Source organism: Oreochromis aureus, linkage group 3, assembly GCF_013358895.1.
Source record: "Oreochromis aureus strain Israel breed Guangdong linkage group 3, ZZ_aureus, whole genome shotgun sequence".
Lineage (NCBI taxonomy): Eukaryota > Metazoa > Chordata > Actinopteri > Cichliformes > Cichlidae > Oreochromis > Oreochromis aureus.
Window position 1 is genome coordinate 103,171,804 of NC_052944.1, and position 72,089 is coordinate 103,243,892.

Sequence of the window (72,089 nt, forward strand, 5' to 3'; positions counted from 1 at the left end):
CACAGTTAATTTGACTATATCGTTTATATTTGTTTACTTATTGATACAGCGCATTTAATTACAACAGCAACGTTGACCAAAGTGCTGTACATAAATAAAAAAAAGTTAGTACCAAATATCTTATAATATTAGTACCAAACACCAAATACTAAATAAATATCAAATAACTCACATACTGTATTAAAAGCCAGTGAATACAAATGTAATTTACAAATGTAAATGGTAAATGGCCTGTATTTGTATAGCGCTTTACTTAGTCCCTAAGGACCCCAAAGCGCTTTACACATTCAGTTGTCGGATCATTCACACAGACATTCACACACTGGTGATGGCAAGCTACATTGTAGCCACAGCCGCCCTGGAGCACACTGACAGAGGCAAGGCTGCCGGACACTGGCGCTTTCCAGGCCCTCTGACCACCACCAATAAGCAACGGGTGAAGTGTCTTGCCCAAGGACACAACGATTGAGGCTGTCAGAGCTGGGGCTCGAACCGGCAACCTTCCGATTACAAGACGAACTGCCAACTCTTGAGCCACGATCGCCCCATAAGCCACGGTTGCCCTATAAAATTTACTCTACATTTTGAGTTTGTAAATCAAAATTTTGAGTTAGTGTTGCCAATCAGTAATCTACGTGAATGATGTCATTTCCTTGTTACCTGGAAGCTGAAGCCCTCAGCTTCAAATGCTACAGCTAAGCTACCAGTATTACAGACAGTCATGAATGCACAAATTGCTGAGTATTTTCAGTGTGGCTTCACAAATTATGAAATCCTTGTGCTTTAAGCTGAATCAAATGGCGTTAATATCAGCAAACTTACTCTAGAAAGCGCCAATTTGTTGCAATCCAGTTTTGAGTGCACATTCCTGTGTGCCATATTCTTCTGGGTAACAACAAAATGAACTCATTCAAGTAGATTACTGATTGGCAGAGCTAACTCAAGATTTTGAGAAAAGTAAAGTCAAGACAGATAAGTCAAAATTTCGAGTTATGGATACTTACAGATACTATGGATACTTTTTCTTTTCTTTTTTTTAAATGGCGGAAATGGACTTCCATAAAGGACTGATCGGAGGCAAATTTTATTTCAAAAGACTACCCGATGGAAGCCTCGATAAAAGCGTGGTTTTGTGCAAACTGTGCGAACTTCAACGTTATGGTACCATCTAAATGCAATACATGTTGCAGAGAGCACAGAAACCACGGGAGCTGTTAGCTCTAGCAGTTATCATCAGGTGATGAACCAACTTTCCAACTGCCATGCCGAAAGACTATTTCAAATTCTACAGCTTTATGACACTAAAAAGCAAACAAATTTAGATGCATTACAGACAGCCCTGCTAATATGGAGTGCTACACCAGACTGGGGCAACAGAAAGAGACACTCATATAGGATGTTTCCACACAGTTGAATTCTAGGCTGGATATGGTTTCTTGTTTACTAAAGAACCATTTTAACTCCATTAGAGCTGATAAAACAACAAAAGCTGGTGACTACTACAGGTTCATGACTGAGCTTCTTGGAGGTGAGACTTGTCTCATGTTCAGTGGTTTTACCTGCTTTCTACCACCTGCATCACACTATGGAGGCTGGGCCGGTTCTAGACAGGCAAGTGTGAGCGGGAGAAATGTAAAGGGGGCACATGGTGGCAACGATAGCAGGGGGGCTTTTGTTCTGTAATTACATTGCACTTTGTCAGGCTGAAGACTCTGGGGTCAGAGACCCCTGGAGTGTTGGAGTGAGTAGGTGGTCCTATCAGCAGTATTCCTCACGGCTACCGGGACAAGCCAATTTCCATGTTTAAGAATGGTAACCCTAAAGAAAGCATAAGATCCAGCGTATTATCCTGTTTCTGGGTTGGCCCTGACACGAACTGAGCAGAACTGAAGGAGCCTATCAAAGTCTATCAAATGCCTATGGCCAGATGATTGGAGGGACAATGCACATGAATATTAAAATTTCCAACAATTAAAATTTGATCATAGCTTGACACGATACCTTGGATATTTTGGAGGTCTGTATACAGCTGCAATTAGTGTCAGGCTGGGATGCCCCAATTCAAACATCAGAAGTTCAAAACTTGAATAAGAGTCAGCTGGGAGTTGTTTGCATGCAAGCTTCTTCCAAAAAACAGCCGCCACTCCATCACCACACCCACTCATCCTCCGCACGTTAAGATATTTACAGTCTGAAGGTAAAAGTTCAGTAAAACAGCTGGACTAACTGGCTCTCTGTCAGGTTTCTGTCACAAGGATAAGATCCAGTTCCCAATTAGTGAACAAGTCCTTAAGAATAAACAATTTGTTTGCTAGTGATCGAGCATTAACAAGACTTATCCTTAGTGGTACCAGTGGCTCAGCTCCGTAACTGTTAACTCAGGCCCTCCCTTTAATCGCAGGAGTAGCTAACTCTGAATCTGTCTATCCGGTATTTATAAACTCTGTATCCGATATCTCGGATTCAGTGAGATTCTAAGGTTGATTTTTCACAGGCCACATCTTCCTGAATACAAATAACTCCTTTGGTTCTGCTCCATCTGAGTTAGGATGGACCAGGACAGTTTTTCCTTCTTCTTTGTCATGACTTGAAACACAACATGATGGCTTTAAGTTTCCGTTTGTCACACTAATGAAGCTAAATTGTGTTTCCCAGCTCTCCACAGCTGCGTTTTGTATTTCTCCATTCTGAGACTTTGCATGATGATTTGTCTTGTACTTATTCGGATGTTCATTTAGAGTCAGGTATGCTTTCTAAAGGGGCTTTAAATAGGGATGCACCGATAACACTTTTTTGGAAAACGAGTACGAGTATGAGTACTTGCATTTCAGTACTCACCGATACCGATGCTGATACCGAGTACTTACTCATTGACAAATGCCAGCCATTTGACTTTCTGGTACTAATAATGGAAATGTATTTCATATTATATATATTGCATACATTTGTATTTGTGTATTTTAGTTACAAATATATAATATTTCAGATGGAAAATAATCTTAAATTTAGTACTGTAGTTTATCATTGAATACCTATAGCACACAGACTTTACCTTGGGTCAAGTATGGTGGAGATGAAGTACAGTGGGTTGGTCTTGATGTCACTGAAGCGCTTCTTGACAGCTGCCAGTAAGGTTGCTTTCATTGTCTTGACGCCGTGGTCCTCGTCTGTTTCTCTGTTTAGAAGTCTCACGAGCACAGTCAGAGCTGGGATGACATCAGAGGCTAGTGCGTCGTAGCTGCTCACTTTTTTAGTTAGTTCCTCAAAGGGGGCGAGGATGGCAACGGTTGTCTCCATAAGAGCCCATTGGTGAGCAGTGAGTTAGTCAGGGAGTTCATGCTCGGACACATACACCCCCAGCACTCGCTTTTGCTCAATGAGGGACTGGAGCAATGCGTGCTGTTCCAGCGCATCTGTACGTCCTGCTGCAGTCTCTTTATTGGCTGGTTGAACTGTCCCTGAATGTCCTCGAGGCGGGAGTAGGCTAAAGAGAATGTTTAAAATGCCCAACTATTTTCTGTCCCACTGCTATAGCATCAGCTATGCTCCTATGTGCTAATAAGCATGGGTAAATAAGCGTGGGTAAACTCTTTGTACGCGTTGTCGTGTTGGGATTTTAGGTGCTTAAACTTGTGTTAAATGCGCTACCTTTTGAGCCTCTGGACAATTTCGCTGAGCACAATTTGCAGTCCGCCTTTGTTTTCGCGTCTTCGTTCACTTTGAAATAGTTCCACATGGCTGACATGTCTCGCCTTGCCTTCCCCCGCTCTGAGCAGCCTGCCTGTGATTAACCCCTTACATGCCGCTCAAACATAGACAGGTCTCGGACCGTGGTATCGGTCCCCGGTATCGGGGGACTTTTAACGAGTACGAGTACTTTAGAAAATGTGGTATCGAGGCCGATACCAGATACCAGTATCGGTATCGGTGCATCCCTAGCTTTAAATGTGGGTAATACACAAACCAAGTTCTCTGTTTCTGCATCTGTTAAGGATAAGTGTGTTATTAGTGAGTCAGCCTCTCTGCTGGAGGCTCCGACGGGCTCGTTCAGCCATTTGTTCCTGCTGGAGGATCCGAGGGGCCAGTCCAGCTGTCTGTCTCTGCTGGAGGATCCGAGGGGCCTGCAGTACCACCAACTACTCTATCGCCTATGGCTTCCATGCCATCACCTGCAGCACCACCTATGGTTTTCACGCTGTCACCTGCAGCGCCACCACCTGCACCATCACCTGCAGCCTCATCTGGTCCTGTGGCCGCCACGCCGCTGTCTGGTCCTGCTTTATGTGGTCCTGCAGCTGCCACCACTATCTGGTCCTGCAGCTGCCACCACAGTTGTGCCCAAGGACACAACTACCGAGACTGTCCGAGCCAGGGCTTGAACCGGCAACCTTCCGATCACAAGACGAACTTTCCAGTTTAGGTCTCAGTTTTGTTTTCACGCCAGCAATAAAGCTGAGAGTTTTGAGAGTACATCTGCATTTGGGTCCTTTCTCCTGCCTGCCTGCACACAGCCGTGACATGTGTGGCTTCTGAGTCTGTCTGTCACTGACGTCCGTAAGCTTTTCAGCTAACTTGCCTGGCCTGTGGGCCTATTTCAGAACAACTTGAGTGGAGCTATTACTATACTAAATTTTGCAGAAGTGGTGAGGGGCAAGAGTCACTTCATAACTACATTTAGTGGAGAGTAAATGACTGAATAGAGCAACTTAGCCAGATTGTTGACTGGTGAGAAAGCTGCTAGAAAGAATGGGCAACGGCATTCAGTCTCTCTGAAGTGCCGCCATAATGTTCAGAGTGTTTGGGTTTCTTGGATTGCCTGAAGGGAATCCGATGAAGCAGAGCTGTATGGTTCTTTGTCTGATGTGCTAACGGACAACAGGCCCATTGTAAGCAAATGAAGGGTGAGTACGATTATATTACTCTTGTCAGATGAGATGTGTTAAAGTCCTCCTCGAAAGGTGTTCGCATAAAAACGAGAACAAACAGCTTGTAGAACATGGGGGGTCATATATAGATAAGAACCAGAAGGGGCGTGTTTGGAGGTGTGGTTGTCCTCCTCTAATTCAGATAATTTAGCTTCAATTACTAAAGATTTATTTTTCACGTTTTGATCCAAATAGGGTATCCTTTTCCATGTGCACAGTCCTTGTACTAACCTAGGCTAAAGATCTCCTCATGATGTCTCTACATAGATTTTAATCTGATCTGAATCAGGTACAAACAGAGGAGGATGATCTTTCTGAAAATTAGTGACCCAATAAACATACAGCTATTTACCCAAATGGTGAGGTGGTGGTTAGTTATCATTGTTAATCCTGACCCCCTACATAAACCTACATTAATGTCTATAATCTAGCCAGACTAGTTTTTCTATTTATGAAAATATTCCTGCATGTATGATTGTTCATGACACATTTACATGGAAAAAAACAGCAAATAAGTGAAGGACACGTGATAGGTTTCCAGGTCTTCCTCCTCCATTAGACATTTTCTCTCCATACCTGAGAGTGTCCAGTCTCCAGCCTGGATCCTTCAGTCCAGCCAACAGCGGCTTCATTCCTGAGTCTCCTGGATGATTGTAGCTCAGGTCCAGCTCTCTCAGATGGGAGGGGTTGGAGATCAGAGCTGAGGCCACAGAAGTAAAGCCTTCCTCCGTGATGAGACAGCCTGACATACTGCAGAGACACAAAAAAAGCAACAAAACTCTCTCAATCCACATGTTTGAAAAGAAAGCTACTAAAACAGATGAAAACCCTAAGTCCTAAGTAAAGAACAAAGAAATAAGTGAGAAAAAGGTTAAAGAGTATAATCCACCCAAAGGGTCATTTCACAATTCAATAAAGACCACTTGTTTATACAATAATATTAGTCTATTGAGGCATGTGACACACGACACAGGAGCTCTGATTTTACACTCCAACTGTATTCACCTCCAAACATGACCTGAGCATTTTGCGCCCAAACACAGCAGAACCCTTCCTCCCAGCTTGGGTGTGAGTGGAGCCCTCTAGTGGGTCACCACAAGTCAAAGTTTAAATGATGCGAAGTAGAAAAGTTTGAATCCTGACCTGAGAGTTTCCAGCATGCAATGTGGACTCCCCAGTGCAGCTGAAAGTAGCTTCACTCCTAAATCCTGTAGGTCATTGTTACTCAGGTCCAGGTCTTTCAGAATACAAGACTGAGACTTAACAACTGAAGACAGAGCATCACAGCTTCTCTCTGAGAGGTTAGAGTAAGTCAGTCTGAAAAAAAGAAAAATCAATGAAATGAATTTGTATGTCTAAAATGCTAGCAAACTAAATAACTTGATTAAAAATTGTTCTTCTATCTCAACATAGTACTTCTGAGTTAAACCTCCTCCACCTTCTGATTCAGAAGACCTGAAAACAAACTGCAAATCTACTAAAAACATAATTTCTGGCTCATGATTGGAAATGTAATCTTATCAGATCCATTTGTACATTTTAGAGCCTGATACTGTGGGTGTAATTTTGGCAGCCTAGAGATTTTCATACTCTATTCCAGCTGTAAAAATAAGCGGTGGAACACAACAAATAAATAACTTTGCCAATGTGGATCCTTATCATTTGAGATTTTGAAAAGATTTTTGACTCAGAGAACATTGGTGATTTTAGATTGGAAAGGCGAGAGTTTTCAGAATATTAGGCATTTTGTAATTACTGTATAGGGAAGAGGTCAGAGAAGACAGGCTGGGAGGAAAAAGTTAGGAGAGTGACACAAACAAACAGACTCGAACACAGGCACTGGACTCACGCCTCTAACCTTCAGTACATGGGCAGGCATTGGCCTGCCTTGGATCTGAGCTACTCTGAGTAAACAAATGCAAATGTACCAGGCCTCAACGATAATGGGTGGTTTGCAAAAAAATTCTCAATGCAATGCTTTCTTAAATGCATGACCGGCAGTGCTCAGTTGTCACCATGTACGTGCAACACCAACATTTGTGACTAAAAATAGATTTGCAGTACAAATGTACTGTATCTAGGAGCATGCATGTGAATAATAAATATGACAACATTAAGTACATGCAGTCCCCCAGTTTTCAAACAAAGACTGATAGTACAACAGCACTGATGATTATGCTGCCGTAGTTTACAGTGGAGTCGGAGTCCTTGAGCCATAAAAAGGTTCAAGTTGTTTTAGATCAATTCTGATACTTTATGAAAAAAAAAGGTCATACAAACCCAGAAAGTATGAAGTCATAAATTACTGACTCAATTGCATGTTAAAAGTAAAGGATGATTACAAATTTACTTACAGAGCTTTGTTGGAGGCTTTGACCACTGGCAGCAGCCTCAGAAGAGCATCTTCTGAAGCAGAGTATTTCTTCAGGTCAAACACATCCAGATCTTTTTCTGATGACAGTAAGATGAAAACCAGAGCTGACCACTGAGCAGGAGACAGGTTTTCAATTCCTAATGTCATGTATAGTTGGATTTCCTCCACTAGAGAACGATCATTCAGTTCATTCAGACAGTGGAACAGATTGATGCTTTTCTCTGCAGACAGATTCTTACTGAGTTTCTCCTTGATGTACTCGACTGTTTTCTGATTTATTTGTGAGATACTTCCTTTCTCTGGCAACATATCTCGTAGGAGAGTCTGATTTGTCTGCAGTGAAAGACCCAGGAGGAAGCGGAGGAACAAGTCCAAGTGTCCATTTGGACTCTGTAAGGCCTTGTTCACAGCACTCCGGTACAGTGACTTTAAACTCTTTTTCTTTTTAAATAATTTGGACCACTTGAAGTACATTTGTTCTTCATCCAGGAGATTGCTTCCAGTGTGGATGAAGGTCAGATGAACATGAAGAGCAGCCAGAAACTCCTGAACACTCAGATGGATGAAGCAGAACACCTTGTCCTGATACAGTCCTCTCTCCTCTTTAAAGATCTGTGTGAACACTCCTGAGTACACTGAGGCTGCTCTGATATCGATGCCACACTCTGTCAGGTCTGATTCATAGAAGATCAGGTTTCCTTTCTGCAGCTGATCAAAAGCCAGTTTTCCCAAAGACTCAATCATCTTCCTGCTCTCTGGACTCCAGAGTGGATCTGTCTCAGCTCCTCCATCATACTTGACCTTTTTCACTTTGGCCTGAACCACCAGGAAGTGGATGTACATCTCAGTCAGGGTCTTGGGCAGCTGTCCTCCCTCTCTGGTTTCCAGCACATCCTCCAGAACTGTAGCAGTGATCCAGCAGAAGACTGGGATGTGGCACATGATGTGGAGGCTTCGTGATGTCTTGATGTGGGAGATGATCCTTCTGGCCTGCTCCTTATCTCTGAATCTCTTCTTGAAGTACTTCTTTTTCTGTGGGTCAGTGAATCCTCTAACCTCTGTTACCCTGCCAACACAGTCAGGAGGGATCTGATTGGCTGCTGCAGGACGTGTGGTTATCCAGAGGTGAGCAGAGGGAAGCAGTTTTCCCCTGATGAGGTTTATCAGCAGCACATCCACTGAGGTGGACTTTCTAGGGTCAGTTAGGATTGTAGTTTTGTGGAAGTCCAGAGGAAGTCGACACTCATCCAGACCATCAAAGATGAACACAACCTGGAAGTCTTCAAAGCTGCAGATTCCTGCTTCTTTGGTTTCAGTAAAGAAGTGATGAACAAGTTCCACCAAGCTGAACTTTTCCTCTTTCAGCACATTCAGCTCTCTGAAAGTGAATGGAAATATGAACTGGATGTCCTGGTTGGCTTTGTCTTCAGCCCAGTCCAGGGTGTATTTCTGTGTTAAGACTGTTTTCCCAATGCCAGCCACTCCCTTTGTCAGCACTGTTCTGACTGTTTCATCTCTTCCAGGTGAGGCTTTAAAGATGTCTTCTTGTCTGATTCTTGTTTCTGGTCTGTCTGGTTTCCTGGATGCTGTTTCAATCTGTCTGATCTCATGTTCATCATTGACCTCTGCAGTCCCTCCCTCTGTGATGTAGAGCTCCGTGTAGATCTGATTCAGAAGGGTTGGGTTTCCTGCTTTAGCAATCCCCTCAAACACACACTGGAACTTCTTCTTCAGAGCAGATTTAAGTTTAAGCTGACACTTTTGAAGAGATTCTTAATTAGAAAGAGAAGATAAAATGATGTGTCATTTGTGGTTTATACAGTGTGAAAAACTAGATAGACTGGAGTCTATCCCAGATGTCATAAGGCAAGTTGCTGGGTACACCCTGGTCAGGTCGCCAGTCTTTCACAGGGTTAACACAGAGAGACAGACAACCATTCACACTCACATTCACACCTATGGGCCATTTAGAATTGCCAGTTAACCTAATCCAACTAACTGCATATTTTTGGACGGTGGTAGGAATCTGGAGTATCCAGATAGAATCTATGCAAACATGAGGATAACATGCAACTTCCTCACAGACAGGCCCTGGCCACGTGGTGGAATCGTACTCAGGACCTGCTTGGTGGATCACAACACCAGTATCAGAGTGATGTTGGCAACAGTAAAAGTGAGTTTAATGTTCTCTTAGTCATCTCTCTTACTCTTCTCCTTCACTGTTCAGTTTGAGCAGTATTATTGCATTTTCACCTTACAATATAAATTTGCTTTGCTGTAATATATACATTTTGTATATACATTTTGTTTTAAAAAAATCAATTCAACCAGTGGACCAGCTGCTGGAAGAATCCTGACAAAATGCCAGATGTTGGTTGAGCCAAGCTTTAACCTCATCTAGTAGTGAGTTCATGAATGTCTTCATAAATAAAATGTTAACCATTACAGACAATTTATCAACTTCTGCCTATTAATTGGCTGTGTACCACATCTCACAGTGCTTGCAGTAATTAAACCATTACTTAAAAAGCCACCACTTGACCCAGCTGTTTTAGCTAGTCGTAGGTCATCCTCCAACTTTCCTTTTATTCCTAAACTTATTGAAAGAGTAGTTGTAACACTGCTAACTATTGTAGGACTGCTTCCATCCATTTATGCAATATCTCTAAAATTCAATATAAAATTAACAATTAGATTGATTAAAATTAGACATAGAAATATCCTGTCTCAGAGTGATGCTGAAAAACTAGTTCATGCATTTATTACTTCTTGGCTGGACTACTGTAATTCATTATTATCAGGATGTCCTAAAAACTCCCTGAAAAGCCTTCAGTTAATCCAAAATGCTGCAGCAAGATTACTGACAGGGACTAGAAAGAGAGAGCATATTTCTCCTTTATTGGCTTCTCTTCATTGGCTCTTGTTAATGTGTATTCCAGTAAAGCTAAAGGTTAATGATGAGTTTAATGTTGTTTTGATCTTCTTTTGCTGCTGGTTCTGATGCTGCAGCTTTTGCCAGCTGCAGCATCAGAATCTGTAAGTCGGCTTTCAGCCCTGAAGGCGTGTCTGTGTGAGAAAGCCGACATCTCCCAGATTTTGATACATTCGGTCCGTACTTTGTGTTTATGTCTTTGTGCAGAATGAGGGTTCTTTTTGGCTGTTTTAGCTGTTGGGTGGTCATTGAAATAAAAACTTTAACCTGAGATTCTGGTGTTTCTGGCAAAATACATTTATATTTAAAATCGATTCAGGACTTTAATGAATGGATATCACGTTTTTCAAGTTAAAATCGATTTTAATGGGAAAATTGATAATTGAAACCCACCCCTACTATGAACCATCCTCACATCTCAATAGTTTTGTAACCAATCCTCTGTTTTAAGTAGATTTAATTCCAGAGCTTGTCAGGTAACTGCTGTTATAGCCGGTGAACTACAGTTAGAGAATATTAGACCAACCAGCTGTTCATTCATAAGAGCTCAAACTTTAGTCGAACTACAGAGCTGAGGCTACAGAGATACCACATGGAAACAATCTAAGCTCTGATTGGTCAGCTCAGGCTTCACGTGTTTCTGCCTTATCAATGCCTCTTCAGACAAACTGATGAATTCTTACCTTCTGATAAAACTGATGAAGCTGCCTGGGCTGAAGGACTTCCTGTTTGAGTAAAGTGTGCCTTAAATGATCAGTCTTTTTAAACATTAAAACCTGTGTGGCTTCTAAATAATAGAAAAATAGTCAAACACAATTTAATAAAAGTTTAATGCATTCATAAAATAAATTGTGACAATATAATGTCTGCATACTGTACTGAGTGTCTAATGTTTATTTTTCCTCTGACTGACCTTCATTCATCTTCTCTAAAATCGACCTCGCCACCTCCATCACATGGTCTGAATACACCTGCACCATCACTTCTAATGTTTCCAGTCTGTTGGCGTTCTCCAGCTGGCACTTATAGATTTTGGGGAAATCATCTCCAGGTTCATACTGCAGGTAAAAGTGAAAAAGCTTGAGCTCTTCTTCACCCAATTTCTTCAACATTTCCAGAAGCTGCAGTGGCAAGGCCTTCTCCATCTTTGATCTGTAGAACATGATAACATGCAAATGGTCACAGTCTCATCACATCTACTAATAATTTATTCTCTATGTTTCATAGCAGATTACATTCTCATTTTTGTGCGAACATGGTTCGTTCTCATTATCGTCTGTTCTTGTTCTCGTGTGAGCTACTTACAGCAGGGACTTTAAAACTGCTTACCTTATATACAGTCAAGCCCATAATTATTCATACCCCTGGCAAATTTTGACTTAACGTTACTTTTATTCAACCAGCAAGTTATTTCTTGACTGGAAATGACACAGGCGTCTCCCAAAAGATAATAAGATGATGTACAAGAGGCATCATTGTGGAAAAAAAAACATGTTTCCTCTTCCCCACTGCTTTTCTTTCCCTCACCCTCTTTCTTTTTCCCTTTCCTTTCCCCCAGTCATATGTAACAACTGAAAATAAAATAAACAATATAAACAAAGGTCAATCAATGGACCAATACGTCAAGGCTGGGATGATCCACTTGGTAAAGTAAATCCGTTGGGCATTTTTCTTGGCCTTTAGGCAATAATTCTGATGGCAAAAGATCCAAACGGGACAGGCGAAAACAAAAACAAAAAACCCCCAAAAAACATGTTCAGCCTGCTTCCCTCAGGGAAGCGCTACAGGTGCATCAGCACAAAAACCCACAGACTCAAAAACAGTTTCTTCCCAAAAGGCCATAACCACCCTTAACTCACACATGCACCGATAACACAGCTCTCATTTCCCCTATGAACCACCACTGTGCAATACCAAATTCCAATAACCCAACTGTATATGTATAACACTCATTACATATTTACTTTTTTACACTGGTTTGCATATTTGTAAATATGCACAGAGTCAGTTTTAATAGGATGTTTTACTGAAACTGTTTGAAAGAAATTTTAGTCTTTGTTACTGTTACATTTTGGTACTTGTTGAATTTAAGGAACATTTTGGAAGAGTTCAGTTTAGAACCTGTATTGTATATTGTATAAAGCAACAGCTAAATTTTTATTTGGGTCTAAACATGTTGGACAGGAAGTCACAATCAGACAAATCAGATCTAAACCTGCAAACCCACAGAGCCGAGAGCATAGCTGTCTGCCTGTGTTACAAGAGGAAATGGTTTCATCAAATATATACACTTCCTGTGATCAGTCCTGCAATTGTTAGCAGTTTCGTATGTGTCCCACTTACATGCTCAGATTTTTAAAAGCAAGAAGTGTGGCTGCTAAGCTGTTGCTATGCATGCTGTTGTTGCACAGAATAGGATGAGTTCAAGAATAAAATAGAAGAAGCTCAGTCTATTTGCTTCTTCGGAGGTCAAAGGTCATCTATGTGATTGATTTAATCTTTTCATTTCTGATCTTTCAATATTTGCTTTGCTAAAACTTTTACTCAAAGACTTTTTTGGAAGAAAACTGAAGTGGGTTCCTTCTGAGCTCCTAAAAAGACATCTTTTCTTCTGTTTGTGTTCTGGTACTTTCTTAGCTCCAGGGGCTGTTTTAGGGAGATAGGTGAAGATGCCCCTATGTCTCTGACATCCCTCTCAGTGTTGGGATGGTGAATGAAAGAGTTTTGTGGAGTTCCAGCCGAGACACTAAAACTCAGCAGTGATTGTGTCTAAACAGACTGTAATGAGCCTACTGTAGACCCGCGTACACATTCATGGTTTGCAGCATGTCTTTATTACTGGTTGCTGTGCGCACTCGTGTGCAGCTCTGCCACTTCCAGCCACACACATCAACAACAACAGCATAATAGGAGCCAGTTCAGTCTTTTAACCCGGCGAGACGTGATTGCGGATGCCCTGCAAGTGCATTCGTCTACCGTGCCCGGCCACACAGACAAACTAAATGCAACGAAGCTGCTGTTTGTCTGAGGTAGGTCACTGCACAGGAACGCTTACAACTTTCCTCTTTTATTTTACTGTGAAGCCTGAATCCTCTCTGAAGTCAGCAGCATCATTTCAGTCAGAGTTTTACAGTCTAACAAGAAGTGATCAGAAGTCTACAACAGTCTCTGAATCCTGAAACACTGAGAGGAAATCTGCTGTTCCAGCTCACCTGCTGATCATGGTGTCAACATTTCAACCCATCCTCACCAACTGCAAATGTTTCTAGCTGCACATTCATCACATCAGAAAATCAACGCTAACAAAGACTGAATTTCAACCTTTATTTAGTTTAGCTGCAGCAACAACTATTTGACAACAGAAACCATCAACAATAATTTTTACATTGCGTCATTTTACAACCTATCCCCACAATATTGCCCTTTGTGGGGATAGGTTAATTGAAAAATCGAAAATGCCCATAGGTGTGAATGCGGGAGTGAATGTGAGTGCGAATGGTTGTCTGTCCCTTTCTGTTAGCCCTACCCTGCCTCCCACCCTTCGACCGCTGGGATAGGCTCCAGCACCCACCGCGAACCTGATAAGGATAAGCGGAAGCGAATGGATGGATGGATGGATGGATGATTTTACAACTGATGATGGGGTTGGCTGGGTCTGTGGCTGGTTAACTGCGTCCCGGGATCACTTCTAGTTATGAGCTGTTATTAATGCTAGGGGATCACCCCCTGCTGCTCTGCACTGGTCGCTGCTGCACACACACACACAGTCCAGCACTTGATCGTTTCATGGGCCAGGGGTGCCTGGCTGGGCATGTTGGTGTGCTAGCAGGCCTGCTCTCTTGGGGGTTGTGGTCCAGGCTGGCTTGGGCTTCTTTGAGGTGTGATAGGGTTTCTACCTGGTTTCAGGTGATTCTAAAGGGTCTGGGGAACCGGCCCCCAGCGGCGTCAGCTGTCCGCTGACTGTGGTCCCCTGACACCTCCACTTTCCTAGTGTGTTTGTTTACTTCACCCACCACCATTCTCATCTCTTTTTCCCTGGTTTCTGCTTATGTTTTGCCAATCTGACTTTTAGCCCCTGGCGCAGTATCCACTAGATAATGATGTGAAAATAAAATAAAGTAAACAAATAAAACAAAAACATTTGCAAGAGAAGCCTACAGAGAGTATGATGCTATTCTTGTGAAAGCAAATATGGCAAGCACTACAAAGCATTCAGACCAGACTTCTGCTTCATTCAACTACTGGACTGAACAGGTTTAAAAACACTGTTCAAAAATGAAACTGTTGACCTACAGAGCTGCTATCTACATCTACAAACTGCCCCACATGCTGAACCACAAACTCCACAATGTGCTGAGAACTCAAACAGTCTTCACTATTATTTTTCTGCACAGCATCTCTGAAAAAATTCAAACTGATTCATGATGTCCTTTGTCGTTCAAACTACAAACATCCAGGACAATAAATGTTTATGTAAACAGCAGCTGAAACTTCCAGGAATTGAAGCCAAAACCCTTGGCTGGTATATAAAAGATGCCTGCAAACACCAGGTGAAGAGTTTAGGTCAGTGTTGAAGCATCAGACAGTCTATAATAGAAATCATCATTTAGACCTTTTCATTTAATTTTAACACAAAATTACATCCACACAAAAAGGCAGGGGAGCATTTAACACTTGGCTTGATTTGGTCAGCTGTGAGTCCACTACTGTGAACTATGGAGTGACATATTTGTGTTGAAACTAAGATGCACACAGCTGATATTAGCCAGGAAAACATTACAGACTGTTTCACTTACCTTTACATGGAGCTTCACACAGAGACACTCAGCATAACGAACACAAAGTCCAGGAAGGTGAAAATACTTTGAGCAGGACGGAAACAACACGTGAGACATTCACAGACCAACATCACAGCAGTGGTGGGTGGTGACTTCTACAGAAAGGCAAGCAGTTATGTTGCTCACCCTACCACAAATACCTGTACCTGGCATAGAAAACCTTGACCAGAATATGGATGGCCTATTGTTTTTGTGAGCCAGCACAGTGTGTGTGCAGGGATGTCTGAAAAAACAAACCAAAAAAAAAATAATTTGCCTGAAATAGGAGCAGACAAGTTACCATCATTTTTCAAATTGCCACAGTTTTTTCTGTTGTCTCTTTTTTTGTCCATTTTGATTGTTAATGTAGTTTATTAACAATGTTATGATGGGAAATGTTCTTCTTTTACTGTTACTTTTCACATATACTTTTTGTGAATCACAAGCTATTTAAAAACACACACACACACACACACACACACACACACACACACACACACACACACACACACACACACACACACACACAGTGCCTATTTCTGGTCACTTTGCCAGTCCCAAGCCTGGATGAATGAGGGTTGGAATTGTGCCGTTAAAAAAACCCCCAAAACTATAATTGCTAAAAGAAATTAAATTTGTTGTTCTAAATATATTATAAATGCATTAAGGGTGATTTTTTTCCTCAATTTATGTCTCTTCCACAATGTTATTTCTCTCTCCTGCAGCGTTGGTTGCAGTAGTAGTAATAGTAATTGACTGCATGCTGAGGTGGCATTTCAGCCATTTAATGCATGTATGTTGGACTAGGGACACATCAAAAAGTTGCAGTACACTGACTGTTGAGGAATCGAGCTGGACACAGCTGCTGTAACATAAGACTGACATCCACTTAACCACAGCTAGGAAGAAATTTAGAGCAAACTTACCGCGACATGTTTCCTCAGGGTAGCTGTTGAGTTTTTTCACACTGAGATGTCGGTTTGTTTTGGCTCATACTGAAGGCACAGAGTTATATATTGTTTTGTGCTGGTTTTAAATGAAACATGCTTTGTATATCAGGCCAAGGGTGCTCATCCTCTTCAATTCTAGAGTAGACAGTTGCCTCTGTCATGTTTTGATGTGTTTCATCTTTCAATGTCCGCTAGTTTAGAAGGTTTGGGCCTCTCTGTTTATAACTGGTCATGTGACTGTATGGCTACATCTGATGGATGAAAGAGTAACAGGTAACTCCACTGGTGGCATGATCCATTGTTAGTAGTATCTAACTTGTGAAATTTATTATTAAGTCAAATGTTGCCAAATATAACAGAGTAAAAGTAACGTTTCTTCTTTACAAATGTACTCAAGAAAAAGTATAGTGCAATAAAGGTACTTTTAGAAGTACATTTTTTTCAAAAAGTCATTTACTCAATTAAATGTGACTGAGGAAATGTAACTCATTACTACCCACCTCTGCTTGCACACTAACAAAGAGCATGTAGTAAGTAAGTAAAGTTTATTTCTTAAGCACTTTTTATAGACAGGCCATCACAAAGCGCTGTACAAAAGATTAATATAAACTGAAAGTTAAGTAACAAAGACAATATACACAATATAAAAGGTTAAAAGAAAAATAACAATGTAAAATTTAAAAAACGTTTTTCTGACACAGCAGGACAGAACGGACTCACGCGCAGGCTCTAAGTCTTGAAAACACGAGAGTCAAGGGTGAGGGGAAAGCCGGGCTCAGGGGGTCCACACACGAAAGGGAAAGACGCTGAAAGTCCACACACACACTCCGTCCACTCCTCACGCTCCTCTTCACACTCCACAGAAAGCACAATGGCTTACTCCACTCCTCGCACACTCGATCACTCAGGAAACACAGGGGTTGGTCCAGGGAATCTGTACACAGATGAGCTGTAACTTCCTGTAAGCATTTTAGCTGAAATGCTGCAGCATTCACAGGTTTCCTTCTTGACGACATCTGATCTGACAGCCTAAAGGTTTCCCTGGTCCAAAAGAAGAAAAATCTGATAGGGAGTTCTAACAGTAAGAACAGCTGGACAACATCTGGAAACACAAAGAAATGAGAGGTTAGAGATTAGCCAGCAACAGAGGGTGAAGCTGATTGTGAGGACTGTTTGAAAAAGGCTTCAGAGACACAGCTGAGACTGAAACAGTATCAGGTGACAGAGAGGCAGGACTTTAGCAGCCACATAGAAACTGATGAATCTGTCACACCATCAGTCTTTGTCTGTGGAGGTTGTCTGTCATTCAGGAGACTGCAAAGAAGAGAGATTGGACTTGTTTAAGTTCCTTGAAGATGTTTCACCTATCATCTGAGAAGATTCTTCAGTTTTCAAACCCAATGGTAGAGAGTCCCAGATATTAATCAGAGAAACCCAAGAATTTTCTCCAAACACAACGTCCCAGTTCACTCCAGAGCCAGCCTTACACTCGGACACAGACTGGTTCATCCCAAGAACAAAACTCCCAAACACAAACTCAACAACGTAGTGTTTGCTGTGCAGTACAGCGAGGAGTGCTCAGACCTCTACATGGGAGAAACCAAACAGCCAGATATTTTGGTCCACCCAAGAACAATTTCATCTGTCAAATATTTCTCATTTTTTCTGCATTTTTGAGATTTTCAAAAAAAAAATAATTTACGTTTCCAATTTTCAAACATACTCAAGGGTAGTACAACACTGTGGAAGAGGCACACTGGAAAACAGTTATCTGTGGTTATGTTGCATCTTGTGTTTGTGAGTCTACTACACAACGGCTGACAATGTTTTTCTTCAGATTCTTCTGAACTTCTTCCCCGTTTGCCCTGTGGAAACCTTTCCAGATGTTTCAGAGGGGATGCGTGCATCACAAACCCAGAAGATCTTTAAGCAGTAGTTGATGGACTTGTTTGATATGTATTGTAGAAATGTGAACATAGCCCTGAATGGCACAGGTTCTTCATCTATAGTGACACAATCACTGGGACTGAATCCCTGTCTGAATGTTATCATCTTCACTAAATGTCACATTCACATTCACTAAATACTACTAAAATCTATGAGGCATGCCAAAAAGGAGGCAAACAGTGGCTAAAGCTAGCAGCTGGCACCCCATTTCTTTGTCTTTATCCAGATAGAAAATTGAAAGTGCACCTACTGGCAGACTGCTTACATAGAAGCTACCACAGGTCATAGAGTGGGAGTAACTTAGGAATTACCACAATATTATGTTCTTGTTTCTTTCTTGTTACCCCACTATTACCACTTTATTACCAAGTTGTATGTCCACATTGTTACCCCCAGTTTTGGGGTCCCTATTATCCTATTACATACATTTCAGGGTAATATTATTCAACTGCAACCACTGTCACTACCATGATTTCACTTGGATATTACATGGTTATTACGTTGGTATTTGCATAGTAATAACTTAGGAATTATCACATTATTACCCTCTTGTTTCCCCTTGTTATCCTACTATTACCCGTTTATTACCGAGCTGTAATAGAAAGTGCTACCCAATAATGTAAACTCAAATCAGTTGAAGGTAACTTGTGGGGTTCCTCAGGGCTCCGTTTTATGATATATGTAATGTTTCCAAACTGTTAAAATGTGTTTTGTTTGCTGAGGATACCACTCTGTATTGCTCAGGTAAAAATCTAGAACAGCTTCTGACTACAGCGGAAAAGGAGTTAAATATACTAAAAAATTGGTTTGATATAAATAAGTTATCGTTAAACATAAACAAAATTTTTTTATTATTTTTGAACCAAGACAAATAAAAATGTGGCTACAATTAAGGTTAAATGGAGTTGAAATTGAAAGAGAGCATGAAAATACATTTCTTGAAGTGATAATTGATGATAAGTTTTGTTGGAACACTCATATAAACCATGTGAAAACAAAAATGTCAACAACTATTGCTATTCTCCATAAAACAAATGATGTCTTAAACAAGAAATCATTATACATGCTTTGTGGAATCGTTATCACAGTGATTAAAAAAGGTGCAGTTCATTTCCCTCATTTAAAAACATGTTTACATTTAGAGTATTAGAAAAAATATATAAATAAAGAATGAAGAAGAGTAATAATGACAATACTGAAACTCGTGGTTGTTTGGCTTAGATTATTGTTATAAAATTTATGCATTGTATTTACTTATCTAAATGGAAGGTGTTTTTTTTATTATTTTGTTTTGCTATTTTGTTCCAAGCCTTATGTAAATGAGCTGTTTGCTGAATGATCTTTTGTTCAAAGGGTTGGCATAACAAGCATGTGCTTTTGCCAATACCTTTTGATTAGCCTTATCTCATGTTTTTTTCTGTATTAACTGAGAGATTTGAATGCTAATCAATAAACAACTATCAATCAAAAATGTTTTGAAAAGAACTATGAATGCTAAAAGGCATATAAAGGCTTTAGAGCAACATATATGTACAACATATACAATGTCTATTTCAGGGAAGCCCCTGCATATTTCAGCAGGACAATGCAAAACCACATACTGCATCTATTACAACAGCATGGCTTCATCGGAGGAGAGTCCAGGTGCTGAACTGGCCAGTCTGCAGTCCAGATCTTTCACCTATTTGGCGCATCATTAGATGAAAAATATGTCAAAGACGACAGCAAACTGTTCAGCAGCTGGAAACCTGGAAACCAGGCAAAATGAATGGGACTTAATTCCAACACCAAAACTCCAGAAACACCAATGCTACACCAAGTTCACGTTTATTTATAAAGCACTTTTTTTTAAAAAAACAATAAGAGTTTACCAAAGTACGGTACAATATAATGGACAAAACAGAAGGTATAAAAGAAAAATGGAATAGTGTTTTAGAAGAGGGGTAAACATGCCCCTGTCCGAACTATTTTAAGAGCTGTAGCAAGCATCAAATTTCAAATGAGCTCATTTTGTGCATTAAATTAAAAGATTTCTCAGTTTAAACTTTTGTTATATTATTTGTTTTTTGCTGAATAAAATATTGGCTCTTATGATTTGAAAGTCTTAGTTTTCATTTTGTTCAAATTTAAAGAACATCCCAACTTTTCTGGAATTATGTATGGACCTTGCATTTTGGTATCCCTGATTTGTCCCAACCAGCTGTTCAATATTTCCTTAATTATTCTTTTGTAAATAAAGCTTCGGGTTCCCTTTGTCACCTCTCATGTCTGTCCCTGTCTGGTAAGCTTCTCTCATGTGTTCCTGCCTGGTTTGTGGCTTGTTGGAATATTTTACAGTTGTGGACTTGGCATTAAAAAGACACACCTTGTGTTATTCCTGGCTGCCTTGGAATCCTTTTCCTGTAACTAAAAAAAACCCCAAAAAACATTCAGATCCTTAAAATATAATGTCTGCTCTTTAGAAAAAACAAAGTTACAGTCCTGCAATGACTGTACTGCGTCTATTTTTATTATTATTATTTAATTTAAATATAATATACAATCAAACGTGTCACTTTGTAGTTTTTTATAAGGATTTGAACTTTCGAAAACTAAAATTAAATATCCTGTATCATAACTACAGTTTGAAAAAATCAAACCTGTGAAAATGAGCTGTAAATTCAGAGTGATGATGGTTTTTCATGTGTAGTCTCCATAGGCTAACGTCATTAGAAGGGGCGGGGCTCCAGCTGGCTCCCGAGATGACGCTAACGTCTCTGCGTGTTTCCTTCTTTCTACGGCTCCTCCTTCCTGAACTTGGTGTTTGTGACTGATGCTGATCGTTTCCATGTGAAGGTAGTGTTAGCAGTCTGCAATGTTTTCCTGGCTAACATCAATTATCTCTAGCATAGCGATGGCGGCTGACTGCAGTAAGGAGACCTGTGACAAATGGTCTTACTTTAGCCTGGCTGGTAGCTCAGCACCGTGTAGAAATGCAGAGAGGCGTCATAACTTACATGACATTCTTTATGTTTACAGCTGGTGCGGACCGTTTGACCAAGTCTAATCTCAACACAGAAGTTCATACTTCCCTAATTCTAGTTCTTATAAGTTCGCTCGGGAATGCAGACTTCCGAGGACACAACGCGGTAGCTCAGCAGTAAAGGGAGTAAAGGGAGTGTACAGGATGACGTCAAAGGTAAGCTCAGCTCCAGTGTGTTTTTGTTACCATCTCCCCTTAATTCCAATGATTAATATTTAAGATGGAATTTGTTCATGATATGCCCAATTACTCGAGTTCTTAAAAAAAAATATTATTAAAAAAAGTATTTTCAAGTGTTTTAGCAAAATGCTTGGGTATAAAAGAACCATCATTGTGAAATCACTCAGAAAGATTGCGGTAAACATGGACTGATTTCTTCATCGATTTACACCAGAATACTTTTAAGAGGACATTAAAAACTGTAAAGACTTGAGCACTACTATACTGAAATAAACATGGAACAATTAATAACTGTAACAATTGCTGTAAAGGATGCCTCCCTGTCTTTAATAGTTTCTTCTAACATATGATCTGTATGATCTGCTTCACAGTGTTTAACTAACCTCATACAGTTAAGCAGCAAGAGTCACTACATGACTGAAACACAAACTTCATCTTTCTGAATAAAAAAAATTCACATGTATACACAGGGCTGAATGATGAAAGCTGTGTCTCAGATGGATGTTAGTCCAACACATCAGACATCACATCTGCAGCTCTCAGTTGATGTGCACATGAATGATTTGTGTTTCCTCTGCAGGTGAAGGTAGAAAGTGTGTGTGAGCTGATGTGAATTGAGCAGCATGGATCAGTGTGAGGACAGAGAGGAGGGAGTCCCTCCCTCTAAAACCACTCTGTGTGGGGAACATGAGAGCCAGACCAAAGCTCAGAGGTGAGATGACCATCTCTAACTGTCCATGACTCTTCTCCATGTCACAGCTCAGCACTCACATCACTGCTCCATCATTATTCACAGGAACCAACCTGGACCTCCACCCAGCTCTGTGTCCTTAAAGAGTGACCGGTCTGCAGATCGTCCCATTGATTTTAAAAGCCAGCAGTTGTCTGCTGCAGAGAGGTGAGCTGTTAGTAACATTTGATTCTCTGATGTCAGTTTGATTTAAATAAACTTCTTGATGTTGTTTCCTGGCTCACAGTAGGACCATCAATATTCCTGCACACTGTAAATGACTGTGTTTGCCTCTGGGTGGCGCTCTGTTCTCACACTGCCAACACTACTTTGGAGTTTCCTTCTGCTCATGCTCAGCCTGCACACCAGTTTCTCTTTGGGATGATGAAGGTATTCTTAGTCTTCATCAGCTTCTGTGGGTGCAAATAAAAAACACATTTTTGTTCTTACAGGATTTATGAGAGAGCTGCTGGACCTGAACCTGAACCCAACTGTGTGTCTTTAAAGAGTGACCGTTCTGCAGATCGTCCCATTGATTTTAAATCCCAGCCTCTGTCTGCTGCAGAGAGGTGAGCTTTGATTTAACTGCCTGATGTTGTTGGATATAAACTGCAGTGCAAACACGTCATTCCCTCAATCCCATTTAAACTCTCTTTTATAAACAACCCTTTGGTTTACTGAAAATCCACTTCAGCAAACAGGAAGTTATGTTCGTGCTCATGTTTTCCTCCAATAGTTCTGACACTCACTAGTCCTCGACCACCTTCCTTATGTTTAGTGTACACTCTGAGGGTGCTGGATTTAAGGTGCAACACTCAATGCATGGTAAGGAACTTCTTGTCTTGATGACAGTGGGTACTGGGTACACCACCACTCACCCCCACACCTAACTGTCAGCAAATATAAAGTAAGAAGAGTCTGTTATCAGGAACCAAAAAACAGGTGACATCATGTTCTGTACCGGCGCAAGATAGTGCTAAACATGCTATATATACTTTGACTTTAAAGGCTTATTTCTTAAATCCAGCTTCACAGACAGCTGACTATTAAAAAGCTTGAGGTGTTGCAGATGAATATGAACAAAATTTAAAAAATCCAACTTTATTTTATACTACTGTTTATGTTATCTCGTTATTTGAGCCTTAGGCTTGTGCATTTTGGTGTCACATTCGGTGATGCTGTTACTCAGTATGTTACTCATAACATAGTGCTGTATGTGGCTGGAGCAGCCCAGAGGTTAGCAGATGTGTGGCTGTGGGCTGTTCCTCCTATGCTGAGTGAGTCAGCGTAAACTGACTTGGCTCTGTTCCAACCATGACTGGTTCGGAGAAGCTCTATTTTGATGTTCTCCTATGTTGTCTGTCAAAACATGGACAGAATTAGGCATATCAGCTTTATATTGATCATGTCTCATATTGCAGTTGTGGAAAAGTTATTTCAGTATAAGATTGTCGTTTGTTTTCTTGTCTGGCCCTATACCAACAGTGCTGAAAAAGATATTGATAACATTGTTACATTTTCTGAATTTCAGTATTGTACTTCATTGCCTGTTCAGGTGTCCCTACTTTGGACATCTGTTCATCCAAGGAATAATTAATATTAATATTACAGCTGATCTATAACATGTGCAGAATAGGAACACAAAATATTTGATATAGAGTAGAATCAAAAACCTTATCTAACATAGAGTAATACTCAATATTTAATCAGGGTTAGGCTAGATTTTATAAACTAATTTATTGTTAGTTGAATAATTTTTGATGGGGAAATGTTATTCTAATTTCATTTCATTTGTTTGTTTGGGATTTTAAAAAGATATTTATAGATTTTATTAAACCATTTGCATTTTAAACTCTGCGAACGACTGGCGACCTATCCAGTGTGTCTCCTGCTGGGATAGGTTATAGTCCCCCTGCGACTCTGAAGAAGAAAGACGTTTGGACTTTGATTTCTCTGAAACTCATCTCCATCATTTTTCAGTTTTAAATGTAATTTCACCTTCAGTGTAACAGAGATGTGATCTGATGAGGTTCTTGTTCCTATAATGAACTGGGTGATAAAGAAACCTCCTTTAAAACATGAAGCAGTGATCCAGCCTGGTGTTGGCAGCATGCCTACCAGAGTGATGTGTATAATCTTCAGACAGCTGTTCTCTGGATCAATCGGACAGATCAGGAGGTGTGCGGGATTCATACAGAGGAGGTTCCACTTTTTCCTGCCAGATCTCAATCCACTCATGTATGAATGAACTTCCTGTCACTGTGTCACATGTAATAGTGTAGAAGGACTCAATTCAGAGCTGTCGACCTGAGCCAGTCATACACTAGATCTGATCACATCAACACTCCTGCAGGTCCAGCAGCTTCAGCTACATCACAAGAAAATACCTGAGTAAATTTAATAATAATATACAACCATAGTAATTTTGAGTTAGACTGTGCTTGTAGATTACCAAAAAGAGCAGCAATAAATAAGAGAAAAAGAAGAAATACAAGCAAACGACAATAATAGAATAGTCGAGAGCAAGATACTAACAAGGTATTAGACAAAAGTATCATCATTATTATTATCATTATTATTATTAGGGATGTGGAACACCAGCATCTTAACTACTTGGTTATATTTTGTATTATTCTTGATCTTCATGATTCCTCCACAGAGTGGACCAAGAGAGCTCAGAGGTTCCCAGTGGTCAGTCTGCGCAGCAGCATCAAACACACCTGGACTCCATATTTATGGTCTGTATATGTACAACAACTACTTTTACATGCAAGGGTTTTAGTTCAGAAGGTAGATCCGATTGTCCTTGACAGACCTCTGCTTCCTCTAAACTGCATGACATAATTTTTGAGATGTGTCGTTATTCCTCTTCCCTCTTAGCAATTATTGTCCATATAACATACTTTTTTTTTAATTACTGGAAGCAAGGCTCACTGTATTAGAAGCACAACTCAACACTGTTTAAATGAAAGCATAAATGCCGGAAGCTGGGAAAACCTAAACAACATAAAACTGTGGTGTTGTTGACCACTGACTAATTTGACCTGAACAGTTACATGTCATCCTTCAACTGCTGGCTTTAATGGTAAACTATCTGCCTAGATAGATAATTAGAAAACATTACAGAAAAAACTTGGTCTTGTCATGAAATATGGCATCTATGGCATTTTGAACAGTGCTGGTCTGATCGAAAAATACGTCTGATTCTTTTATTCTTTTTTTTTTGTTAAAGACAGGTCAGGGTTTGGATTTCATTAGGACTCTTGGTATTGCACATCACTGAATTGATTTCTATGAATTAAGCCTTTACTGCGGACAATTTTAGTGATGTAAAAATGTTCAACCCAGGGTTTGCACTGGGGAGTTATTAAAAGGCTGCAGAGGTGAGATGTCATATATATGTACTATATATTCACGTTAGCTGAAAATCATATCTTTTGTTACAGAGGTCATACTGCCTTATTATATCAACCAGTTACTTCGCTGTCAGACTGCAGGTTTACTTGTGGTTCCTCAAGTTTCTAACTGTAGAATGGGAGGAACAGCTGTCAAGATCGTCTCCTCTAAAATCAGATACCAGTTTTTAATAGCAAGATGCCTGACTTAAGACTAGGCTTCCAAATTTCCTTTATACTTGTAGTTAGGTTCAGGGGTGAGCTTAAGCTGTTCTCTTCTGTTACTCTCATGGACACATACAATATTGCATGTCTCTGTTTTCTTCCTCTTGTTGCTTGCATTTTGTTCTGTTTTTTCTCAGTATCTATGGTACAGCAACCTCACCCTCCCACTCCGCCCTCATTCATAAAGTATTCCATTGCAGCTCTTGGAGGACAAAATGGTCACTTTTGTGAAGAAAGAACTTAAGAAGATCCAGAAGGTTCTGTGTCCAGATTCCCCAGAATGCTTAGCGAGTCAGACGGACAATAATTGTGCATTAGCGGGTGAGGATGAAGAGCCGAATAGCATCAGAGAATCATTTGTGAAGATCACACTGCATATCCTGAGGAGAATAAAGCAGGAGGAGCTGGCTGACGAATTACAGAGCAGTAAGAGGATTTCTTCAAAGATTTAAGCTGCTGGATGAATAGAACCTTTACTATTGTTTCACTAAATGGACATATATATTCAAAATATGTGCATATAATAATTCATAGTGAGGCTTTTGTCTACTGACTCTTTTAGGAACTTTAATTAGGGACGTTGAGTGGAGTCAGCATGAACTTAAGTCTATTCTAAAGAAGAAGTTTCAGTGTGTGTTTGAGGGGATCGCTAAAGCAGGAAACCCAACCCTTCTGAATCAGATCTACACAGAGCTCTACATCACAGAGGGAGGGACTGCAGAGGTCAATGATGAACATGAGGTCAGACAGATTGAAACAGCATCCAAGAAGCTGGACAATCTGGAGTCTACAATCAGACAAGAAGACATCTTTAAAGCCTCACCTGGAAGAGATGAACCAATCAGAACAGTGCTGACAAAGGGAGTGGCTGGCATTGGGAAAACAGTCTTAACACAGAAATACAGCCTGGACTGGGCTGAAGACAAAGCCAACCAGGACATCCAGTTCATATTTCCATTCACTTTCAGAGAGCTGAATGTGCTGAAAGAGGAAAAGTTCAGCTTGGTCGAACTTGTTCATCACTTCTTTACTGAAACCAAAGAAGCAGGAATCTGCAGCTTTGAAGACTTCCAGGTTGTGTTCATCTTTGATGGTCTGGATGAGTGTCGACTTCCTCTGGACTTCCACAAAACTACAATCCTAACTGACCCTAGAAAGTCCAGCTCAGTGGATGTGCTGCTGATAAACCTCATCAGGGGGAAACTGCTTCCTTCTGCTCGCCTCTGGATGACCACACGACCTGCAGCAGCCAGTCAGATCCCTCCCGACTGTGTTGACATGGTGACAGAGGTCAGAGGGTTCACTGATCCACAGAAGGAGGAGTACTTCAAAAAGAGGTTTAGGGATAAGAAGCAGGCCAAAAGAATCCTCTCACACATCAAGACATCACGAAGCCTCCACATCATGTGCCACATCCCAGTCTTCTGCTGGATCACTGCTACAGTTCTGGAGGATGTGCTGGAAACCAGAGAGGGAGGACAGCTGCCCAAGACCCTGACTGAGATGTACATCCACTTCCTGGTGGTTCAGGCCAAAGTGAAGAAGGTCAAGTATGATGGAGGAGCTGAGACAGATCCACACTGGAGTCCAGAGAGCAGGAAGATGATTGAGTCTCTGGGAAAACTGGCTTTTGATCAGCTGCAGAAAGGAAACCTGATCTTCTATGAATCAGACCTGACAGAGTGTGGCATCGATATCAGAGCAGCCTCAGTGTACTCAGGAGTGTTCACACAGATCTTTAAAGAGGAGAGAGGACTGTACCAGGACAAGGTGTTCTGCTTCATCCATCTGAGTGTTCAGGAGTTTCTGGCTGCTCTTCATGTCCATCTGACCTTCATCAACTCTGGACTCAATCTGCTGGATGAACAACAAACAACCTCCCAGAAGTCTGAAACAAGAGATCCTACATTCTTCTACCAGAGTGCTGTAAACAAGGCCTTACAGAGTCCAAATGGACACCTGGACTTGTTCCTCCGCTTCCTCCTGGGTCTTTCACTGCAGACCAGCCAAACTCTCCTACGAGGTCTGCTGACACAGACAGGAAGTAGCTCACAGACCAATAAGAAAACAGTCCAGTACATCAAGGAGAAGCTCAGTGAGAATCTGCCTGCAGAAAAAAGCATCAATTTGTTCCACTGTCTGAATGAACTGAATGATTGTTCTCTAGTGGAGGAACTCCAACAGTCCCTGAAAGCAGAACGCCTCTCCACAAATAAACTGTCTCCTGCTCAGTGGTCAGCTCTGGTCTTCATCTTACTGTCATCAGAAGAAGATCTGGATTTGTTTGACCTGAAGAAATACTCTGCTTCAGAGGAGGCTCTTCTGAGGCTGCTACCAGTGGTCAAAGCCTCCAACAAAGCTCTGTAAGTAAATATGTGCTCATCCCTTTATTTTTAAAATGTGATTCTACTTAATAGAATCAACATTTAATAATCTTGTAAAGTTGATTCTGTCCATCTGAATGTAAAATTCTCCATGGAAGGGATGTTTTGTCAGTCAAGTGACTTCCTCAGTTTCAGTTGACAGATTTCCACAATTTTAGAAACAGTACTTTTCCATAATGAGCAAAATGATCACAGTGGACTAACAATGGGTTATGAGGTCAATTTCGTGACCATTAATATGGAAATTTTCATGACTATTTATCCATTAGTAATTAGTACAATTCAAAGAAAGTTAGAGAATGGTTGCAGTCACACATGGAGTGCGTAATATGTGACCTGAAGATGGCTCCAAGAGCAGACACACTCAGCAAGCTAATGTTCAGAGTGGTCCTGTTGCTGAGGTGGAGTCATCCTATCATCTCTTTCAAACTACCTTCACTACTTAAGTTACTAGAGGTAACTGAAGGTAAGGGCAGGTAAATGGTGATGCAACATGATATGAGACATTGTTTTATTTTCAATAATAGCATATCTCACCTTCTCCTTGATATCCAAAGTGTTTTGAGCCAGAAATCTTGATATATTGCATATAGCCAAGTTGAACACACAGACAATAGGTCTTAGGTAAACCATACTGTTGGGTCTAAACTCAGACCCCGCTGTATCCAGGACTTATTCCCATGAAAGAAAAACAAGGCAACAGTGTTCGATCGATTACTTGCGCAAGGGAGGCCTCTCATCTGTGTCCAGCACGACAATGACCCCAAATCCGGCCTCCTCTCGCTGCCTTTTATTGAGAGACAGTTCACACAAAACACAGCAAAGCAACGCCCACATGGTTCTAAGGCATTGTATGTATATGTGTGTGAACCTTTATATGTAAGTAGGAATGTGTGTGTGTGTGTGTGTGTGTGTGTGTGTGAGACCTCCTGCTGACCAAAGGGTCGTAAAAGCAGGAAGCTTACAACACAAGAAACAGATCTTTCAGATAGGATGTATCTACAATAAAACCTCCCCCAACACAAAGTGGTTAGAGGTGCTCAGGATCAAAGGAATAGCTTTGATAATACTGCTTGAACTAAGACTGTACAAATTTAAGAAACAATGGCAACATTTAACAATTAGACCTAACACATACAGTGCTTTGTTTTTTTAAATCACAAATGTCATTGTGTTTCAGACTGAGTGGCTGTAACCTCTCAGAGAGAAGTTGTAAAGCTCTGTCCTCAGTTCTCAGCTCTCAGTCCTCTAATCTGAGAGAGCTGGATCTGAGTAACAACAACCTGCAGGACTCAGGAGTGAAGATTCTCTCTACTGGACTGAAGAGTCTGTGCTGCACACTGGAAACTCTCAGGTAAGCAAACTTTTCCACTTTCATTTAAAATAATCTGAATTTCTGAATAATTATTTTTGCGTAGACAGCTTTTCTGTAGTCCTAAATCTAATTCCTAAAGCTACAGTTCATAACAATGAAAGGAAATTGGTATGCTATGAACATAAAATAGACATAGATCTCTAAATGATCATTGCATAAATTTGATTTATTCAAACAAATCTAAAACAAAATTTGCATATCAAACATTTTTAGATAGCAAGTCAGAATCTGATAATACATAAGAGAAAAGCTACATTTTGCATTTAGTTAGAATACCAAAAAAAAGTATATTCTAGAGACATCCATAGAAATGCTGAGATATATTGTCATTGATTTTTCTTGAAGTCATCGGGTGTTTTGGGCCTCGCAACATTAGGACAGCCTTGATTAGGTGACTCAGTCAGGCCTGATCAGACCTTGACATATGTCCCAGCTGCACTGGTCCACGATTTGGACCTATTAATCCAAATCCACCTGAAGGCTCTTTTTGCAGCCTCAGTGACAGATTTGATGGCCTTCCTCTTTGCAGCTCCTCTGATGCTAAGAGAGTTGTAGGTCTTAGAGAGGAATATCTGGCGTCAGTAAGACTGGCCAGTCCCAGTCTAAAGATGAAGGAGAGTTGGCTGAATGTTCAGAGGCTGGCTGAGACTTCACTCCAGCCATTAAAAGGAGATATCTCTTTGACTGCAGACCTGTTTACTGTCCCTAAGGGATTTTGGGTAGCTGTTGTAGATATGCAGTGTACCCTCACCTGGGTGGAGAAGGCATGTTGGATGCTTTCTCTTGTCACAGATAAGCAGGCTTTCTGGACAGGGTAGCATGTCATACACAGCTCGGAGCACGAACTGCATGCCCTGAGGTTCTGCATACTAGATGTCATCCCAGGTGATTATATTCTCCTGTTCTCCTTCCCGTTTCATCCATGTCCCCTGGTGCCACATTTACAGTACGTATGCTAGTTTATGCTTTGCCGATTTAGTTTGCTACTTATCTTTATGAACTTTAATCTTTTCTTCATACCTGCCTGCTTGATCATCATCATGACAGATAGACAGATAGACAAACAGCCATGCTTTTCCCATCCATCATCAAGTATCCTTAAAAGGGTAAAAAGCTGATCCAGTGTTCCGCAACTAGGAAGAAAACCACATTGTTACTCCAGTATTCAAAATCAACTACCAGACGGACTCTCCTTTCCAGATCCTTGGCATAGATTTTTCCAGTGAGACTGAGGGGTGTGATCCTTCTGTAATTGGAGCACACCCTCCGATCCCACTTGTTCAGTACCCCAGGCTGCCAATCCAAAGGTACCGCCCCTGATCTGCATGCAACATTGTAAAAGCAAATTGTAGAGGGCAAATCTCATCCAGTACAGTGGCCTGTTTAACTGCCTCAGTGACCTAACGCCTCGTGATGGAGGAGTTGTCCCCCTTATCCCCAGACTCTGCTTCCTCTATGAAAGACATGTCAGTGGGATTAAGGAGGTCCTCGAAGTATTCTTTCCAGTATTCTGCTGTGCAGGCAGGCAGGAAAGGACTCAAAATTCAGACTCAATCGTGGAGATGAAACTTAAACTCAAAAAGGCAGCTTTATTGCTGGACACGAGAAAAAACTAAACTTGAATATACAAAATAAACTTGGCAGGCTTAGCAGGCAGAATACACAGATTGGTATGAAGGAGACTGCGACATGGAACTGAGGGAGACGCTGACATAAATGCGCAGAAAGATAAAAGGGATGTGGGAGCACACGGGGAACACAGCTGACACGGATAATCATAGCGAGACAGAACGTAGATGGAAACACAAGACCTTCACAATAAAACAGGTAACTAGATACAAGTGGAGGAGAGACAGACGAGAGGGAACGAAGGAGAGAGGCATGAGACAGAGACATGACGGGCTGGGAAAACAAGATGGAATAAAACACAAGGCGGGGAAACAAGGCACAAGGACTCACGCCACTGTATAAACACAGACACCCAGGGGGAGACACTGAGGGCAAAGACACAAGGGGAAATCTAATAAACCAAACTAAGCAGAATAACCCAGGGACAATAGAATAAACCCATAGAATAACAACATGACTTAAAGATAATACAAAATGACAGAAAATACAAGAAAACTCAAAAACACTGGGTAGAATAACCCAGGACCATGACACTTGACAGGTTGCCAGAATCTCTTTGAGGCAGTCTGAAAGTCTTTTTCTATGGCCTCTCCGAGCAAAGACTCACAGCTTTGGCTAACTGCCTAAAGAGTTATACAAGAGGGATAGAAGCCAGCAGAATAAACCAGCTGTTCTCCAGTGAACCATCAGGTGTGCTGTTACTGGCAGGGGAACAATATGAGAACAGCAGCTCACTCCTGTTCTGCATAGGTCTGAACCCCCTCAGTCAGATTATCAATGACTGGCTACAGATGCCAGGCATGGAATGGAGCAACTATTAATCACCTCTTCTACGTGGATGACATTAAGCAGTATGCCAGGGGAAACAACCCAATGTCAGGCAGGTGGTCCTAATATTGTGCCTGATTAATGTATAAGGTGCACTTATACATCAAGTTAAAGGTATATGTATTGTTATTGGTATCGGTTCAGGCAACACAAGCCCTTTGTTTACTTCACATCAGATCGATACCAAAATTTACAATTTTGCACACCCTACATCTAGTTCCAAGAATTTTCAAAAACAGATGTGGATTATTACAAAAGAAAACAAAAGAAAATTGTCCCACTATAAATAAAGCAGAATTAAACTGAAAAAATGAAGAAAATTAAGCATATAAGTCAATTGTTTATGGATGAATTGTTGTGTGGTGTGTTTGCAGTCTGTCAGGCTGTCTGCTCACAGAGGAAGGCTGTACTTCTCTGGCTTCAGCTCTGAGTTCCAATCCCTCTCATCTGAAAGAGCTGGATCTGAGCTACAATCAGCCCGGAGACTCGGGACTAAAACTGCTGTCGGCAGGATTGATGGATCCATCCTGGAGACTAGACACTCTCAGGTATGGAGAGAATGTCTGGTAGAAGAGCTGGAAACATTTCTTTCAATTGTTCCTGTGCTCACAGAAGAAACATTAGTCCAGTTTATCAAGAAAAGTGAAAGATACTGCCCTTCTGGGCCCTGTCTTTTATTGAGTTAGGAGCCTCTAACAACCCCTCGTCGATGAAGTACAACCCATGAGTTGCATAACTTTCTGGGTATCCTTCCCAGATCTTATCTTCCATCTCCATTACTATTCCTTTCTATAATTTAGAATGATTACAAGGTCCAAAGTTGCAAACTTGTTGCATTCTACACATCACTGGCCATAAAGATGTTAAAATGCAACATAAAATGGTCAGAACTACCCATTAGTATGAATTATTAGAGTGCAAAACAAGAGCTGTGCATCAACAGATATTTATACATAAGTAGTATAATGTATGACATAAATGTAGAGAAATCTAACCTGTAGGTTAACAAGAACATTACCCCAACTCCAAACCCTACAAGTCCCTGAGGGTTTTGCATGAATAACTCTAGCTGAGAATAGTTCTAGGTACAACATATCTAACAATGTGTACAACCAGTGTTTCACTGAAAGCAACCTCTGAACCACTAGTTTTGTTAGGCACAGTTATGCATGCCAACCATAAGTTTTATACATTTCTTTGAAAACCCGATGGAGCTTCCACACAAACACAAAGCAGAAGCTGAAGCATACCCAAATATGCTTGCAATCCAACTTCCTCCCAGGCCAAAGACTAGAAAATATGATCAAGAACATCTTGCCTTTGGCTTCACCTGCACAACAGTGGTTAGTGAAGAGAAGCCGCAGTGTGTTGTCTGTCTTAAAGTGCTAGCTTGTGACAGTTTAAAGCATAACAAGCTAAAACGCCACTTAGAGACAAATCATCCAGAGCACAAAGACAAATCAGTGGACTTTTTCAGACAAAAACGTCTACCCGCACACAATTGCGGAGGATATGTTTATGTTTATTAACTATGAATGATGACACAGCAGCTAGCAAACTACGGGCCAGTCCTCTGTCCAATAATACAGTCGGCATGTGCGTTTATGATATGTCTGAGGACATAGAGGAGCAGCTTAATCATAAGGTGTGTGACAGTCGCTTTTTTCGTGCAGATGGATGAAGCCACAAACAAAGACCGCTTACTGATAATGTATTTCAGATTCATTGATGAAGATGAGATGAGGGAGGAATTTTTCTGCAAACAAGTTCCTGGCAGAGCCACTGCAGAAGAACTGTTTAAAATCACAGACTCTTACTTGAAAGACACTTATCTGAAATAGGAGGACTGTGTGGGGAAACAGGGCGCAGGTTATGGCTGGGAAAGAGGAGGGCTGCAATCACTTATCAAGCACGTCTCCCCGAATGTGCAGTGGATGCACTGTAAGATACACTGTGAAGCACTGGTGTCTAAACAGCTGAGTCCTGAGCTGAATGACATAATGACTGATGCCATTGCAACAGTCAACTACATCAAACCACAACCTGTGAAAGCCCGGATGCGATGAACCACACAGCCATTTTGTATCACAGCAATTCTAATGGCTGTCCCGTGGGAAGATGCTATCCATGGTCTTTGAACCACAAGATCAGATCTGCATCTTTTTGAAGGAAGTGGGCAGTGATATTGCCAAAAGATTTAACTGTAATAAATTTCTAATGAAACGGGCATACCTCAGTGACATGTTCCTGAAACTCAATGAACTGAACTTGCAGATGCAGGGCACAAACACTCACCTCCCACATCTGGCAGATAAACTCACATCACTTGTCAGAAAACTTGAGATGTGGCAGCAGCAAGTGAAAGATGGAAATGTGGACTCATTTGATCTGACCTCTGATTCAACAAAGAGGCTGCAGTTTAATCCCTAGCTGCATTTTGGATTGGGGTGGAGAAAGATTACCCACTGCTGGGTAAGTTCTTACTTCTTCCTTGTACCACATCCTACTTATGTGAGGTAGGCTTTTCTGCTGTAGCTTCAATCAAGACAAAATACAGATCAAAGCTGGGTTTGCTGCGTTATGGCGTTAATGTCAATTTAACGAGATTAACGCTGACAGCACTAGTGGGAACACAACGAATATGACTGCACATTTACACCGACATCATCCTAGTGCAAAGACAAGTGGGAGCAGACAAAAACAACAAGCACGCATGCTATAAACTTTACTCCCGTTAGCACATGATTCTCCTTATGGGACCTGATATGTTTAATATGCTGCTGAGAATATACCCCAGAAGAAGCGTATAGTATAGCTTTTATTTTGGAAAGAGCCATTTCTCTGTAATAAACTCTCTTTTCCAAAGATGAGTGATTTCTTGATCAGATAGATTTTTTTTTAATATTATTTTGTTGTTTCAGCAACATTAAATTTAAAAACTGTACTTTTGAGTTAAAATATATATTTATAATTTTAAAAAATGACAAATTAAAAAGGCATGAACATTTTTTTGTGTCGAAAAAATATTGAACCGTGACATCAAAGTATCGAACCGAACCGTGAATTTTGTGTATCGTTGCACCCCTAATCTTTGTAGCTGCTCCTCTGCTGCGTGGTACCTATACTGTAGTCTGCAAAAAAAGTCCAGCCAAGGGCCATCATAGTAAGATGGTTTAGCTTTCTTGAATGGCCTGTCGACCTGTGTACTTGGGGAGTCGAAGGATCATCGTACTGGCTTTGGAGGATCTAGGAGAGTAGATGTGGTGAGCCAGCGGGAGTTCGGCTGAAAGTGGGGTGAAAGGTGACTATCATAGCCCAGGCTACTGGAATTTTCCTTTGTGCACTAGTGCACAGTCATGTTGGAACAAGAAGGGGGCTTCCCCTAAACTTTTCTTACATTGTTGGCAGCATGAAATTATCCCAAATCCCACATTTGTCAATTATGCGGTGCTCAAAAATAATGTAGACTATATCTGTAAGAGGACATAAAAAATAATGATGACCACACAACACTTAATAGATTTGTTGCTGTGACAACAAATCCAACAACTACTCAAAGGACTGACAGATCCAGGATCAGTCCAAATCATCAGCAGTTTGATCCACGTATAGATTGAAGTGTATTTGTGAAAATGTTCGACTGTTCCTTTATTAGGGACTAACAGTATGTGTATGAGAGTGATGCGTGCATGCTGAAAGAGACTGTGCTGGTCTGACACCCCTCCTCCTTTCAGGGTGGAGCCTGCTGGAGTCCGATGGTTGGAACCAAGTCTGAGGAAGTGTAAGTGTGTTTTTAATGTGATTCATGAAAAAAAAAAAGTAGCACACACTCAACCATCTTCAAACTGTCACATCACTCATTCACATCTCTGATGTCAGGAGTCATCATCAAATTGTCAATCAATGAACAGATGATGGATCAATAACTGCAGCTGGATTGTGTTTGTTCTCTCCATCAGATTCCTGTCAACTCACAATCGACACAAACACAGTGAACACAAACCTCCAACTGTCTGACAACAACAGAACTGTGACACATGTGGACGAGATTCAATCATATCCTGATCATCCAGGCAGATTTGATCAACTTCCGCAGCTGCTGTGTAGAAATGGTCTGACTGGTCGCTGTTACTGGGAGGTCGAGTGGCGAGGAGGGGTTCTCATATCAGTGAGTTACACAGGAATCAGAAGGAAAGGAAACAGTAAAGATGTTGTGTTTGGGTGGAATGATCAGTCCTGGTGTCTCTACTGCTCTGATGATGGTCCTGATTCCGTCAGGCACAATAACAAAGGAACATCCATCATCGCCTCCGCCTCCTCCTCCTCCTCCTCCTCCTCTGTCTCTAACAGAGTAGCAGTGTATGTGGACTGTCCTGCTGGCACTCTGTCCTTCTACAGAGTCTCCTCTGACACTCTGATCCACCTCCACACCTTCAACACCACATTCACTGAAACTCTTTATCCTGGATTTAGAGTCTATCCTGGTTGTTCTTTGAAAGTGTGTGTAGTTGAGGCATAAGTGTCCTCCTGTTAGAGAAACACTCTGACTGTTGAACAGATAGTTCAGTCTGTACATGTCTGTCTCTTTCACTCAGAAACATGTTTTCAGATTCATGGATTCAATCAGTTGATGTTTGAAACTGTTCTAAATGATTCCTTGTAAACTTCTTCCTCTTCAGTCCTTTAAAGATGGAAGCTCCCATTAGTACATGATCCAGGATATCCAGGATACAGGATCATGTTGTTCTTCTGTCTTTTTCCAGTCAAAGCTTCACAGTGAATATCAGTATGTTGTGTTTCTCTGAAACTTATGAAGGTCACTTTTAAATAATATTATATATATCTAATGATTGATTCGTGCTGTCATTTATGGTATTTATTATATAGTAATACTAAATCAAAGCTGTTGACTTGTGACTGTACAAAATAGATGTGATTTGAGTAAAAGTGCAGATGTTCCAGATGTTTTCAGTCTCTGTTTTTCAGTGTGAAAGAGGAAAAAATGAACAATTGGGAGCCAAAAAACATTAACATGTAGATATTGTAGTAAAGTACAAAGTGATTTTTAGAAAACGAACCTTTTTTGTATAATCATCTTATAATATTACAATATTTCAAAACAATCAAATGTGTATGAAATGTCAGATTTAAAGTCATATTGTTGAAATGTTTGTTCCAGGCTGTAAAAAGTGCACTGTGAGATGTGCACTTCAGGAAAACTGAGTGGAATGCATTAACCTCTAACTGTACTTTAATGTTAATTTCAGCCTGTAGTTTTCCATGTGAGCCCATGTAGTTAGAGTTTCATCAGGACTTTAACTTTCATCAGAGTTTCCACAGTGACTTAGAAATAGTTAGTCTTCAATTAATCCAAAATGCTGCAGCAAGAGTCCTGACAGGGACTAGAAAGAGAGAGCATATTTCTCCTGTTTTGGCTTCCCTTCATTGGCTTCCTGTTAAATCCAGGATTGAATTCAAAATCCTGCTCCTCACATACAAGGTCTTAAATAATCAGGCCCCATCTTATCTTAATGACCTTGTAGTACCATATCACCCTATTAGAGCACTTCGCTCTCGCTCTGCAGGCCTACTTGTTGTTCCTAGAGTATTTAAAAGTAGAATGGGAGGCAGAGCCTTCAGTTTTCAGGCCCCTCTTCTGTGGAACCAGCTTCTAGTTTGGATTCGGGAGACAGACACTATCTCTACTTTCAAGATTAGGTGTGTGTGTGTGTGGGCGCGCGCGTGCTGGGACTACCTGCAGTACTGTAAGACATATAAAAGCTACTGGACCAGTTCTAGGTTGGCAGGAGTGGTGGAGCAAAGCACAGTGAAGAGACCAGAACCGGAAACCTTTAAATGAAAATACGGCATCTTTAATAAAACACAAACACAGAAACAAAACCAAATCAGTGAGGGTTAAGTAGGTCACACTTAACCCTCCATAGTTCAAGATACTTCAACCAGGTGGACTGTAAGGGGAACTGCTGGATGGCATTATTGATTGTTACCCAGAAATTAACAGACAGAGTCTAAAGGTTCAGCCAGCCATGTTCAGATCCAAATATACCTTTACATCTAGTACAGAAGTGTCTACTATCATTAGGGGAATGCCGGTGGAGGTGAGGGGTTTGTTTGATCAAGTTGAAAGCCTTGTCAGGCTGCTTTTAGTCATCCCAGTATCCTCGGCTGAGGCTGAAAGAAGCTTCAGTGCTCTCAGAAGACTAAAAACATGGCTAAGGTCAACAATGACTCAAATGAGATTAAACAATGCTGCTGTATGTCATGTCCACCAGGAGAGACTGGACAGTATAGATGTACAACAAATATGCCAGCAGTTTATCTCAGTCAACGAGAGGAGAAGACATGTGTTTGGCTCCTTCACATAGTGGACATTGAGTTGTTGTGTGGGGCACCAGTAGTCCATGTCTCAGTTCGGTGGTTGAATTATCTGTCCCCACCAATGCCACAACCAGATCTACGCCCTTGCACTGAAAGAGCAAGTAACGCAACCAAGTGATCAGTTTGATATCAATCTTTTGTGATACACCGTCATATTTACATTATTTGTACACTACGGGGAATTTACGACGGTGCGCTCTGTGCTTCGTGTGTTGTTTTTGTTTTATACAGTTGTCATACAGGCATCTAACTAACAAATTACACTCCAAAAGACCCCATGCTTCTGAAAAAATGACCCGGGCTTAAGCCCAGTATGATCTTCTTTTGCTGCTTGTTCAATGAACTTGTAATGTAATGAAAACATGCGGTTTCAGCACCCAACCCAATGTTGTGCATGCCGTTAGGTCAACCATCTGCGCCTTGTGTTTACATCTTGTTGCAGATATTCCATTTTCCTGCTCTTTAATCGTTTGTTGTTTTCGCTGCTCGGTGGTTGTTGAAATTGTTTTGTGAGGTTTAACCCTACATGCTGAAGATTCAGGCAAAATACATTTATATAACTTCATCTCAAATCTGCTTATTAAAAACACAAAATGCAAAGTGAACACACACTCTCATATATGACAGCAAAATTATCATCACAACACAAAGACATGGAAACACTGACAACTCCAAAAGACTAATGCAACAGGCTGGGAAGGTCAGAGGTCACTTAACAAACTGCTCTCTATGATAAACAACCCATTACACCCACTCCACTCTACACTCCTGAGGTAGCAGAGCTCCTTTTCACTAGGACTGAGTAGGCCAAAAAGAAGGATCCAGGAAATCATTCCCAGCGGTCTCCATAAAGCTGTAAAACAACTCTTCATCCTGTGGCAGGTGAACATACCTACCAAACATAAGATCCCAAATAGACTTACGCAATTTGCATTTCTCTCTTATTCATTGTCGGTCTTAGCTATACTCTTTTTAACTTCATTTTTATTTTGCTTTGTCTATGGTGTTTATGATAATCTTTATTTCCATCTCACTAATCTTGCCAACAGTAACAATAAATGGACCTCGAGCTGCTTTTGTTCTTGCTTTTTCCACATCACTTCATTCAAACCTGAATGTTGAAAGTTGAGACCAAGAGCCTGAATCTGTTTTAAATTCCAAAGAGTATGTTTGTGTTCAGGTTTCATTCAGAGCTGATGAACCGACCGATTACTGTCTTTGTGCTGAACTGGAGAAAGATTTAAGACAAGAGCCTGACAGCAAAGCTCGTCTACATTTATACATAGTGCGATGTGATCTGGACTGCATGAATGAGGAAGTGTGTGACAGTCAGGTGGTTCAGTGTCAGCAGGAGGGGAGGAGTCTGGGGGAAACTCAGATTGATGAAGAAAAGCTGAGAGAAGGTCAGACACCATGTCAGGAACTGATCCAAACTTTCAAAAGTCAGCTCTCTGTCTGGAACACCAAAGTAGGAAACAACAGGAGGTGTTCATAAAGCATCAAAGTCAAACTAAAGTCTGTTCAGTTCAATTCAGTTTGATTTACATAAAAAACAAAATACAACAGCTCAAGATGGTAATATAGTGAATATAAACAATAAATTAATCTAAATATAAATCAATGATAAAAATAATATGTAAAGACCCTCCAATAATACAGAACAAAGTCCAACAATCATATGACACATCCCTATCAGGTAATACTTGGGACATGGTGTGGAAGTGAGCCAGAGATGAATAATAACTAATTATTAAATGCAGAGTGGTGTATAAATGTAGAGTTTAAAACAGTGAGTGAAGAAGTACTCGGTGGGCTGGTGTGGCTGCGGTTCAGTAGGTAGAGTAGGTCATCTATTAGTTGGAACTTTAGGAGTTCAATCCATGAATGCTCCAGTCTGCGTGCCAAATATTGTTGGCCAAGAAACCCCAAGTTGCTCTTTGATGCATCCATCAGAGTATGAATGTGTGTAAAAGTTAGAGAATTAGAATAACAAAGTAGAAAAAGTGAATTATGAAAGTTGTATAAAGTGCTTTGAATTCTCTGGTAGAGAATTAAAGTACTGTATAAGAATTTGCTGTTTATCCTAGGAGCCTGGGCATATTGCAGCACATTTAAAGTTTTAAGGTTTAAGGGTCTAGCATACTAAGTTCTCATATCAAATCAAATTAAACTGTCTGCATGTAGATTTGTCCTGAAATATGAGCTGAAGATTTGGTCCAAACATTTCAGAGCAGAAACAAACAGTAAAGACAATCCGGGGAGTTAGGACTCCACCTGAAGCAGGACAGGTGAGAGGGACTCAACTCTGTGTGTGTTTTGATATGTTGGTTTAAAACTATGCCGTTTGACTGCTCAGACTAGTAAAGTTCAGATGTGTGACAACATGAAACCTTGTTGTAGCTGCAGGTGTGAACACACTGATCCTAGATCAGCTCTGCTGTATTTGTAACATGAACATTTCTGCTGCAACGCTTCACATGTTCAGCATGTTTCTCTGGTTCCAGTCTATAGATCCAGTCACACTTTATACCTTCACCTGTGCAGTAAAGACTGAGAGCAGAGCTGAAACCAACCATTCAATCAGTGAGCACCATCAACACCTGTGCTTCATTCAGACTCTGTTATTGAAGATGTTGTTTTGTGAATGAAATGAGTGAAATTATGTTAATATCCAAACATGGATCTGTTAGGGTCTGGGTTAAATTAAACCTTCCTGGGCAGGTCAGCCAATGAGAATGCAGCAATTTGTTGGCCTGGGGCCAAATATTTGAAATCTGTCACTGACATCAAAATTAAAAAATGACTTTTGAGAAATGAGAGAAATCTCCAGTTTTGATATTTGAACTACTGAATTTGAATTATTGTAGCTACTGACAGTGACCACGAGAGGGCAGTGATCCTGATAGTTTCTCTGGAACAGTTCAGAAGCAGGATTAGATGCTCAGCGACATAACTTCAGCTATAACTGTGTGTTTTCAGTGTTATGGAGGTGCTTTGTCTCATTCATGTCTACTAAATACTCCTTATACAAGTTATACAGATACAATCATATATTTCCCCCAATTTAATCAAATGTTTTACAGGTTTTCTGTTTCTATTTGAGGCTTTTATTTTGAAACATTAGCAGCAGGAGGTGTGTTTTTCTCTGTAAAGACAAAACACGTCTAAAGGTGTGTGTTGGTAACTCACAGTCAGTGTTTGTGCTCCTCTTTTCTCTCACTGGCCTCAGAAATGCTCACTCTGTTTGTACATCACTAATTTTCAAATGATAATGCTGTTATCATTTTCCTTGAAAATCTGAATTCAAATGGAGATAAAATGACATAATGCGGGAATTTTTACCATCAAAAAGACTATCAGGAGAAAGTGTGATGCCACCTCTGGGTTCAAGTGAGAGCAGCAGTGAAAAAGTGAATGTGAAAAATATGAAGTAAAAGCAGCTCAAACATTACAGACAGAGGATCACACAGAGATGATCATCTGGGACACCAAGTTCAGAAATACGGTGTGTTGAGCTTATGAAGTTGATACGTAACCATGGCTACATCTTTTACAATAACACAACAGGAAATAATACAATACACAATAGAAGTGTTTGTGGGAATGCTCCTTTAACCAAACCTTTCCCGCTTCTTCCAGTAAGAGCGAGTTAGCTTTGTGAAAAAACAGATTGCGACACCAGGGAGAAGAATCAGGGATGTCAGTGTGTTGGGAAATATGAAGGTCTTTTTACTTAAAGAAAAACTGGTGACTGTTGAAGTTTTCAGAAAACAAACTAAGTGAGTTTTGGTGAGTTTGATGTTTTATTGGAGTTTGGAAAAAGTGAGTTTATGAAGAGCAAACGAGCTAATTGAAGCTTTGCTTTTTGATGGATAAAAGTAGAAAACACAAACACAGCCTTAGAAGTGTGTTTTCAGTTCATGTAAATAACCAAACACAGATTTGTTTTGCTCTTTGATTTGAACTTGCATTTGTGTTACATTGAAGCTAGCGGCGAGTTGAAAAAGTTAAGATGGTGCAGCCTTGTCCATACACCTTGCTGACCACTCCACTCAGACTATGCACCTTTTTAGTTGTCTACTTACTTATTGCTATGTTTTACATCCCAGAATCTTCTGGTTTTATAGTTAACGAAAGCAGATTGCGTCTAAACATCAGTAACAAGGTTGCACACTTTAAAACCTGACCAGTCCTGGTAGTAACAGTAACAAACTAAACTCGAAACAATACATTATGTTACAGACTTTAGACCTTGAAGAGATAGCACTAGTATGATCACTCAGTTATAAACATCAAGGACAACAGAGGTGATTAGAAATAAATATCAAGTAAATATACAAGAATATTACAGAGTAGAAAAGAGTGTGTATAAAAAGGGTGTAACTATTGCAGTGTTTAGATGGAGCAGTTGTACAGAGAGATGGCCACAGGCAGGAATGATTTCCTGTGTCATTCAGTGGTGCTTTTAAATAATCTCAGTCTCTCACTGAACGTGCTCCTGTGACTAGCCAGTACGTATCTTCCCACCCACTCGGTGGGAAGTATTAACTAGTATTGTCCTTATCTTGGACAACATCTACCTCTCAGACACCACCCTGATGGCGTCCAGCTCCATCCCCGCCTTGTGGATCAGTTTATTTAGTCTGTTGGCATCTGTGACCCTCAACCTGCTGCCCCAGCATGCAACAGCATATAGGATAGCACTGACCACAACAGAGATATAACAAGATAACATTAATTAGTAGAGATAGTGAAAACTTCGGTTTACGTTGTTAGCCACTTGGCTATGATAGTAAACAGACACTGATGTAGGTTACTGAATTTTTGGACTGTGTTCAGCACAATGTGAGGAAGTGTTCAAGTTCATAACATATAGAGGGATGAAGTAACCATGAGGGAGGTAATCGCTGCTCTGCCCAATCGGAAGCTATGCTATAGGACGTGCTCAACGGCGTAGATTGGGACATGTTCAGATCATGATTTCTACGCCCATTTCAAGGTTTTTATTTATTGCTCATGCAAGGAAAGACAGAAACTGCTCTGAGGTATTGGTAGTGGGCAAATGTTCAATGAGCTCATAGCTATTAGTTGGCTTTATTATCCCTGAAGACCAGTCTGGTCTGAGACCCTCAGACTCATTTTGTCTTAAATAAGATGATTGTGAAACTGAACGTTTTAGATCAAAGATCAGTTTTATTCATACAGCACCAAATCACAACAACAGCCAGCTCCAGTCAGCTGCTTCATATTTATAACTTATATTGTAAGGTAAAGACTAGAGGAATCACCCAGCACATAATAGGAGCCTAGACCCCAGCAGCCTAACTGCAGCATAACTCAGGGCACAAATTGCACCTGTCCCCTGTGGGTGGTGGGCCTGCGGAAGGATGAGCACATATCCCTTTTATGGGCTTGGATAAAGGCCCGCCCACCAGACACTTGACCACAGGCACCCTCTCTGGGCCTGACTCCAGGATGGGGCCCCGGTAACACTACCCCGGGGAGGGTAAACTTTTCCATTGGTTTTTCACTCATAGTGGTCTTCTGACCTCTGACCTGAAAGTAACTTAGTATTACTAAATAATAAATTTCATCATGACTATACAAATCAATCATTATATGTATTATTCTATATAAGTTATATTCTTGAGCTTTAGAGAAACACAACATACTAATATTCACTGTGAAGCTTCGAGTGGAAAAAGACAGAAAAACAATATGTGAATAATGGGAGTGTTACGTCCCCTGGCTAGTCTAGGGGGTTTTAAAGGACGAACATAAAGGTAGATAGTAAAGGAGGAGCCAAAATGGTAATTTTAAAAGGTTTATTTCGTGCCAGAGTTGAAGTTCTGGTACAGACTAAGAGTTAACTTCAGGGAGAGCAAAGGTCAACATAACAAACAAAACATCCCTGATATGAAAATAAAAGAAACTCGCTTAATTCCAAAGAAAAGAAAATATACAACCTATAACCATAACCTACCTAACAACACATAAACAGTGAAAACAGGGTGTCAAAACAAAAGGCAGTCTGAACACGAAAACAAAAATGCACATACAAGTCACAAAGGCATGCACGTCTGCACAGGTATGGCAACCAAAATGGCCAGAAGGCCCAGAAACACAGCTCCACAGGCCTTAAGTAGTGCTCTGCTGATTAACAATTAGCTGGACTGTGAGCAGCATCCAATCAGGACAGAGGAGGTGGAGCCTAGACAAAACAAAGAGTTAGTAGGGAGAAGAAACATCCTCCTGGGGGATGTAACAGGGAGCTTCCATCTTTAAAGCACTGAAGAGGAAAAAGTTTACAAGCAATCATTTAAAACTGTTTAAAACATCAACTGATTGAATCCATGAATCTGAAAACGTGTTTCTGAGTGAAAGAGACAGACATGTACAGACTGAACTATCTGTTCAACAGTCACAGAGTTTCTCTAACAGGAGGACACTCTTTACACTCAACTCAGCACAGGGACACTGAGGAACCAGGATAGATGGCAAATCCAGGATAAAGAGTTTCAGTGAATGTGGTGTTGAAGGTGTGGAGGTGGATCAGAGTGTCAGAGGAGACTCTGTAGAAGGACAGAGTGCCAGCAGGACAGTCCACATACACTGCTGCTCTGTTAGAGACAGAGGAGGAGGGGGTGGTGGTCATGACTGTATGTCTGTTATTGTGCCAGACATGACGAGGTCCATCATAACAGCAAAATAGACTCCAGGACTGATCATTCTGTCCAAACACACAGTCATCACTGTTTCCTTTCCTTCTGATTCTTCTGTAACTCACTGATATCTCAGCCTTTCCTCTCCACTCGACCTCCCAGTAACAGCAACCAGTCAGACCATTTCTACACAGCAGCTGAGGTTGAGCATCAAATCTGTCTGGGTGATCAGGATATGACTGAACCTCCTCCACATGTGTCACCTTCCTGTTGTTGTCAGACAGTTGGAGGTTTGTGTTCACTGTGTTTGTGTCGATTGTGAGTTGACAGGAATCTGATGGAGAGAACAAACACAATCCAGCTGCAGTTATTGATCCATCATCTGTTCATTGATTGACACTTTGATGATGACAGTTTGAAGATGGTTGAATGTGTGCTGCTTTGTTTTCATGAATCACATTAAAAACACACTTACTCAGACCTGGTGTCAACCACTGGACTTCAGCAAGCTCCATCCTGAAAGGAAATGTAAGGTAACAGTAACAGTTTATTTATATAGCACATCGCACAGACAGATGTCACAAAGTTCCTCACAAGAGAGGTAACAAAAAACACAATACAATCATAAATGCATCATAAAAGCCCTCATCTAATTGAAAGCTTTATGAAATAAATGTCATGGTCTGGGTGAGTGTGGGGGTTTTCCACTCCACTGGGCTCCACCTTCAGGCAGAGACTCCAATCAGCCTCCACACCTGGTTCCAATCAAGTCATCAGCATATAAGACCAGCATTCACATCAGACCTCTGCCAGATCTTCTGCTAACTGACGTTAGTGCTGGGCTGCCAAGCCCTTGTGACAGCCCTTAACTACTGCTTTTCTCCTCACTGTGTTTTCTTTGTGATAGGACCCACATGGCAGTCACACTTCCCAAGCTAAGCTACTCACATCTCTGCCTGGACGCTGGTTCTGTCATCTGGTTGCTTCTTTTCCATCATTGGACTACACCTGCCTGCCTCCCTGCCAAGTCCCTCGCTCCAAGTATATTCTGGACCCTCTCTGGACACTCCTCACCCGGAACCCCTTCGACACCCGCTCCTCGCATGACACCTTAACCTGCAACACGTAAGCCCTAACCACCATAGTCTAATCCTTCAGCTGTGATCCACTAGACTGCCACTGACTACTTGTCTCCTCTCATTATAGTGACTGCGTACCTCCATCCAAGTGGCTGCCCCTTTTTCCATTTCCAGGATCCGTCCATGAAATCTAGCACCTAGTCATAGCACTCAGTTTCATGTTCATAGTTCGACCTCATAGTTCCCAGTTCATAGCATTCTCCGGTCATAGCATTCATAGTTCCCTGCTTTGTAAATTAACTAGGCACTGTAAATAAAGCACTGAGTTCACGCCCGTTTTGCCTCCCTTTGTCTGCATTTAAGTCCACACCCACAGCCAGGCCCTCTCGGCCGTGACAATAAAAATGCCTTTATCTTCTTTTTGAAGATCACCACAGAATCCAAATGCCATAGAAATAGGAGAACTGCAAGTTTGTTACTGTCTGCTTTAGGCACGCACATTACTAGGTACCACATCTGGGGACACAATAGAACTGATTTTGTCAAACACAATCTTAGGATTTCTCTTGTTTTTTGACATCTGTTACGTTCCCCTAAAAGGGTCCAGGCGACGAAGAAGAAGTACCAAAAAGTGTCCAGGTCAGAAAAAGGAGCCAGAGGCAAACTCGTTAAATTAAAGAGTTTTATTAAAGTTTCTATCAAATACTAACTGAAAGAGATGGACAGTAATGTTTTAACGTTCTTCATTATTAAACATTCGCACAGAAATAAGTGACATAATATTCAGTACTTACTTTTGAAAGTTTACTCTTCGGCCGCTCTGCTTCTGCCATCTGCCGTATTTTGCGGCAAAATAATCCACCCCACCGCCGCACTATGAATTGTGGGATATATGGGACGACGAAGCGTGGACCGGACCACGCTTGATAGTTGGGGAAATCAACGGCGCATTTGGAGGAGCAGCAGAATCTTCATCCTGCAGTCAAAATCCCGTTAAATCTAATCCTCAGTCAGACTGAAGACACATAAAGCAGCACACTGCAAACACTCCCAGAGACTGAAGCACAAACACCAGTTTACTTTCACATTCACTGTTCAGTCATGCGGGGCGGGGGGGGGGGGATCCCGGGCAGAGAATACAGGGAGTGCAGAATTATTAGGCAAATGAGTATTTTGTCCACATCATCCTCTTCATGCATGTTGTCTTACTCCAAGCTGTATAGGCTCGAAAGCCTACTACCAATTAAGCATATTAGGTGATGTGCATCTCTGTAATGAGAAGGGGTGTGGTCTAATGACATCAACACCCTATATCAGGTGTGCATAATTATTAGGCAACTTCCTTTCCTTTGGCAAAATGGGTCAAAAGAAGGACTTGACAGGCTCAGAAAAGTCAAAAATAGTGAGATATCTTGCAGAGGGATGCAGCAGTCTTAAAATTGCAAAGCTTCTGAAGCGTGATCATCGAACAATCAAGCGTTTCATTCAAAATAGTCAACAGGGTCCCAAGAAGCGTGTGGAAAAACCAAGGCGCAAAATAACTGCCCATGAACTGAGAAAAGTCAAGCGTGCAGCTGCCAAGATGCCACTTGCCACCAGTTTGGCCATATTTCAGAGCTGCAACATCACTGGAGTGCCCAAAAGCACAAGGTGTGCAATACTCAGAGACATGGCCAAGGTAAGAAAGGCTGAAAGACGACCACCACTGAACAAGACACACAAGCTGAAACGTCAAGACTGGGCCAAGAAATATCTCAAGACTGATTTTTCTAAGGTTTTATGGACTGATGAAATGAGAGTGAGTCTTGATGGGCCAGATGGATGGGCCCGTGGCTGGATTGGTAAAGGGCAGAGAGCTCCAGTCCGACTCAGACGCCAGCAAGGTGGAGGTGGAGTACTGGTTTGGGCTGGTATCATCAAAGATGAGCTTGTGGGGCCTTTTCGGGTTGAGGATGGAGTGAAGCTCAACTCCCAGTCCTACTGCCAGTTTCTGGAAGACACCTTCTTCAAGCAGTGGTACAGGAAGAAGTCTGCATCCTTCAAGAAAACATGATTTTCATGCAGGACAATGCTCCATCACGCACGCGTCCAAGTACTCCACAGCGTGGCTGGCAAGAAAGGGTATAAAGAAGAAAAACTAATGACATGGCCTCCTTGTTCACCTGATCTGAACCCCATTGAGAACCTGTGGTCCATCATCAAATGTGAGATTTACAAGGAGGAAAACAGTACACCTCTCTGAACAGTGTCTGGGAGGCTGTGGTTGCTGCTGCACTTAATGTTGATGGTGAACAGATCAAAACACTGACAGAATCCATGGATGGCAGGCTTTTGAGTGTCCTTGCAAAGAAAGGTGGCTATATTGGTCGCTGATTTGTTGTTGTTTTGTTTTGAATGTCAGAAATGTATATTTGTGAATGTGGAGATGTTATATTGGTTTCACTGGTAAAAATAAATAATTGAAATGGGTATATATTTGTTTTTTGTTAAGTTGCCTAATAATTATGCACAGTAATAGTCACCTGCACACACAGATATCCCCCTAAAATAGCTCAAACTAAAAACTACTTCCAAAAACATTCAGCTTTGATATTAATGAGTTTTTTGGGTTCATTGAGAACATGGTTGTTGTTCAATAATAAAATTATTCCTCAAAAATACAACTTGCCTAATAATTCTGCACTCCCTGTATATAGTGTTAAAGTGTTATACTTCTATTTTTATCTGGGAGGACATAGAACTAACTAGGAATGCACCAACACAGCAAAAACAAACATGTACTAAACTCTCATGTGTTGTATTTTTGGTCTCATCCTCGATAGCACTCTGTCCTTCACAGCACATGTAAATAATATCACTCGGTCTTCCTACTTTCATCTCTGTAATATTAACCATCTTCATCCCTCACTCACACCACACAGTACTGCCATACTTGTCAATGCTCTTGTCACAACTCGTCTGGATTACTGTAATTCTCTTCTCTATGGTTTACCTCATAAATCCCTCCATAAACTGCAGTTGGTTCAAAATACAGCTGCTCGTATTATTTCCAGAACTAGATCCACTGAACATATAACACCTGTTCTTAAACAGCTCCATTGGCTCCCAATTCACCTCTGTGTCAATTTCAAGATCCTGCTTCTCACTTACAAAGCGCTTCATAACCTCGCTCCTCCATATCTATCCGATCTTCTCCATACATACTCACCCCCTCGTACAGTCCGCTCTTCTTCAGCTTCCCTTCTGTCTGTTCCACCTGCTCGCCTGACTACCATGGGACTCAGAGCCTTTAGTTTGATCTCACCATGTTTGCTATATATACATTTTTTTAAAATGTTTTTTTATGGTATTGTTTATGTGTTACTGTAAGGTGACCTTGAGGGTCTGAAAGGCGCCTATAAAGAAAATGTATTATTATTATTATTATTATTATTATTATTATTATTATTATTATTTAAAGAGAGAGTGAGCTACAGAGAGCTCAGACTCTCATAATAATATGTAACCAGTGTCACCCATCTCTCTGTGACTGGAAGAGGAGTAGTGACTGATTATTTAGCATTTTAGGCGGCTATGAGTTTTTATGGTGGAACTTATAAAGGCCTAAAAAAGCAGGAACTCCAGCAACACTTAGGAAAGAAGAACAACTTTAATAATTGACCAATAGGCAATAGGTTGGTTTATAGCTAAACCAACCTATCAAACAACACACACAAAAATCCAACATTACAGACATATTAATTCACATTTCTTTGAACAACTTAAATCATTCATTCAACAGCACACAAACACGAACATAGTTAAGAATGGTGGACACACTCAGCCTCATTGGTCTAGCTGTGAGTTTGTTACCGTGAACTATGGAGCGGCAGATTTGTGCTGTTTGTGCTGGAACTAAGCTGCACACAGCTGATGTTAGCCAGGAAACATTACACAATGACTTCAATGGAGAGACCGGAAATAAAAACACACACAGTTTGTTGTGTGAAGAAATCAAACATGAGCTGAACAAACAGTAAAGTTCCTAAAGACAAACTGTTAAAGGAGGAAACAAAGCAAACTTACTGTTTCTTCACACACACCAACAACAAGCCCCACTCCACACCTGTGGGTTTCACAATGTGATCCTGTGTTTTCTTGTGCTATTTTGAGCTCTGAATGCATGTTTCTTTTTCCACCCTTCTGAATGCATTGATAAAATTCCACACAAGCACAGACATCTTAAATAAACACAGTAGAGAGCGAAAGGAAAAGTACATCACAGTGAGAAATTAAACTTTACAATCATAAAACCCCCCAAAAAGAATAATCAGAATGAAATTACTTTATTAATCCCTAGGGAAATTATTCGGAAATCATAAGGAGAATTTGTGGGAAAATGATGTTTATTAAAAATCCATTTGATCCGTCCCTTTTCTTTCCCTTGTCCAGAGTTGGGTCGAAAACCTAAGCAGCCAAAGTAGAGAAGCCCAGACGTCCCTCTCACGGGCCACCTCCTCCAGCATGACCACGTAAGATGTGTTAATGGGATTAAGGAGGTCCGTGAAGGATTCCTTCCAATGAAGTCATCAGCCCTCCAAATAAACTATACACAGTGCAGGTAGAACATTGCTTTCCCTCCTGAGTCGTGTGATGGCTGCCAGAAACTCTTCGAGGCAGTCCGAAAGTCTTTTTCCATGAGTTCTTCAAAATTCTCCAACTCTCATGGTTTTGCTTCAGCCACATCCCGCTTAGCCTGTCAGTGCCTATTGTAGTGTAATACCTTCATAGTGTAATCTTCACATGCTTCATCTGAAGCACACCCTCTGTTGATTCACTCACTAACCTTTTTGCAGCTCTTTAAGTCAGGATCACTAAATTGGAGACTCGACTTCGCACCCTTGAAGAACCCATAGCTAGCAAAGACCCTATAGACCAAGTGACATGTTTAGCCTCACATTCTCCTTAAATTGCTTTCTATCTGAATGGTGTCCAAAAACCAATGAGGCTCATAAGTTACAATCCCTCTCACCTGTACATGTACTGCGCCATGCGTGAGCTGGAGTGGGGCACAGATTAAGTATTCAAAAGTCATTCGTCATTTCAAATGACCAGCAGATAAAGTCTCAGGTTGGTAATAAATGTGCAAATGAATGTCCAAACCTTTATATTTTAGGGTTATTTATGTCTTACACAGCATCCCAAGTCTTTAGCTATATTGTTAACTTAAGCTAAAGCGAACAGTTAGTCCAGTTCATTAGCAACATAACTGGATCCCCGCTGTTTGAAGTGATTTGATATGATATGATATAATATGATAGACAACTATCACTGAAACAGCAAACTTTGTGAAAACATGCTTCTTCAGCCAGCCAGCCATCTGGATGATTATATGGAATAAACAAAAAACTTAAGAAGACATGCGTCACTTCATCTTTTATCTTTATTATTATTGTTATTCTTATTTTAGATTTTTCATTAGGTTTATTTTTAGTAGTCCTTGCCAACTTCTTTCCCTCTCCCATGTTACCGTGTCAGCTTGTCAGCATCTATTTGTGATTGGGAGTGGAACAGACAGGAAATCCAAAGTACCATTAAGACCAGGAGAGGTTCTTATATTTCAGAAGAAGGGATTATTAAAAGGAATTCAAAAGAAACAAATTCAATGCCAGATGTTATCTCAGAACACTGAGACCACTTCTCTGTTTGGGAAATATTCCAATCATTCTTCTGAACCTGACCCAACCAAACCCACTTAATGTAAAGTGAATAAAAATTGTTCAGTTTCATCTGTTGTCTTGATGGCTCACTCATCAGATGTCAGCACAGGAATGTTAAACTGAACACTTCCTCATGTCAGTGTGAGTCACTATGTGTGTGTCTGTGTGTGAACATTAACCATGTTATTAGAAACTGTATTCTATTCAGGTCAGTACCCAGAGGACAGACTAAATTCCCAAAGTGTCTAATATATAAGTTATTAATGAATATTTGTGCTTCTGATTGTATCCTGTCTCTGAACAAATTAATTTCTGAGAATAAATCTGTTCATTCCACTCCTGTTCCTTACTCACTAATATTTCCTTTTTAAATTTCTTCTTAGTTTAATCATTTATATTTAGATTGCTTTGCTTTTAAAAAATAAAAAATAAAAATTATACTCTAGACATTGACGATACAAAAAGAAATAACTCTGGTTAAACTTGGTGATGGACATTGGAGAAGATACTTGGAACCTTGTTAAGATCCAACCATGAAAAATGTGATTTTTGTATTCATTTATTTCATTATATTTTCATTATTTTTGTATGCAAATGTATTCTGTTTTATGTCCCAAACAATCTGGTGAGAACAAAATAAAACCTACATTTGCACATCTATCTTGTGATTGTGATGCATGAATTAATGTGGACTAGAAAGTGTGTCTTCTATCTCTTCAATGTATATCTGGGGCGATCGTGGCTCAAGAGTTGGCAGTTCGTCTTGAAATCAGAAGGTTGCTGGTTTGAGGCCTGGCTCCGACAGTCTCGGTTGTTGTGTCCTTGGGCAAGACACTTCACCCTCCTACTGGAGGTGGTCTGGCAGCCTCGCCTCTGTCAGTGCGCCCCAGGGCAGCTGTGGCTACAGTGTAGCTTGGCATCACCAGTGTGTGAATGTGTGTGTGAATGTAGTGTAAAGCACTTTGGGGTCCTTAGGGACTAGGTAAAGGGCTATACAAATACAGGCCATTTATCTCCCATTAACCAGGTTCGAGTTAAAAACGCACTGGTCTGTGGTCTTTTCTTTTAGGGCCTCTAGTTATAAACAGCTCCTATAAACCTAGACTCTGCTTGTTCCAGCACACAGGTTCCTCTGGTTAAAGCCCAGTTTAAGAATCCATGAGGAATGATGAGGCTTCAGTTTGTGAGACTTTGGTGACTTGTTGTTCAGCACATTGGAGGTTTTTTCACATGATGGCGTGTAGAGCTGAGAGTCCAGACAGGAGTGAGACTGAGATCAGGCACTGACATGAACACATTTAGTAACATCATCAAACAGCAATGTTCCCTCTAATTTTTCATGTGTCTGAGCAAACACACAAACTCCCTGAGCGATCCCTTGGACCACTGTGAGCGACAGCAGACGTGTGCACTGTGGTCACGCCAGCATCTAATCCATCCAAGTTACAAGTTAAAATAATCAAATTACAGCATTTACATTTATGTTAGACTACTTTTAAACTGCTTTAGCCCACTTACAATGAAAATTTAAAAAAAAATAAAAAAAAATCTTGTTTCTGACCTGTGTAATATGTTAAAACTATTGGAAGTAAAAATAACATGAACTCCAATTTTGAAAACACAACTTTCTTTTTTCTTTTTTTAAAGCTCTGACTTGTAATATGAGTCTGTGGTCTGGGAGAGAGTCCTGTAACTCTCTGTCAGCAAAATACAGTTAATTATATAGTTACTGTCACGGCTGCCAAGGCAAGCCGTGAGGAAAGGAGGACCCAAAATGCTTAAACCAGGCACAAGGGGAGGACACAGCATACCAAAATCAGAATAAACTAGAACAGAGGAAAATAATCATATTAAACACAAAAAACGCAAAAGCCCAGCACCAACTGTCATGACCATGACAGTTACTCTATGAAAAAAGTAACTGACAAAGTTTTTTGCAGCTGTTTACCTAAAAATGCAGCCAAGGCATTTTTTCAATGAACATTTCAAACTATTTACAGAACAATCAGCTGTTCTGCATCAAATCTGATGCCACACAAATTATTTGTGCCACTCCAAAAAATAACTTCTGTCCACTATGAGATAAAGGAGAACAACAGCCTGATACCTGCAGGCCTGACAACAGGAGATGTATCACTGCTGTAACACCTGTAACATTCAGCAGTCGCCTCATTGTTCTGACACACACAACAAAACTATTGACTACACTACACACTAACTACACACTAACTACACACTAACTACACAAGATTTACGCTAAATGTCGCAAATCTCTCACATCTCAAAACACCGCCGTCACTCCTAAAACTTCCCCCTTCCTAAACAACCCCTTCTGTTTAACATTTACATGCTCCCACTGGCACAGATTATAAAGAACAACAAAATACACTATCACAGCTATGCAGATGACACACAAATATATATCACAATGTCACCAGGAGGCCGAGGCCCTGTACAGGCTCTTGCTAAATGCATTGAGGAAATTAATAACTGGTTGTGACACAATTTTCTCCAGCTAAACAAAACAAAACTGAAGTAATAGTCTTTGGTGCCAAAGAAAAACGATTACAGGTCACCAGAGGACTTCAATCTATACACCTAAAAACCACAAACCAGGCGAGAAATTTGGGTGTAGTGATGGATGCAGACTTAAACTTAGAAAAACACATTAAGACAATAATAAAATCAGCTTACTATCACCACAAGAAAATATCAAGGATAAAAGATCTTGTCACGGTCCTGGGTCTTATCGACCCAGCATTTTAAGTTCCTTATGTTTTGGTTTATTTTGAATGATGGACTCTTCTTTATGTTTCTCTGGTGCTTTGTTGATTTTTATTATGGATCTGTGTTTCAGTTGTTCTGGTATGTTTCTGCATTATGACTAAGGTTCGGGCTGTATTTTGTTATTATTGCTGGTTTAGTTCAGCATCTAGTCTGTCTTACTCTGTCGAGTCTGTGTCCTAGTAAAGTGTGTCTTGTTTCCTATTTTATTTTGAAGGTTCTTGTTCCTGTCTTTGTCAGTGTTTCTAGCTTTGTTCCCCCCTGTCTCGTTAGGTCTTATTCCTCCCAGCTGTGTTCCCCTTCTGTCTCTAATTCCTTGATGACTCCCTCAGTGTATTTAAGCCCAGCGTGTCTTTGTGTCAGTTAGTGATGGGCAGATGAGGCTTCATGAAGCACTGAAGTGTTTCATCCAATTGGTTCACCCCAGCGCAAAGCGTCTTGAAGCTTTGTTTGCACTAGTAGGACATCTACTGGAAGTAAAAATATTAGTTGGCATGAATTTGAAAAGTGTGGCATTTTGCACACACCCTGTAAATGTAAACAACAAAAGGAGTGTGTAAAACATGTATATTGTAGTGATGGCAGTATACTGTGTATATTTATACTGGCAGTATGGAAAATGATTATTTGGAAATGCTTAAAATGGAAATGATCATTTACTGTGAGGTGAGGTTGGGGTGTGGACAGTGTTTGTGCTTTTGTAACATTGAGGTAAGGACAGTGATTAGTGTTTAGGGGACACATCAGATAAGATAAAACTTTATTAATCCCTCGGGTGGGTTCCTCTGGGAAATTCCAAAAGCACAGCACCGTAGAAAATTACAGCGCGTGAGCAGAAAATTACAGAGCGTGAGCAGAATATTATATGTCTGTGAAGGTTCTCAGTCATCCAGGTCATCGTAGTCAAAGGAGTTTGCAAAGAAAAGCGTCTGGACTTCTTTAAGTTGCTTGAAGACGTTTCACTTCTCATCCGAGAAGCTTCTTCAGTTCTAAGGTCAAATGGCCGAGAGTCCCAGATTTAAACCCAGTGGGAGTATCCCCCCAAAGAGGGACAAAGGACCCCCTGGTGATCCTCTAATCACATGCGCCAAGGTGTGAAAGCGGGTGTGGGTCCCAATCAGCCAGGGTTTCGGGTGAGCTCTTTGTGAAACCTGGCCCCACCCTATCATGTGAATTCCTGAGGTCAGATGGCCCAGGATGTGAGTGGGCGTTAAGGCGTCTGGGGAGGGAACTCAAAACTGGATTATAGATGGCAGACAGTTGGTGTCGTAAACCACCACCTCTGTTCAAAGATGGTCGCTCACAGTGGACATAGATGGCTTCTTTCACTCCTCTTTCAAACCATCTGTCCTCTCTGTCCAAAATGTGAACGTTGGCATCCTTGAAAGAGTGACCTTTATCCTTAAGATGCAGATGGACTGCTGAGTCTTGTCCTGTGGAGGTGGCTCTTCTATGTTGTGCCATGCGTTCATGAAGTGGCTGTTTGGTCTCTCCAATGTAGAGGTCTGGGCATTCCTCACTGCACTGTACAGCAAACACCACATTGTTAAGTCTGTGTTTTGGAGTTTTGTCTTTCGGGTGAACCAGTTTGTGTCTGAGTGTGTTGCTGGGATGTCGTGCTTGGAGAAAACTCTCCTGAGTTTCTCTGATACACCGGCTACATAGGGGATGACAACGTTGTTGCGTCTGTCTTTCTTATCCTCCCTCGCTGGTGTCTGATCTTGTTTTCTGTACCTCTTTGCTGACTTTATGAACGCCCAGTTCGGATAACCACATGTTTTGAGTGCTTCCTTTACATGTGTGTGTTCCTTCTTTTTTCCCTCAGGCTTAGAGAACTGAACCAACAGAAGAAGCTTCTCGGATGAGAGGTGAAATGTCTTCAAGCAACTTAAAGAAGTTCAGACGCTTTTCTTTGCAAATTCCTTTGACAGCAGAATATTATATATACATACATATAAATACAGAGACATATATAAATAAAATATACGAAGGGGATAAATAGAATAAATAGGAATAAAAAATAAAAATAAAATACAAGTGAAAATACAAGTGAATTGCACCTTTCAAGTATTGAAGTCTATTGCACCGTTGACTATTAACAAAAGTATTGCACAAAAGGTATTGCACAGTGAAGTGAAAAGGCACTACAGCTTAGTTGTTCCCCCCTCCTTTGTCCTCCCTCTCCCCTCCAGTGAGGAGTTAAACAGTCTGATGGCGTGTGGGACAAAGGAGTTTTTAAGTCTGTTGGTTCTTGTCTTTGGGAGAAGCAACTTGTCACTGAACAGACTCTTCTGGTTGTTTATGGCCGTGTGCAGAGGATGCCCAGCATTGTCCATAATATCCAGCAGTTTCTTTAGTGTCCTTTTCTCTGTCACTGACACCAGAGTGTCCAGCTTCATGCCGACCACAGAGCCAGCCTTCCTGATCAGGTTTTCCAGCCTGGATGATCCTTCTTTGCTGTGCTGCTCCCCCAGCACACCACAGCATAGAAAAGTACTCCAGCAACCACTGACTGGTAAAACATCCTCAGGAGCTTCCTGCAGATGTTAAAAGACCTCAGCCTCCTGAGGAAGTCGGCTTTGGCCTTTTTTATACAATTTCTCTGTGTTGCATGATCAGTACAGTTTGTTGTCCACCCACAGCCCGAGGTACATCTCCAAAATCATCAAAGCACTTTTGCAAAGAGGCTCTATCTTGACAAACCGACCAGATATATGAAGATTAAACCACTACATTCTCGGCTAAAAAGTATTAAAATGGTATTTCTTGACACACAAACAGGGTTTTTCAAAGTTCAGTTCTGTTAGTTTCAACATGCAGGTTGTTGTGTGCTAAAAACAATGGCCACCAGGCCACAGAAATGGTTTTGACTCCATCAGCGTTAACCCCGCCCCCTGGGTTTGATGGGTGAGGTTGACAGTTAAAATTATTTCATGGTGAGACCTGAAGGAGTCAACTGTGCCAAAATGAATTAATTAAATACACAATTAAATGATTATTTAAATGTAGCAATAATTAATTAAAATGTGAAACAATTACATAATTAATTAGATGTGTCAAAAATTAATTCATTAAATGTGTCAAAAATACTTATTTAATTAATTATTTCACATTTTAATTAAGCAGAAGTTATTTTGAGAGGAGAGGATAATGTCGTTGTTGAAAAAGAGAGGTAAAATGACTTCAGTGGTGTGGAAACATGATGGGTTCACGGAGTCAGACATGGATCAAGTAGACATAATGTATAAACTTTGCTACGGTCTTACGGTCTATGGTGGTAGCTGCACCACAGAGCAAAACTGCAAAGTTATTCAATCGGGCGACCATGGCTCAGGGGGTTGGAAGCGTATCTGCAACCGGAAGGTCGCCGGATCGGTCCCCGGGCTCTCTGTCCTGGTTGTTGTGTCCTTGGGCAAGACACTTTACTGGCCTCGCTTCTGTCAGCGTGGATGTGAATGAATAGTGGCATTGTAAAGCGCTTTGGGTGCCTTGAAAAGCGCTATATGAAATCCAATCCATTATAATCATCTGAAGACCGCTCATAAAGTGACATATGGTCAAACAATGAAGGAGCAGCAACTTTAGTTGCCATACCTCAATGTCAGTTTGATGCAATTGTGCATTGTGTGGCTATACACCTTGCCTTGATATTTGGTTATCTGTATGCATAAATATTATGGAGTATTTTGAAGTTCAACAATAAATAATAACAAAAAATAAAGATACTTTTTTTTGTTTTATTGAAACCACTTTACAGAAAGTACAATTATTTACAGTGAACTGTACATGCAACACAGCAGTTTTATGAATATTCAACAAGAGCAAGTTTCATTTGGCCCTGGTTTGACAACCACACTGGGGCACATATTCAGCAAAACACAGCACACCATTCTTATCAAGCAGTGTTGTGTCTTCACCCTCACATGATATGAGTAATCGGATTGTAGTGTGTAGCATTTTGAACTTGTTACGCAAAGTACCTATTACTCGCTCAACATGAATTCTCAGGTTTGGGGATGGCAGAGAACTCGATCCGCTCGTCTGACTGCTGCAATCCAAGCCTGACGTCTTCGTTTAGTAATATCGGATACATCAGATCCCTCCCGTTGCCTCCAGGAGGGGAAACGATGAAAAGAGAGCCCATTTTCCTGCTTCTTGCCTTCCCTATCGTGTGATCTACCGTTGCAACCGACAACACAGTACATACGAACCAGCTGACGCTTCCGTGTGCTTTGTCTGGCCTATTGTCATGGCGGGAGGGGGCGTGGCCCCTCTCCCGTGACATCATGCTCGAAAGCCCTATTAATCCATACACCTCTGCAAAAGAACAGAGACTCTCAAAGCACCGGATAACCATTCAGAGTAATTCCAGGATTAATAGTTAAAGGACACAGAGACAACTTTTCTTTTGTTTGGTTGGTTGTTTTAAGGGTTTTTCAGCCTTTTGCTGAATTGTTTTCAGTCTTTTACATTTTTTGTTTTTTGTAATTTATTTTTGGTCAACTCTACATTTTAACGCTGTAATGGTGTTAACAGAAATGTAAATAATTTTGATGGGTTAAAACAAAATAAGAAATGGTTGAAATCTAAAGGTGAACTAGACCAAAATTAAATTAAATCTTGGGCCTAAAGAACTAAACTTGATTTAAAATAACACAGTGTTAACTCAAATAGATTAAAGGATAAACTCAAACTTAGAACTTGAAATAAATAAGACAATAACTTAGACTGAACATAATATCCTTTTAAAGCCAAATAAAAGGTTTTGAGATAAACAGGATAAATTAACAGAAATTACTGAACTAAAAAGGGAAAGGAAATATCTTGTTTCCCTTAAATGCTGTGTTGAATGTTTTATGTAATGTGAGTCAACTGTCTATTCTCTGTCTTTACAAAATAATAAGCCGGCAATTTAAACTTATTACCTGGTCTCTGGTCTTTATTACACGCTACACTCGTTACTACTCTAGTAATCGCACCTAACTGGTCCTAGTGTCCTGTAACAACTCCAGAAGGGTTACATACACAGGTTCTCACAGACACAAACTACACCCTTTTTGGCTGCTACCTCAAAGCATCATCGTACGTGCTGCACAATAATATTCAATATTTAGTATTTACTGTTTTATTCACATAGATCATCATGATGATGTTGTTTATTATGTTGCTCTCTTTTTTTGGCTTGTTTTCTATTTTTTTTTCTCAACAGGTGATCCAGGTGATTGATATGTATTTTTTGTATGTTTGGTTTCTGATTTTTGCCCTTTATCACCGTTCCTCTTCCCGCTGCTTTTCTTTGCCTACCTCTCTTTCTTTCTCCCTTTTCTTTCCCCCAGTCATGTCTGTCCCGTGTGTAGCAAGTGAAAATAAAGTAAAATAAATAATAAAAACAAAGGTGAATCAAATGGACCAATACAGCCATGGTCAATTTGGTAAAGTAAATCTGTTGGGCATCTTTCTTGGCCTTTAGACAATAATTCTGATGGCAAAAGAACCAAATGGGACAGGCGGGAAAAAAAAAAAGTAGGTGATACATCCTGTAATATGCAATATGAATGGTTGAAATGCACCAAAAGTCAGCCACACTCTGAGCTCCAGTCAGCTTAAGTCTAAACTGGAATTGGGAGCTCAGTGTGTTTTCAAGGGAGTTGAGTTTTTTGGAGTTGCTGTTTTCAGCTTTTTCTTGGACACATGCTCTGTGTGGGATTCACGGAAAATTGTCACGGTGGCCACAGTGCTGGGATTGTACATAGTTGTTCTTCATTGCCTCACTGGTAATGAATTTACTGTTCATCATAAGAGTCCTGTATTTGGGTCCGCTTTTTCCTGCAACTCCACGGTCTGCCACCACAGACTGTGACTGCTCTTTCGTTTAAAATAAAAGCCAAATTGGTTTGCAAAATCTAATGTCGTGTAAGATGCATATAATGTGTACAAGTCTGTATAATTTCTTGACAAAAAATAAAGAATGGATAAATGGGAGTTTTTCCTTCCCACTGTTGCTTGGTCATATGATTGTTGGGTTTTCTGTAACATTGTAGGGTCTACCTTACAATATAAAGCACCTTGAGGTAACTGTTGTTGTGATTTGGTGCTGTGTAATATGTAACTAAGTAATATGTGCTATGACAGGAACTTTAGACTGGCAGCGTGTTCAGGATGTGCTCCAACTTTTGCCCTCCTGAATCTGAGTTGGGTAAAGCTGGGCGGATTCTGGGCAGATTTTTTCAGTCACGTTATTCAGCTTCTGCTCAAACTGCACGATTGACTCGCAGGGGTTAGAAGTTCATAGGTCACGATGCAGGTCTCACACTATACGGCCCGATGCTCTGATGCGACCTGAGTGCTCACACTGTGCGTCCATAAAATGAAGGTTATAACAGAAAATCTGTCCCTCGCTCTTCCTCTCTGTGTTTCACTCACACAGACACGCACACCACCACCATCAACTTTGCTAAATTGTTAATGAAAAACATTGATCAGACAGCTGTGATTGAGCAGCAGTGTAAATCCAACTATTTTCACGGTTGTTGTGGTCGTGATAATTTTGTGAGGCCACATCGAAAAGGCTCGGGTGAGCTTTCCAAAGTCCTACAAGTTGTGCCTCCATCGCTTGTATCCAGATCACACGCTGCACCGCCGTGCTGCGCCGTCTTTTTCGCTGACATTTGTGTTTGCACGTGCGCAGTGTGAGAAGCTGCAGTGACACCCTCACGACGGTCGCGAGGATTTTAAACAGGTTTGAAATCCTCACGACCAAGAGATTTATGATCGGGAGCTGGTCGTGAGGTGTTAATTGCTTCTCTTTACCCCACGTATACTACACGATGCACGACACACGGTGAAGGCCAAAATCGGGCCGATCACCAAAACGGTCGCACGACTCAAGAATCGGCTCAAAATGGGCCAAAAACCGCACAGTGTGAGCATAAGCAGAGAAAAATGCATGTATAAATACTGTTTATTTGATAAACTCTTGTGTACATTAGTCTATATAAATGTTCATTGAACAAATGTGTAAATTGTGCTTCACCGTCTTTCACATCAAATGCAGATGATATTGATTATTTCTTGCACGGTACTTTGTTCATGTTACTGAAACAATAAACAATAAACATCATCAAACAAATAAACATAATCAACAGTAAAGTGACCCATTTTAGCTTTTACAAGTTACTTGTCTAATCATACTGAGAACAGACAAATATGAGGACACAATGTTGACCTCACTGAGAATAATACAGCCGAACAAAGTACAAACAAAGTATCAGCTGACAGCATCTTCAACCCTTCATCCACTGTCTATTCATGATGTCCTTCACTGTAATCAGATTAATAACCAAACAAACACATCAAACCGATTGATCATTGGAGCTGATCCTGATGTTGTGTTTGTTTCTTGGCCTGATTATTCCCTGCAGAGGAAACAGAAGAGAGTCACACAAACAAGCAAATAAACCAACATGAATAATCATGAACTAACTCACTAACTAACCTGTGACTGTGAGGCGTCCTTGTTGTTGACCTCACAGCCGTATCTCCCACTGTCACCCTCCGTGGGGTGTTGCAGGGTCAGACTGAGGTCTCCGGTGGTCAGCAGGTCTTTCTTCATCTTAGTGCGACCTTTGTAATGGTTGTCCTGTTTGTCAGGATGGTCACAGCCGTTCTCATACACGTGGACCTTCATGTATTCGGGTTCATGACGTTTCCACACCACTTCAGTGTCTCTAGGCAGGTTTGCTGTGGTTTGAAAGGGCAGCAGGACAGACTCCGCCCCCTCCTTCACGTCTACCTGACAGTCTGAGAGGACAACATGTACTTTTTTGATTTTGTTTGAATTATATTTTAATCCACCAGTTTTTCTGTTTCACTGGTTGGGCCCATGTCCTCGTTTTAGGATCAACAGTGTTTTAATAGGTAAAGGTTAATGCTTGGACATGAATTGAGCTGCGGTTTGGGGAAGGCCTCGAAGGGGACTGACGGCGGCTCCAGGGCCGGGCAGATCCACATGTACTAAATATTTAAATGGTAAATGGCCTGTATTTGTATAGCGCTTTACTAGTCCCTAAGGACCCCAAAGTGCTTTACATATCCAGTCATCCACCCATTCTCACACACATTCACACACTGGTGATGGCAGCTACATTGTAGCCACAGCCACCCTGGGGCGCACTGACAGAGGCGAGGCTGCCGGACGCTGGCGCCACCGGGCCCTCTGACCACCACCAAAAATAAATAAATAGGAGTGAAGAAGTTAATGAATTGAGAAGGAGGGAAGGTGGGGCATGTAAACGAGAATGAACAGTTGCAGAACTGGGGGGAACCTATATAGATGGCAACCGGAAGGAGAGGGTTTAGAGGTGTGGTCCTGCTCCAGAAATTCAGATACATAATCTCCAATAGATCACTTGCAGATGCTTTCAATCATAAATATGTTTTTGGTTTTTGTTTTTGCATATTTGTCACCCATAAATCATCATGAAACAATTTAAAATTTTAGACAGAATAACCGTAGTTTCTAACTTGTTTCTAACAAGTTTCTCTTTAGTTCTCTTTAGTTTTCTCTTTAGTTTATAACTGTTCAAACTTATATTCAAGCATGGCCGTCTCATTAACTGCTGATATTTAACAGTTTCTCTTCCATCGATTTCCCAAAAGTAACTTCATTAGTTCCTCCAAACAATCAAACTTTCACACACAATCTGTGAATAAGGATCATCTGCAGCACTGACCTCTGACTTTCAGCTCCACTTTTTTCTCCATAAGGACTTTTTCCTTCCTGTCGTAGACGGTGTAGGTGTAGGTGTCTGTGTCAGTTTCTGTGGGGTATGTCAGGGTCAGACTGAGGTCTTCAATCATTTCTGTTCGGTTCCTGTAACGTCTGTGCGGTTTTTCAGGCTGCTTAGAGTCTTTCTGATACACATGGACGTTCCTGCCATCTCTGTCCTTCCACACAATCTTATTTACCTTAGACAGGTGAACTGTGGCTTTGCAGGGCAGATTGGCAAACTCCACACCTGAACCCACCTCCACCTCATGAACTGAAAGAACAACCAAGCACAACATGAGCTGCACAGCATCAGCAGCACGGATCTTTTAACAGGTTCCTTTCTGAACCTTCTCTCTGTTATGAGCAATGTGCAGTGTCACCCGATGCTTTTAAGTTTTGTTTTGAAGCAGGGATACAAATAACAAAGAGATCACAAAAGGGAACTAACATCAATCAAGAAATAGAACCAGAAACAGGGGTAACAAAACTGAGAAGTGCTGCGAAATATTACACTCAAAGAATGAAACACTGTAGAACTAAGTAATACACTCCTACATACCCTCTTTATTTTTCAGCCTTTTATATCCACAAAACATGCTGATACCACAGCAAATAGCCAGGACAACCACAGGAACCAAGACAGCTGAGAGAACTTTGGGCCAGACTGGAGGAGGTGGAGGAGGAGGTTCTGTAATTAACACAAGCACAAAAAACCTGAACATCATCCAGCAGATTTTGATAAATTTAGAGTTCACGTCTCCTCTAACCTCTGTCTACATCGCTGACCTGTGACCTTCAGCTGTAAGTAAGTCCAGCTCACATCTCGTCCAGTGATGCGGAGGATGCAGGTGTAGGTTCCACTGTCAGAGACTGTCGGGTTTCTCAGAGTGAGGCTGAGGTTTCCAGTTTGCAGAGCATCAGCACTCATTGATGTTCGGTTGGTGTAACGCTGGTTTTGATCATCCACATCATCACCACTCTTCACACGAACATGGACTGTTGGGATGTTGAGGTCGTTGCGGTCCCACACTGCTGCTGTGAACTCACTGGGAGCAGCTAGTAGCTGACAGGGCAGCAGCACAGACTCAGCCCCCTCATACACCTCCACTGCTGTGGCATGCTGGGAAACTGAGGACCCAAATGTAAAAGAGGTGAAAGTTCAAACTCTAACTACAGATGCAAAGATGGGTTCAGTTTACAAGTGATCAATTCAGCATCAGAGATTTTCACACTTATGTCATGGTCTGAGCTGGTGGACCATGAGGAGTGGAGAGTGAAACCAAAAGCAGACACTTGCAAAAGAAAGTCTTTTTTGTTTTTTTTAAAGGCAAGCTGTCTATTAATGGCTTGGTGACGCTAAAAAACAAAAGGTAAACGAGAACCGAGACTTAAAAAAACTAAACTGAGCAAACTAAAGCTGAAACTAACATACAGAACAGGGAAGATGGATTCATGAGCCAGTGGCTGGAAGCCAACCCACTAACTTCAGGAGTGAAACTAAAAACCAGTCTAATAGCGCCCGACATTATTTTGACATAAACTCATTGCTGCCCGAGGCTGCAGCAATGAGTTTATGTCAAAAACAAATCCTGGATATACTGTCGACTTTAATTCTCTTTCTCTTAAGCAGCAAGTGATTAAAGAATTGATAAAAGATTAGTCATTAGAGAAGAAAGCAAAACTCAAAACAGACTCGTGTATCTTGAAGTGTGTTCTTACAAGTCTGTGTGCATACTTCAGTGATGACAACAATCGCATCAAAGAGTTTTTGGTTATCAAGATTTTCCTGTTTTCTTTATTTAAAAGTACTGCATTTGTTTTCCATCATTAGAACGTCATTGATAGTGATAACGAGTGTGGAACTGATAGGTGACCTAAGTGCTGATGAACCTGCACACCAACAAACTGTCTCAAAGATCCAAAGACTTAAAATGAAGATGCTTCTCACAGGTACTACACTGAACAATCAGCATAATGGCTTTCAGTCTGTTGACACAGGCATTTTGACAAATATTAGTTCATGTGGTTTTGTATCTGAGGAGAAAGGAGATTCATTTGAATGAGAGAAAACAGTGATATTAGTCAATGTTTATAATAGTCATAATCTAACTGTTCTGAAAGAGATGACACACATTTTTTTCTTTAAACATAATTGTACTGCCGAACAGTGCGACTTACTACAATTCATTTGTTTACTTTATTTCTTGCTCATTTAAAACTACCCTGACCACCCTGAGTCTGGTCCATGTCTACATTCCTATTGACTATTGGAAGGGTTAGTCAATAACCCATGACCTTAACCTGGCTACTACTACTACTAGTAGTAGTAGCCAGGTTATAATTTAATAATAGAGTTTTCTGTCAGGACTGAATAAGGAGTTTTGGGGGATGTTATGTGTAGGGTTAGAGCAGCTTTATAGTGTGGCTACAGAAACAGCTGTAGAATGTATGCGCTTATAGGCATTTAGTGGTTTGGACTTGGAATTAATCTCTTCCTGTGTTATATCTCTTGGCTGGCCTGGGAATGCCTTGGTGCCCCCCCGGACAAGCTGGAGGAGGTGGCCGGGGAGGGGGAGGTCTGGACTTCCCTGTTTAGGCTGCTCCCCTTACGACCCAGTCCCGGATAAGCAGAAGAAGATGGATGTTTTATAGATCGATATAATAAATAAACACCTTAAGAAAATCTAGCTAAATCATTTAATTCATTCACAGTGACAGAGTAATCACAAAATGTGGCTTTAAATTTTTTCATTGTACTTACTTAACACAGTTAGATAAAAATTTACATGTAATTAAAGACATAAAGCACCATTTTAGGCACAAGTATTTGTGTGTGTGGTGCTCCAAACAACTATCGAATATGAGAAATTAATTTGAAATTAATTTAAGTCCTGATTGATTTGGTCCTCCCATCGTGAAAGCTGCAGAGAGACGGTCTTCATTCAGGAGAATACACAGAGCAGTCATCAGTGCAGTTCTTATATAATGACCTCAAGTTACAGATGTGTGTGTGTGTGTGTGTGTGTGTGTGTGTGTGTGCATGCAGAAGATCAGAGCATCTTTCTTACTGAATAAGAGGAGCAGCAGAATCTTCATCCTGCAGTCAAAATCCGGTTAGATCTGATCCTCAGTCAGACTGCAGACACATAAAGCAGCACACTGCAAACACCAGTTTACTTCCAGGTTCCCTGTTCAGTCATGGGGGGGTAACCGGGGGTTCCCAGGCAGAGAGTATATAGTGTTACAGTGTTATAGTCCTATTTTTATCTGGGAGAAAATAGAACTAACTAGGAATGCACCAACACAGCAACAACAAACACATGCACCAAACTATTCTGTCTTGTTTTTAAAGAGACAGTGAGCTACAGAGAGATCAGACTTAATAATATGTAACCAGTGTCACCTGGCAGTCAGCGACCTTCTCTGGGACTGGAAGAGGAGGAGTGACAAAGAAGTGGTGGGTGGGTAAGGAGTAGTCAGCTCTGAGAATTTCAGGGGAAGATGATCTCACTCTGGTGTGAGTGGCTTTGATTTGTGAGGCATTTCTTTTTGGTTTTCAGAGACGGGATATTTAGCATTTTAGGTTTACGAGGTTTCATGGTGGAACTTATCAAAGTCTAGATTTACTGTGTATGGAGAAATTAATCAGTGTTTAGTACTTGTTGTTTGTGGTGTTTAAAGAAGTTGAATTAGTACTTGGAGTATTTTTAACAGTAGTACTTCTACTTCAGTACACACTGTGTGTACTTTTACCACCTGTGTCTGAGACCTCCTTCAGGGTCCACCTGAAGCTCTCAGTCTGCTGTGGAAAAAGGAAATCCAGGTGAGTTTCTCCTGATCACCTGAGGCCGTCATTACTGTGAACCCACACACCACTCCTTACTCCTCCCACCCGCTGCACACAGTCACTGAGTACAGACCGGCTGATAAAGGGAGAGGCAGGAAGAGGCGGAGCAAAGACGAGAAGTTCAACGTCATTTTGCAGGAGTGAAAGTGTGAGAGAGCAGCAGCAGCGCTGCAGTCGAGTCCTGTTTGTCTCTAAAAGAAGATTCACTGGAGTCCATCAGGTTTCTCTCAGCAACAGTGGTGAGTGCAGCTGATCACACTTCCTGTTTCTACACAAATCTTCACTCTGTTCACTTCATGCTGACTCATCACAGTCACACTGGATCCATAGAAATCTGCTCATGTAACCACAGATCCACTGTAGGAACATCGAGCTGCTGCTTCAGTCTCACTGTGGCTCTGCTCAGGACTGTGGACTCAGTCTGTGCTCTGGACTTCAGACTGACTCCACACTTCCTGGTTATTCATCACTTCCTGTTCCTATTAGATTGATTCTGGATCTGATTGATCATAAGGATTACAGACGTGAAAACACCTGTTTATTCTTTATTGATATAAAGCCTTTGATACTGTAAACCAGCAGATTTTGGTCAGTACTTCAAAAAGTCATTCAGACATTTTACAAAGAGAGATTATCTGACTTAGTGTATCCTGTAAGAGTCACAGATGTTCCTGAATCATTCAGAAAACAGTCGATGCTGCACTTTATAACTTTGTGCGGAAACATAAATCTCATTATTTAAACAGATGTGTTTGAATCATCCTGATAATCGAGGCTTTAAACATGTCAGAGTTCACACATCAGCTGTGATATTCAAGCTGAACTGGATCAAACATGTCATCAGACACAAACATAGATGATGGTGTTTAATCCCAAAGCTTATTTAAACAAACTGGAGGACAGAATTCCTCCTTAAATGTGATTTTGATCAACAAAATTCACTGATCTCATTTTCACACAAATCTTCAACCTCCTGTAAAACAGTCAGAGAAAAAATTTCACATCTTTTTAACGACTGTATTTATCTTCATCCCCAAAAGTTATTCTGTTCATCTGGACGCTGCACTGTACAGCAGACACGACGATGTTAAGTTTGTGTTTGGGATGAACCAGTTTGTGTCTGAGTGTGTTGCTGGGTCTCCACCAGTTACTCTGAGAACTGAAGAAGCTTCTCTGATGAAACGTCTTCAAGAACCTCAAAGAAGTCCAGACGCTTTTCTTTCCAAGCTCCTCAGACTACTGACGCTTGTGTCTCTCTTTTTAAAAATGAAATTTAAAGTGAATTTTGAATCAAATGTTTCTTTTCTTTCTCCCTCAGAGTGCAGACATGTCTGCTGCCAGCAATCTGCGATCTGAAGATCAGTTTCTGTGCTCCATCTGTCTGGATGTGTTCACTGATCCAGTCTCTACACCATGTGGACACAACTTCTGCCAAACCTGCATCAGTCAGCACTGGGACATGAATCAGAGCTGTCAGTGTCCCATGTGTAAAGAGACTTTCTCCACTAGACCTCAGCTGAGGGTCAACACCTTCATCTCTGAGATGGTTGCTCAGTTCAGACGTGAAGCTCAGCAGAAAGCCAGCAGCAGCAGCTCAGAGCAACAAGCTGCCAAACCAGGAGAAGTTCCCTGTGACGTCTGCACTGGAACCAGACTGAAGGCCCTGAAGTCCTGCCTGGTGTGTCAGACCTCCTACTGTCACACTCACCTGGAGCCTCATCTGACAGTGAAACGTCTGAAAAGACATCAGCTGATTGATGCTGTGGAGAACCTGGAAGACAGGATGTGCACGAAGCACGATAACCTTCTGCAGCTGTTCTGTAAGACCGACCAGACATGTGTCTGCATGCTCTGCCCTGTTTTAGACCACAAGAACCACGAGTTTGTTCCTCTGAGAGAAGAATATGAAGGAAAGAAGGCAGAGCTGAGAAGACAGAGGCTGAGATTCAGCAGATGATCCAGAAGAGACGACTGAAGATTCAGGAGATCACAGAGTCGGTGAAGATGAGTAAAGATGCTGCAGACAGACAGAAAGCAGAAGGTGTTCAGGTCTTCACTGCTCTGATGGAGTCTGTTGAGAGACGCCTGAAGGAGCTCATGAAGGAGATCGAAGACAAACAGGAAACTACAGAGAAACAGGCTGAAGGTCTCATCAAAGACCTGGAACAGGAAATCTCTGAGCTGATGGAGAGAAGCTCTGAGGTGGAGCAGCTCTCACGCTCTGAAGACCACCTCCACCTCCTCCAAAGCTTCTCCTCCCTGAAAGCTGCTCCACCCACCAAGGACTGGACAGAGGTCAGAGTTCATCCACCATCATATGAGGGGACTGTGGGGAGAGCTGTGGCTCAGCTGGAGGAGACAGTCTGGAAACCCATGAAGAAGAAGCAGTTTGAGGCTGAGCTGCAGAGGGTGCAGCAGCATGAGGTGGATGTGACTCTGGATCCTGATACAGCTCATCCTGAACTCATCCTGTCTGATGATGGAAAACAAGTGTATCATAGTGATGTGAGGAAGAAACTTCCAGACAACCCAGAGAGATTTTCTCTGTGTGCTAATGTTTTAGGAGAGCAGAGTTTCTCTTCAGGCAGATTTTACTTTGAGGTTCAGGTTAAAGGAAAGACTGACTGGGATTTAGGAGTGGCCACAGAGTCGATCAACAGGAAGGGAGGAATGACACTGAGACCTCAGTATGGTTTCTGGATTGTAGTGCTGAGAAATGGAAATGAGTACATAGCTGGTGCTTCCCCTCCAGTCCGTCTCTGTCTTCATCCTGGTCCTGAGAAGGTGGGGGTGTTTGTGGATTATGAGGAGGGTCTGGTCTCCTTTTATGATGTAGGTGCTGCAGCTCTGATCTACTCCTTTACTGGCTGCTCCTTCACTCACAAACTCCACCCATACTTCAGTCCCAGTCCTAATTTTGGTGGTAAAAACTCTGCACCTCTGATCATCTGTCCTGTCAATCAAACTGAGTCGATCAACGACTGATTTTATTGGATGAATAATTGATTTTTCTTGAAGGGACCAAATGAACATATTGAGTGTAAATCCTCTACAGTCTCCATGTTTCTATAGAATCTGATCATCAGGACTCTGATTCACACTTTGATTCTCATGGAGTTTGATTTGAACAGAAGAAAAGTTGAATCAGGAAATGTTCCCACTGATGGAGACTCGAGCTGAAGAGCAAATATCAGAGAATAAATGTCCAAAAGCTTCATTTACAATAAAGTTTGTTCAATGCTTTGAGTGAATCCAGACTCATGTGTGGCTGTTATACGGAGCATCAGAGTCCAGCTGAGTTATGTTGGATACAAACTGCTTATTTTGGCTCTGTGAGGATTTTTGTTCACTGAAAACTGATAAGACGGATAATATTCAAAGAACTCTGTAGAGATTCATGCATCCATGTTCTCCACCTGCAGGTGTGGAGGAGAAAGGTGGAGCACAGACTGCTGCATCCTTCCAGTCACATCATTTTGATGATTATATTTCCATGTTGTGATGATTTGGGTTAAAGAGAAACAGAGTTGAACGGCTGCAGTCACAGCATGAATAAGATGCTGAAGCTGAGCTGTCAGTGAACATGTTTCACTCTGATTTGATTTGAAGAATATAAAGTGTGTGTGGCTGCTGACAGCTGCAGTCTCTGTTAGTCTGCATGTTCAACACACACACAACTTTCCCCCTGAGGCAACGATCCAGCAACAACACAAAGAACAGCTGCAGACACACACACACACACACACACACACACACACACACACACACACAACTTTCAGTCTGAACTCTCAAACACACAAACAAACTCTATCAATGTCAAACTGTTAAAGAACACTTTACTGTTTAAGGCAGAATTCCTCCTTCTTCAGTAAAAATGATTTGAGGTCTGTACCAGTGTCTACAGTGGTTTTGGCTTCGTAACAATTTATACAATTTACTAAAAACATGTGTTTTTCTTTATGCCGTACAAACTATTTTAAAAAAGCTTTGATCACAACATCTTTGCGATTTTCCCCCAAATCGGTTATTCCGATTATTTTATCTGGTTTAACTAACAAAGGCTTAAAATCTTACTTTTAACTTGATTTAAACTCCTTTAATTTCTCATTAACTCAGACTTTTAATTTATTTCCTTGTTTGATGTAGTATTTCTTTATCCTGGTTTAATTTTTGCTGATCCTGTTTAACCTGACCTTTGACCTATTAATTTTAACTTAACTGTACTCTTGTTTTGACCTTTTGACCTAATTATTATTATTACGCCGTGTTTTCCCCTCCAAAATGACCTCCAACCAGAAAGCCTCATTTCTGCTGTTTAACAGTGAAGAAATGTAAAATGATGCCAAATTAAATTGCAAAATTTCCCCAATTAAAATCAAATTGAATCAAATCAAATCATAGATCGAAACGATCCAGGACCTTGTGAATCACATCAAATCGATTCTAGAAATCAGTCACGATACCCAGACCTAAAGCTCACTTCTAGCCTGTAATACAGTATTTGAAATTACATGGTGGTGGATAAAAAACTGTCATTTTGTCAGAGAGATTTTACTCTATGTCAGGGGTGTCAAACTCATTTTAGTTCAGGGGCCACATGGAGAAAAGTCTATTCTCAAGTGGGCCAGACTGGTAAAATCATTGTATATATAACTTAAAAAAAAGAACTTCAGACTGTTTTCTTTGTTTTAATATGATCAACATAAAAATAAAGCTATATTGTATGTTCAAAATAGTAGAGGCACAACTAGGGATGGGTACCGGTGTCCGGTGCCGTGATGGCACCGGTTCTAATATAAACGGTAGTAACCAGACCGAAAAGCAGCGCACATTTCGGTGCTTTATTTCGGTGCTTTTTTTTTCTTGAGATGTCATACGCTTTGGATTCTAGCCAATCATTTTACCTTTACAAGGATAGTAGGCGGGCCCAGGTATGTACGTTCTTTTAGAGCAGAGCTACAGATTAAAAATGCCCAAGGCAAGCGGTCAAAAGTCTGGCTGTACTTCACAGCAAAAGATGCAAACTCAGCAGCCTGCAACAAGTGCTTTAAGCCCTACGCCCCTGGTACTGCGAGCAAAAAAGGAGGAGATCACGTTTAATCGGTTATAACACTTGGTGAGAAATATAAGTCCAGA

General features: G+C 41.0%; 2 protein-coding genes, 1 long non-coding RNA gene and 1 pseudogene across 3 annotated transcripts; 3 read left to right on the forward strand and 1 right to left on the reverse strand.

The window, feature by feature from the left end:
- Positions 1-20,642: 20,642 nt before the first annotated feature.
- Positions 20,643-21,792, forward strand: LOC120438680. Its single transcript, XR_005612036.1, has 3 exons — positions 20,643-20,780; positions 20,964-21,123; positions 21,728-21,792. It is a non-coding gene; the product is annotated as an uncharacterized LOC120438680 (long non-coding RNA).
- Positions 21,793-21,800: 8 nt separating this feature from the next.
- On the forward strand, positions 21,801-36,676 carry LOC120434884. Its single transcript, XM_039603489.1, has 12 exons — positions 21,801-21,859; positions 21,944-22,045; positions 22,330-22,446; positions 24,537-24,615; positions 25,698-25,923; positions 26,060-26,411; positions 27,665-27,690; positions 27,845-27,860; positions 29,062-29,235; positions 32,088-32,261; positions 35,448-35,494; positions 35,673-36,676. Exons 4-12 carry the CDS (start codon positions 24,613-24,615, stop codon positions 36,230-36,232), a joined length of 1,578 nt encoding a protein of 525 aa, XP_039459423.1. The 5' UTR covers positions 21,801-21,859; positions 21,944-22,045; positions 22,330-22,446; positions 24,537-24,612; the 3' UTR covers positions 36,233-36,676.
- A 24,711-nt stretch (positions 36,677-61,387) lies between these two features.
- LOC120438637 lies at positions 61,388-66,289 on the reverse strand. The gene is made up of 6 exons (XM_039609063.1): positions 66,175-66,289; positions 63,893-64,234; positions 63,666-63,794; positions 63,069-63,377; positions 61,832-62,136; positions 61,388-61,751 (listed from the first exon to the last, which is right to left on the reverse strand). The coding sequence occupies exons 1-6, from the start codon at positions 66,200-66,202 to the stop codon at positions 61,689-61,691; spliced, it is 1,176 nt and encodes a 391-aa protein (XP_039464997.1). The 5' UTR covers positions 66,203-66,289; the 3' UTR covers positions 61,388-61,688.
- Positions 66,290-66,868: 579 nt separating this feature from the next.
- Positions 66,869-70,204, forward strand: LOC120438616 (annotated as a pseudogene).
- Positions 70,205-72,089: the final 1,885 nt, after the last annotated feature.

What these genes read in the sequence shown, in the direction of transcription:
- LOC120434884 (XM_039603489.1), top strand. An exon ending in TGGAGACTAGACACTCTCAG is followed by an intron (nt 32,262 to 35,447) that starts GTATGGAGAGAA and finishes TCCTCCTTTCAG; the next exon opens with GGTGGAGCCTGCTGGAGTCC. An exon ending in GGAACCAAGTCTGAGGAAGT is followed by an intron (nt 35,495 to 35,672) that starts GTAAGTGTGTTT and finishes TCTCTCCATCAG; the next exon opens with ATTCCTGTCAACTCACAATC.
- LOC120438637 (XM_039609063.1), bottom strand. Translation starts at nt 66,202, where the DNA reads ATGAAGATTCTGCTGCTCCTCTTATTCA. An exon ending in AAGGCTGAAAAATAAAGAGG is followed by an intron (nt 63,378 to 63,665) that starts GTATGTAGGAGT and finishes TTGTTCTTTCAG; the next exon opens with TTCATGAGGTGGAGGTGGGT. An exon ending in AGGACGCCTCACAGTCACAG is followed by an intron (nt 61,752 to 61,831) that starts GTTAGTTAGTGA and finishes TTTCCTCTGCAG; the next exon opens with GGAATAATCAGGCCAAGAAA.